This window comes from Sander lucioperca, chromosome 10 (assembly GCF_008315115.2).
Source record: "Sander lucioperca isolate FBNREF2018 chromosome 10, SLUC_FBN_1.2, whole genome shotgun sequence".
NCBI lineage: Eukaryota > Metazoa > Chordata > Actinopteri > Perciformes > Percidae > Sander > Sander lucioperca.
The window spans coordinates 40,801,034-40,873,122 of record NC_050182.1 but is presented as its reverse complement, the minus strand read 5'-3'; the positions used below and the strand labels follow the sequence as shown (position 1 = coordinate 40,873,122).

Sequence of the window (72,089 nt, the reverse complement as noted above, 5' to 3'; positions counted from 1 at the left end):
AACAAGACCAAAGTTAATATTGGAGTGGCTAGAACAGCTGCATGCAAACGATGGAAAGAGTTAATTTCGGGTCCGGCCACCGTATGTACCGTCTTACACAATGTAGCTTTAAGGAAAAGTGTGTACCAAAAATAAAAAATAAATAACTGAGAATAAATGACTATATTTGTGTTCAAATACAGACTTTGAAGGACAGGCAAGATTACACTTATAAAACTGGTTTTATTTAACCAATAAAACAGATGCTGGGTCTTTATGTGAGGAATCTTATCAGCATACTAATTAACTGTTGCTAACCTGGAAACTGGGAAGCAAATTGGTAGCTCAGTATTAGGAAAAAAAATTTCTCAGCCGGAGCTGAAATCCAGACAGACGGAGGCAGAACTCAGTTCAGAGGTGCAGGAGGATTTTATTTAGAATTTACAAAACCTCCACTGAAAGAGCTGCAAAAATAATCTTTTTTTAGGATATTTGACATTTGGATCAGACTCCATACAAATTATTAGTGGCAACTAAGTAGTTGCACTGATAAATATTGGCAGCTTTGGGACACACATTCAATACTGGTATAATCTTTGAAATCCCCTCATCAGTTTACATCCTGACTACAGTGCAGTAGTGCATGCCAGCCGCCACTATTTTCTTGCTGGTTTCTGTTTTCTGTGGCAGGCCTGACAAGATTCACAGAAGGTGACCTTTACTGCTGCCCCCCTACAACAGCCCGACCCATCCCAACCCCACCAGAGCCGGGCTGCTCTGCTCATTAGAGGGACTATTTACCTCTCAAACACCTGCCACCATTCACAGGCGAACAGAAAACCTCGGCTTCAACCTCCACACCTCTGTCAACACACATCCTACTCGCCTGGCATACAGCCCCACTCTCTCTCTCTCTTACACACACACACACACACACACACACACACACACACACACACTCACTAATGCTAATATATTGGCATGTGTGTGTTTGTGTGATGAGGGTGAGAATGACAACTAAATTTGGTTGCATATTAGGAATGCATTACTCACTGTATAGACAGATGGCCGGTTTGGGTAGAAGGATGGGAGTATGTGCTGAGGTTTGTAGGGGAGATGGGAGTGGGAAGAAGGATTTCTCTCGACAGTAATTAAGGCGAGACACGGCAGGCAAAAACATCGTTTTTTTTTCACTGGTCAATTTTGAGATTTTGGGCTATTTGGCTTCAATAACATGTCTTCTTTCAGACTTGTGGTGAAATAAAGTCCGAAATACACATTTAGGTCTTTATTTTACTACACTTTGTCTGTTTGCGTCGGTAGATTTCACCTAAATTCAACAAAAGTTGGCGTTCTAAATCATCGCGCTTCTCCGCGATCGCTGTCTGCACCCTGTCATCACATATACCGTTGGAAAGCTCTCTTTCTCCTGTACAATGCTATCGGATCCAAATATGGTCATTTCCTTTTTATCAGCAACCAATCGTGAAAGTAAAAGGGGGGATTTAACTCAAAATGCGCAATCTCATTGGCTGATGCCAATTTCTGACAACGTGATTCGTTCAGAATGGTCACGTGACGCGCTCTGACATTTCCGCGGTAGCTCAAAATGTTGAAAGAAGTGCGTCGAAAACGGCCGAAAATCACCTCAGAGAAGACGAAAACAGTTGTCATTAGCAAGAAGACACAGGGGATCACAAACTAAGACAGCAGATGATGAAATGACTTCACATAGTACGTCGATGTTTAAACTCTCGTTCAGAAAACAGGAGTGTTCAGACAGCGGAGGTAATCAGACGCTCTCTCTCTCTCTCTCTCTCTCTCTCTCTCTCTCTCTCGCTCTCTCTCTCTCTCTCTCTCTCTCTCTCTCTCTCTCTCTCACACATACAGTTTTGTATAATATAATTACTATATAATAGGCTACTAAACAAATCTGTAATTTTGGGATCCTAAAGTGGTGTGAGTCCCTCAGGCTGTAGCAGGCAGATCCATATGTAGCTGTCAGTGGAGCTGCTGTCCCTTCTCCTAGGAGAACTACCAGCTTCTCTTCTGGTCTTAACTTTTTTTGGCTATTTTTCCAAGGTGTAAATCTCTTAGTGAAGATAGTTTTTCCCCGTGGAGGAGGAAGTGTATCTCTGTCTGACCCAGCTGGTGGTCACTGAGCCTGTATTTAGTCAGGATCCGTCTCTTCTTTGTATCTCTGACAGTGTGAAGATAATCTGTCAAATAATAATTTAGTCTACTTTGTTTGCTTTCTCCAATGTTCTAAATATTGGTCTTTTGAATGAGTCATAATTAGTTTTGTTCTGTTGTGTTATGAACCAGTGCTGATGGGAGCCTGGTTAGTTATCTTCACCATCAGCTGACTGAGAGGACTGTTTCTGGTTAGTTATCTTCACCATCAGCTGACTGAGAGGACTGGTTCTGGTTAGTTATCTTCACCATCAGCTGACTGAGAGGACTGTTTCTGGTTAGTTATCTTCACCATCAGCTGACTGAGAGGACTGGTTCTGGTTAGTTATCTTCACCATCAGCTGACTGAGAGGACTGGTTCTGGTTAGTTATCTTCACCATTAGCTGACTGAGAGGACTGGTTTCTGGTTAGTTATCTTCACCATCAGCTGACTGAGGGGACTGGTTCTGGTTAGTTATCTTCACCATCAGCTGACTGAGAGGACTGGTTCTGGTTAGTTATCTTCACCATCAGCTGACTGAGAGGACTGGTTCTGGTTAGTTATCTTCACCATCAGCTGACTGAGAGGACTGGTTCTGGTTAGTTATCTTCACCGTCAGCTGACTGAGGGGACTGGTTCTGGTTAGTTATCTTCACCGTCAGCTGACTGAGGGGACTGGTTCTGGTTAGTTATCTTCACCGTCAGCTGACTGAGGGGACTGTTTTGTGGGAAAAGTAAGCTGGAGGCAGCAGCAAGTATGGCCATCTCCACCTTGATGAAGGTGCCTCTGCCATGCTTTCTGTTATGGAGAAGTTGTGGCTTCAGAGCACATGTGACGGTCAATTCAATGAGAGAAACTGATATGCTCAGGATCTCGAAAGCTGAGGCCGTCACAGCTGCCAGTGCAAAACATAGGCACAAGAGTCTAAGCACAGCTAAAATACATATGGTGCTGGAATGGACAATTAGATTTAAAAAAAGCTGTTACAGCTACTGTTGGTCTTGTTCTGTGTCCATACAACTGTCCAGCGTGGGTTTTGTCGGCAACTTTGTGCATGATACGCCAATGTTAATTCATTAAGTTACTGCAGTTGTAGGCCTTATATGCCTGCCATTTTATTAAATAATCAATTTTCATGAGCTTGAAATATTCTATATTATTATCACTAAGGGCCTGAGCATTTATTCTGTTTTTGAGCAATTTTTCCAATAGAAATGTATTAAATTCCACTATTTAAATCTTTAAATGCCGTTTTCTCAAAATGAGTTTTTTGTCATTCTCCAGTAGAAACATCTCAGCCTATGTAGCACCTATGTACACCAAACTTTCCAATTATACACTTAGTAGTATTCTGAAGATATTTACAGAGGGATTTGTTAATAAATCATTCCTGCCCTGATTTATGTGACATTTTAAGCAAAAAAACATGGCGAAAATCGATTTTGATTTGATTTCCTAGGTAATGAAAGCAGATATCCTGAAATCCCTCTGTAATTTTGTTTTCATCTTGTGTGTAAACAAAATGAAAAAAGAATTTTGCACCTGGCTTTATCATATGTTCAGATCTATCTACTGAAAATATATGCAAAATCGCGCATATTTAATGAGAAAATGCATAATTTGCATAATTAAACATGCACATTTCAAAAACTTGTAATACATTTTTTTTATATACTTGTGTAAGTAATCAACTGAGGAAGTTTCATGGAGATATCTATTATTTTAAAATTTTAGCCTATTTACCTGTAGTGTCTCGCCTTAAAGAGGAAAGCTGCGCCTTAGTCACTCAGCCCGATCTCACACTCATTCAAAATGTGATTATGAGATTGCGTGTCCTCATCACATTTGGCTTGATATCCCCTCACATATACTTAAAATCCTTATGTGAAGCCATACTCCAATAGAATGGCCTTGTTCTTCTGCTGAAATACAAAGCACAAGTGAGTGTTACATAATTGTGGGAGCTATACACAAAACACAAAGCCTGACAGAAATGACGGTCGTAGATTAGGATAAATCATACAGTATGTCTGAGTTATTATTCGTCATGTTTGGAGAGTCAGTGGGTGCTTTCTTGCTCAGTCAGACACATTTTTAGACTCTGACAGATCGCCATCTCCTAAAATTTGTTCATATCTAATTTCCATGACAATATAATAAGGACTATTCATGAAGAACAAATCTGCAAACTGCTCACTGTAGACACAACATGTTAATACCGAACATTTGTTCAAAACTGCATTTCATTTGGCTATTCCTACAATAGCCAACCCGTGGCAACTAGTGTTTTTGTTGTTTTACCTCGTTGAAGAATGTAATGGGATGTGTTGTCTTTTTTGATATTAAAGGAGAACTCTGGGCAATTTTTACCTTAATCTTGATCGCTATACGTATGTGAGTACTGTCGATAGCAAAAAAAAACGAGCCAAATCGCTGGTAGTAACATGGAGCTGCTGCAGCTAATGCCGAGAGCTCCCACTTAGCTAAAACGGTCACTGTAAATAGTCACTGATATGATCATAACCACTACAGTGCTCATTTGCCTATGTTTGAGGGGGGGATAAACTTCAAAAATTCGCCGCGAAAGCATGAACTGTCCTCTGGAGGACATCCACCAGACCAGTGGGCGCCTGTGGATTGTTGTCGGCCGCAGCAGGCGGGGAGGAAGTAGAAGGATGCCGGTTGGGCCTGCTAGCTAACGCAACTAATACACAATTCGCCACTGCCGAGACTCCTATATTCACCAACGCCAGATGGATCGCACACAAAATGGATATATATGCTACAAATACACAGGGAACTCCTGCTTGATGATTATTACTGAAGCCTGGCTGAACACTCACTCATCCCAGACGGCAGCTCGCAGCTAACAGGGTAGGTGAATTTAAACAATGTCTGAGTTGAAAACACATCTTGTTGTCATGTAAGGGCCCTGTTCATGTTGCACAGACATTTTAATTGCATTTTGTGTCTGTTAAAGTACAATTCCAGCACAAAACGAACCTAGGGGTTATTAACAGATGTGTACCCACTCTGTCACTCTCTGGGACATGGTACAGGGCTGTACTGGAAACTTTTTTGACGACCCAGACCGGAGGGACCAGATGGACTGTTATCCACTGAGTAAGTACACTAGACAAGTTATGCAGTGTGCAATTATTTCAGATGTATTGAGCAAATTGCTTTTGATTTTAGTTTGCATCGCCAGCTGTAAGTCATGACTGGTTTTCAAGACGGCGGCGGCATGTAAACATGAACGCGAGTGTCTTTATAATCTATCTTTTCAATAAACTGTCTGTACACTTACAAAGTTCTCAATGCTTCGGTTAACATTTAGGGACTCTCATTATGCTACCATTGAAGTTTGGTGATATTTTGAGCCTTTTTAATGGTATAAATAGCGATTTGTTTTTACATTCCCTGTGCCCCGAACACTAGCGTTGTAAGCTAATCGGCGGTCCGCGCTAGCATCTTTCAAGCTAAAAACTCATTCGATTAGCATGAAAACATGTCCCAGAGTGGGTACACATCTGTTAATAACCCCTAGGTTTGTAGTAGTATATAGGGGGTGGTAATGCGCGTGCACGTGAATACATGGCAGCAATGCGCGTGCACGTGTGTTTTAGTGGAACGCGCCTGTCTTTCTAGCGTTCTGATTGGTCGAACCTCCGTGCACGTCTTCCGTGCATGTCTCTAGCGGCCAATTCTGGGTAGCGCAGCTCGTGGGGGTGTAATGACGTCGCTTACGTTGTGTGAGTCATCATCATTTACATTTGTAAAAACATCTGATAGACCAATGGCTAGCTGTTAAGAGGGGGTTTGCTATTGGTGACTTGTAAATACGCCCTACAGGGTGTGGTTTGTGGTGTTTAAAAACCCTTGTTTCAAGGCGGTCTGATCACTTTTTTATCCTCTGTTTTTGGCTAGGCTGCTAGCTAGCTTTGTTACCACGTTTTTCCCCTTAACAAAGGTTTCTGGAGATTTTGCTTTTTAATTCTTTCTGTTTGAAAGAAAAAGAGACGGCTTTTCTACTTTCTCTTCTTCTGTCTTTCTACGCATTTGGACAACAATCCGGATCATCTGGTGTCGAAGAAGGTGAGACAGCTATAACAGATCCCACTGCATTTGGTTTGAGCCGTGTCCGTCGAAAAGAGTCATTGCGCTGTGGTGAGACTAATACTGGAGCAACATTCGGTTTGAGCCAGGCCCCCAGAAAAAAGAGATTTCGACCCGACATCTTTTCTACAAGCATGACTGACACGTGTACAGCTGATCTAGAATATTCTGGTGTCAATGGTTACAGTTATTCTATTAGCTACAGTTCCGGATATGTGACATTAGCCGTCTATACTAGTGTTGTCGTCGATTTATCTAGCAAAGCTAAAACAGCCTGTACAATGTCTGTAAAAGACTGGAGTCTTTTCCGTGAGGTTGTCTGTCCTGATCTTGACAATCCTGGCTTTCCTGAGCTAGTGTATGTGTCTCAATGGGACAACAGCAGTGGGAACGGTATCTATCGTGTGGAAGCAGACCGTTTCACCAGACCAGCAGAGGATTTTATTTTCCTTAGCGTATGCACCGAAAGGGCGAAGTTAGTTGCAGACAGAGGTCGTGAAGAATGGAAGTTAAAGCCATATCCTGTGTCTAACGAGGAATACGAGAAATGGTTTAAAAATGGCTTCTATATACAATGGTGTGACTGGGAGATATTGAAGACACAGTTTGATACCATCGACTATGTTATCAGAAGAGACAAAATAAGGAATTCTTATGAGAATATAAGAAAAAGATTGATATTTGAGGACGATGCCCAACAGTCTCTGACCCTCCCCAGGACCCTCTATAGACCTAAAATCGTCACACACAAAGACTAACAAAACGGTGGGTCTAATTTGTATGTGCTATTTATTTGCCAAAATAGTTAAAATGCTTTTTATTTTTTTTGCTACTGTGATTGTAATGTGTGATTTTTTTTCTTCCAGAGCCAATGGATTGGTGTGATACGTCCCCTGGAACGCCATCTGACTACCCCGGTTTATTTGCCCCCCTGACGGCAACAGGCTCACCCCATTCCCTTTCATCATCATCATCATCATCATCATCATCCCCCACTCTAAATCCGGAACACTTCCTATCATCACCCCATATGTCACCTCCTCTGCCTCCCTCTCTATTGATCTGCACCCCTCCCCCTCAAACATATGCTGTATTACAACAGGATGCTGTTGATTGTTCGGACACAGTGGCGCCTGATCAGACGGACGGGGCGGTGTCATCTTTGTTTATAGACAGTGTTAAAACAGCGTCGCTACATCTTCTTAACATTGTTCTTTACAAGTATTTGGAGGAGCGGTGTTATGGCTGTCAAATAAATCATCCAAGCCAGAAACAGCATGATTGTTTAGAGGGGCTACCAGAACACTTCTATGTGGTCCACTTTGATCAGCTCATGAAAAGACTGTTGACTGATAAATTCATTGGTGTTGTACAGCGTTTTCTGTCCTTTAAACATCTCACGGCTGACGAGGGTCGAATCCTTGGAGTAACAGAAACCGTTTTGTACGAGTTGAAAACGGCTGAAGATGTCACGACTAAAATCAGGGCTATGTATGACGCTTTTGTAGGTGATGATGCCGTTAAAATAGCCGAAATTAGAGAGATTGGGGACTATTGGAGTAATTTATATGCTAGAAAAAACTAACAGGGTGAAAATATGGGGAATTGTTTATGCCTGTTGTATAACCATATCAGTGAGCGATATCACATATCGCATGTATCTGGTATACTAGATCAAGCCATTGCTAATAACGTGAATGATGTTACAAAATACCAATGTAAGAGTGTTAATGTAGATCATACAGCTGTTTGTAGGTTAGAAAAATTGATGGTGCTTGTAAGAAGACAACATAGCACGCCTCCTTGGGAGGATCTGTTGCAGATGTTATTATCCATGTTAATGACACGAGAGAGTGTAGTGGAAACTTTTTGTGATGTCATAGCTAACATTACACACGATTTTAAGATGTTGAAAGTTTATCACCTAATGGCTATGTATACAATGCTTGTAGATACAGTGAGTTTGTATGTAAAAGAAAAACCCTATAACGACGTCTTACAGGATTTGCAAAAACTACATATATTCATAATCAGTAAAAGCAATGTATCCGAATTAGTAAAGATGCTATCTGTGATAGAAGCTGTTTCACTGTCTTCATGACTGGTGTGTGTATGAATGTGGTTGTGTGTTTTTGTAAAATAAAAAGGAAGACATAACACTGTTGTGGTCACATGTTTTTAAATGAATCATGGAGAAGGTTATGCAAAAAATATACTATGACCCGTCCCACCCAGGGGGGTTAGGAGGTGTACACAAGCTTCGTGATTCCGTCAAAGCATGTACGGGCTTGTCTCCGTCAATCCCCACGGTTAAAAAGTTTCTGTTGAGGCAAGACGCCTACACTCTACACGCCCCTGTCTTGAAACATTTCCCCAGAAATAGGGTGATTGTTAATGGTATCGACAAACAATTTCAGGCTGATTTGGTCGATATGACGGAATATTCTACGGAAAACGATAATGTGAAATATTTATTGACATGCATTGATGTGTTTTCTAAATATGCCTGGAATAGGTCTTAAAAACAAAACGGGTCCCGTTGTCACAAGTGCCTTTAAAGAAATACTGGAACAAGGACGCACACCTCTGAAACTTCAAACAGACGCTGGAAAAGAATTTTATAATAAGGTTTTTCAAAAATTGATGACTCTGCATAAAATTCACCATTTTTCCACATTGAACGAAACAAAAGCAAGTGTTGTTGAGCGTTTCAATCGGACTTTCAAAACCAGGATGTGGAGATATTTAACGGCTGTTAATTCGCGTTGATATATTGATGTGCTACAAGATATGGTTACCGCTTACAACTCAGCATACCATAGTTCAATAAAAATGGCACCGTCCTCTGTGTGTAAAGACAATGAGAAAACAGTCTTTAACACTCTGTACAAACTGAAACCCCACGGAATGGTGATGTTTAAATTTCAGACGGGGGACACCGTTAGGATATCAAAGCACAGAGCCTTGTTTCGTAAAGGTTACGAACAATCTTTTACAGACGAGTTTTTTACAATATCAAAACGTATAGGCAGGACTCCTCCTGTTTATATACTAAAAGACAATAGTGGGGAGACATTGGCAGGCACCTTTTACGAAGCAGAGTTACAGGCTGTAATTGTAGACAAAAACAAAGTGTTTAAAATTGAGAAAGTACTGGCTAGAAAGAAAACAGGTCGTAAAAATCTAGTACTTGTGAAATGGTTAGGATGGCCAGAGAAATTCAATTCATGGATCTCTGAAAAAGACATAGTTGATGTACGATAAAAGAGAGGGCCAGTCTCTTAAACTAGTCATTGTGACTTGTTAGTGAAAGGGGACCGGCGCTATGAATAAGAACGGATTTTTTGTTACGCTGCCTAGTAATGCCTCACCAATAGTTTATCCAAATAATAAGATTTGGCAGTACAGAACAAAATTGGCAAAACCGCTCATATTACATCAACCGTATGAAGTGGGTCTTATCGAAATACAATATCCCAGGGTCTGGAATAGTTTCACAGAGAACGACGCCAAGGTTGAATTCTTCGACACAAAAACAAAACTGATCAACAAGCTAAGGCTAACAGTTGGATCTTATAATACGATCGACAGCATTGTTAAAGAATATAATATGAAATGTGCGTCTAACCCAATCCTAGCCCACATAACTATGAGTCACAACAATATCACTAATAAGATATTTTTCACGGGAGGTGATGGGTGGCATATTGTATTTAAAGGACGTTTGGGCCTAGGAGGTGTATTCAGAAATCTTTTTCGAATGGCTGTCCCTCTTTTAAAAAAGGGTTTTAATATAGCCAAACCTCATCTGAAAACAGCTGCCAGTAGTATTATAGGAGATGTAGTGACTAATGTCAGGAATGCCGTTGCATCCAGACAGCAGGTAAAAGGTCTCGTGGTGTACAGACGCAAAGCATTAAAAAGAACCCCCTCAGGATGTGGGCGTAACCAACCTGTGAACAAAAAGAATAAAAACACAAGCATAATAACGAAGGATCGTCAAAAAGAAGACAGCTGTCCGAAGACGCAGAGCACCGAACCGACGGCCTTTGTTTCTGACAAAAGACATATTTTAGATTAATTTTAAGGAATTAATCATGGCATACATTCATAATCAGTCCGAAGAGTGTGTGAAAACAGAACTCGACTTGTTCACGGTACCTTTCACACAAACATCTATCGAAAAATCAACATTTGTAGAAATACCTCCAATGTCAGCTCTAACAGACCATGGGCCTATTGAATTTTTCATTTCGGCTAGTGGAGAGGATTATCTAGACCTTAACGATTCGTACTTGTACACACGTGTAAGGATTACAAACCCTGATGGCACGTTGTCGGTTTTATAAACTATCCTGGATGCAGTCTTTTTTCGCAAGTAGATATAATGTTGGGTGATAGACTGATCACCCAGTCTTCAAATACGTACCCCTATCGTGGAATTATAGAATGTTTGCTTAACTATGGAAAGGACACATTGGACACACAATTTAGCACAGGGCTATTTTGTAAGGACACGTCTGGTAAAATGGATGACACTTCTATCAATGGTGATAATTTGGGGCTAGAGCAAAGGGGCTCCTACACATCTGAAAGCCGTATTGTGGAATTAATATCGCCTGTACACGCCGATTTGTTTTTTCAGGAAAAACTTTTGCTAAATGGCGTCGACATGTCTCTGAAATTTATCCGTTCAAAAGACGACTTTGTATTAATGACCCCGGGAAATGTTCAATTCACAGTGAAAATAATGTCTGCTAGTCTATTTGTCAAGAAAATATCAGTGGCTCCAACTGTTAGACTAGCTCATAGTCGAGCCCTACAGCATACTAATGCAAAGTATGCTATTGACCGTGTAGCCATAAAAACATTCTCCATACCTACAGGCACACGTGTTTGCAACCAAGAAAATCTATTCATAGGCCAGATACCTAAATTCGTAGTCATAGCTTTTGTAGATAATGAAGCATATACAGGATCATATGCCCGTAATCCGTTTAATTTTGGAAACTATAATACAGAGTTCATCAGTCTTTATGCAGATGGTCAGCCACACCCGGCCCGCCCTTTTCAGCCCCTTTTTCAAAGAGGACAATATGTGCGGGAATATTATCAGATGGTGGAATCAACAGGGCGCCATTTAAAAGACCGCTCGTTGGCCATAACACGATCCGATTTTGGAGCTGGATATATACTCTTTTGTTTCAATTTGGAACCTGATGGTGGGGGGTCAGGAAACGTTTCACTGATTAAGAATGGCAACGTTCGATTGGAAGTACGCTTCAGAAACCCACTTCCACGGACGGTGACCCTTATCTGCTATTCTGTTTTTGATTCTGTAATCGAAATATCTAACCGAAGGCAGGTTCTATTGGATCACTACTAAAGATGAATACAATAGAACTCACTAGTGTGCTTAGAAAAAGAATGACTAGAGACACTAATTTCTTAGGAGTATTGCCTTGTGATCACCTCCCAAAAAACGTCATTTGTAAATTACCTGCTATGTTAGTTGTAAACACACAACCCAGTAACATGCCTGGTGAACACTGGCTGGGTATTTACATTACCAAGAACAAGCATGGTTTGTTCTTTGATAGCTTTGGACATCCGCCTAGCTTTTTTCCTCAAGAAATCAGCCATTTCCTTTTAAAACTGTGTGGAGATGTACCATTCAGCAATCCAAGTGCAAAATAATTATTCTACAACCTGTGGTCAGCACTGCATTTTCTTTTTATGTCATATTCAGAAAAAAATGCCTTATACAAAAGTATTGAACATGTATGGAACTAATCTTGTATGCAACGACATAATGGTTCATACGATCAGAAATTTAAATGTGTACAATGTTCATGCGCTACCTATAGGTAAAAAGTATTGTGTAATGATGTTTTTCAATAAAGAATGCGGAATATATTAATCTTACAATGTCTTATTTGTTTTTTATTTTTTTAAAGAGCCATACAGAAAAAGGCATTCACATAAAATTAAAACACATTCATTTAATGCTACAGGTTACATTCAGCACTGTCTTTTCACAATCTTGAATAAAGAAAATACCCCTCAATAGAAAAAGTAATAAAAATAGGTTAAAAAAAGGAAAATATAAAATTAAATGTAAACACATTCATTTAATGTTACAGGTTACATTCAGCACTGTCTTTTCACATCCTTGAAGAAAATACCCCTCAATAGAAAAAATAATAAAAAATAGGTTAAAAAAGGAAAATATAAAATTAAATGTAAACACATTCATTTAATGTTACAGGTTACATTCACATCCTTGAATAAAGAAAATACCCCTCAATAGAAAAAATAATAAAAAATATGTTAAAAAAGGAAAATATAAAATGAGTGTAATAATAATAGAAAATATAAAAATAGATTAAAAACTAGCCCAACGAGTCGTAGTAAAGGGCGATGTAATACTAAAGGGTCTAGGAGTACTAGTTGCTTGTAAAGCCGAAGGTGTGCTATGCGTAAATGTAGGGGCAATCCTTATTGCTCTAGGAGCGCGAGGGGAGCGTAAATCAGTCCGTGGTGATTGTGTATTGGTTTCAACCTGTGCCCCTGTTTTAAATGCCTCAATAGAACGACGTACCATTGTGTTTGGGATTACGGATAGCGGCACATTTAAGTTAGCTAACGTTTTTAAAAATAGGGTCCAGCCTTTTGGTCTTGAACGTTCTGAAACATTATTATGGGTTGTGACACTTTTCAGTAGGTCATAAAGGTGGCTGCCTGACACATTCTTATTTTCAACTACTATTTCCCCTTGACTGGTCCATGATATCTGGTCATTGTGATGGGATAATGAAGCCATTATGTATTCCGCATTTCTTTTGTTTCTTGTAGGCATATGTTTCAACACTTCTGTCTTTAACATATCTTCTTCTTGATCTTTTGAATCATCTTTTGAATCATCCGTTGAATCAACTTGGGGCATTGATAATGTAATCACACTTTTCTCACGTTCGCCCTGTTTCACCATGGCTAGGTATCTCTGCAGAATACTTGAATATTTTTTAGCTTTTTCATATACATCGATGTCAGGCTGTTTCAATATATCACTCATAGCTCGATCCAATTCACTTTGTACAGACTGTCGCAGAGATACATTTGAGGAGTCAGATGTTTGAGGCTGCTGTAATGCCACTAATTGATTTTGAGGAACCAAAAACATTTTCTGAGTGTGCTCCATTTCAATTCCTGTTGATAAGACTTGCTATGAACGGGATTGCGGCCCCCAGTAGAGGCAGTAGGAACCCTCCTGTTTGATTGATTGTCTTTTTTTTTTTTAAATGTTTGATTTTATTATCAGCTATCAGTCTAATAACTTTCTTCTTCTTCTTTAACAGATTGTACTGAATATTAGACAGTGGTATGTTACCTCTTAACACATTCAAAGCAATTTCACACAGTGCATTAATAAAGTCTGGACTAGCGTTGCTCACAATGACACCTCTGGCTCTGGGCGATGCCTTATGTAGCATGTCTAACATTGTAAAATTTCGTTCCATTCGTTTTGACATTATTACACCTTTTTTCTTGGAATGTATACAACCTGCTGCGGGGATATCAGAGCGGTTCTGAGTCTTAAAATATCGGGGGTTGTGGATTTATAATCTATCAACAGATAGCCGTATGCTGAACTAGTGGCATCGTTAAAAGCTTCTAAAAAATATTTAGTATTTCCGGGAAACATTTGTCGTGCCAGTAAGCTTAATAAGCTTAGTAAGCTTGTATAGTCGGGGAGAACGCGGCGTTTGTTGTAAACAACTTGTACTTTCCGTGTCAGTGTGTCGTTTTTGAGATGAAACTGTTTGTTGTTACGTTTTATTGTGAATGCATTCGTGGTCAGCTGCTTAGGAGGTTGCTGATTGGTCACAAAGGATTGAACAAGACCAATTAAAGATTCATGTGTAACCACTTTGGCGTTTGCGGCATTAAGGGTCACACCCTTGCATTTAACCTGTGTATGGCCTTGCGAAGTCCTATAAGCATAGCATTTAGGACCCCCCGAAACAAACTCTGTTATATAGTCCTCTGTAGGAGCCCCACAGAGTTGTTCGCTGTTAAGTTCATCCGTGAGATCCCCGAGGTAAGGGCCTAGAGGAGGGATCCACTCACCGTCCCTGCTTGTGAAGACAATGCTGTCAGTGTCACAGTATAAAATACGCTCCTGCAGCTTATCCAACAAATCATATAGCTCCATGCGTGCATAGGCTGTGGTCATAGCTCCTATAAAAACATTCACATCATTTACTCTGGATACTTGACCATCTGTGTATCGCCACTGTACAATCGCTACATCGGGTGAGATAAATGAGAACTGTCGAACATCAAAAGTGTCACTGAACATGAGCTGTGTGAAGCGGGCGGGTTCTGTTATGAGTTCAGCTGTCGTCATGTTGGAACGCATGGCAAACCGCCCCCAGAGGCTATTCAAAAGCAATTTATTCGTGTTTCTGACTGCCTTGTTGACACATATCTTGGCAGGATCAAGATGTATGCCCTCGTGTACATAATAGTCATCTATGTACTTTTTTTTTTCGTCTTCCGTTTTGATATGACCTGGATAACCCGAAGCCTCCTGCTTGCGTTTAAGAAAAGTCTTCACATAGCCTTTAAAAAGCTGGTCCGTTTTTTCTGGAAAATGCCAAATCTCAACAATGGAAACAATCCTGTACCCTTTCTGTACGGCTTTTTGTAATTCGAACGACACCCACACGCCCGACAGCTGTCGCTCTTGGTCACTATGCTCACAATGTGTTGTCTGATTCATCTGAACGGCACACACTGCACATAAAGGAAACATCAGTTTACCGTTACAGTGATAGGGGAGTACGGGGTGGTACAGACCTCTGGGGGGCACAACCGTACATTTCACAATACCAAAATATGTGTTTATGTCGTCAAAATCCTTGTGTATTATTTGGGGATGCCCTATTGGATAATCGCGTTTGGCCTGAACAGTTGGATACAGGCTTGTAAAATCATAGTATCTGATTTTTTCATCATTTTCTACCTTGTGGTACAGCTTCATAGCATTTGTTCGGCCTCCAAAGAGGGCTTCTCGGGGGTTGAGACGCACAGGCTTTTCATATGTTAACACAAACTCCTTAACGTCTGGGTTATTGGCCACAGCCTTCCGCCAATCACATTCCCACATCACAACAACCGTTAGCCCATACACATTTTTTAGAGCAGTCACTCTGTTATGGAACTCTATGCGCAGTTCACCCTGTGTTTTTTTTTTTTTGGTGAGAGGGTGGATTTCTGCTTGAGCATAGCACTTATCACAGCCGTGAAAGAAGCATCCGTTAAATTCATAACAGGTGTTTGTGGCTTCACAATAGCCATCTACAAAGAATGGGCCAAATTACTTTTCACCTCTGTTCAGAGCGTGCTGTATGTCAAGGGCCCCTCTGCGTGCAACATATTCTAACCACTGTATTGAAATGTCTGAACACGTTTTGTTTTGCCTAATGTAAGCACCCTCGTATGTCAGAGCAACAGCATCTTTGGGAATGAACAGGGTCTTAAATACTCCCATACAGGAGGAGGCCAATGTCGCATATGCAAACGGATCTAGGCCAGTGCACTCATGGAAGGCCTCTCTGTATATTTTGCATGCTTTAAGCAAAACCGTCACATCATTAACACAATAGTTGCGCAGCTCTTTTCGAAAGTCAAATAGGGTATCACTGACCGTAACATACCAATCCATGAACGTTTTCTTAGACTCGTCGCTCATAGCTTCATAACCATATAGAGCTGGTGGAGGATGTGGCCCTATATAATTCTCATTCTCTCGTGTGTTGAAGGCATGGGGGAAAAAACCCTTGAGCAGATCTGAGAACCCCATGGCTGCCGGTGTTTTAGATAGAGCCATAGGAATAAAACTGAATGAGTCTATCCATCGCTGATCATAAGTAGAATCGTTCATCAGTAGCACCCTAGAACCACGCATAGTAATAGTTGGACAGAGTTTCTGGCTCACCAGATACTCTAAAACTATGTAACTGTCAAAACCTGAGGCATTGTGGGCTATAAAAGTATAACCTTTGTATTTTGGCTGTCTGTAGTTCTGAATGAATAATGCTACGCAGTTTGATGTTTCGTAGCAGTTTTTCCTGCCATCCATATCCATAACGCATACAAAATTAGCTTCATGCCTCCCGTCATGATATCGTGTCTCGAAATCGTAAAAGAGATACTTATCACTAATTTCTTCGCGTTTGAGGGGCTGGATAAAGCACTCATGCGTTGTGGCACCTAAAGCCACTCTACAATGCAGACATTTTGGGATTCTACAGACGTGTGGTTTTTTTGCCGTCCGGTATGTCATGTGACAGTCCTCACAGTTATTTGATTCGGTCGCAGGGTATGAGGCGGTGTTTCATATCGGGTTTTTTATGGTTTTCGAAGCACTGTTGAGATTTGCATATGCGCCTACAGTCCGGGCATTTAATAGTTTGATTGGGTATACAAGCGGAGTAACATACATTACAAAGCAAACTACACCTGTGCTCCAAGGGATTCTCGTAGGTCTTGTAACAACCATCGCAGACGTATGAAGCACAGAAAAAAGACGTTTTATTTACAATGAGATAATAATGCTCATCATGCAAATACAGCCAGGCTGTTTTCACATTTGGTTCGTCGTGCGTTTTGAAAATCTGTGGTTTTTTACAACCGGCACCATGATGGAATATTACAATTTTCATTTTCAAATGTTTCTGAAATCTGTCAACATCAGAGAACGAAACCTTATGTGTATTTTCAAATCCCAATTCCCCATGTCGCTGCTTTGCATAATTTATCTTTTCGCCTGGTGACAAGCGGCTGTTGACATAATGGGCCAGACAGAGAGCAAAGCAGAGATTGTCATTTCCTTCGTTATTCTTGGGATTGTATAAAGCATTGCCTTTTACCGTCAATATTTCATCGTAACCAACGCTTCCTAGTTTTCGACGGCGCCCAGGATTCCCACCCGACATATTACGAGCTATTGTCACAATTAATTCTAATGCGTCAGAACAGAAGATATGGTTTTAAAATGTACTTACCCCTTGTAGATGTTGCTGAAAAAATGCCGTCTCTTTTTCTTTCAAACAAAGAATTAAAAAGCAAAATCTCCAAAGGGCTTTGTTAGGGAAAAAACGTGGTAACAAAGCTAGCTAGCAGACTAGCTAAAAACGGAGGAGGCTAGAAAAAGTGAATAAGATAGCAGGTAAAAGGCTGCTATTAAAACGTTGTAATGCGCATTGCTGGAAAAAAAAGCCGTCTCTTTTTCTTTCAAACAGAAAAGAATTAAAAAGCAAAATCTCCAGACCCAGGCTGGCTTTGTTAGGGAAAAAAACGTGGTAACAAAGCAAGCTAACAGACTAACTAAAAAAAAAAAAATGCAGGATAGAAAAGTGAATAAGATAGCAGGTAAAAGGCTGCTATTAAAACGTTGTAATGCGCATTGCTGGAAAAATGACGTCTCTTTTTCTTTCAATCAGAAAGAATTAAAAAGCAAAATCTCCAGAAACCTTTGTTAGGAGGGAAAAAAAACGAGGTAACAAGCTAGCTAGCAGACCACGAGCTGTGTGCCCAGTCTCGACCGCAAAGAAATTGGTCAACGTCTGTCCAAGGTTTGACCGCGAGACTCGCCCCACAGAATCGGCCGCTAGAGACACCCCCACAGCGCGATCTTAAGGCTGCGACAACGTCATTACGACCGCGAGATGCGCTCCCTGAATCGGACGCTAGAGACACGGCAGAGCCGGTAACGTAAGGATGCGCTACTCAGAATCGGCCGCTAGAGACACACTCAAGCTAGCCATTCATTACACCCCCACGAGCTGCGCTACCCAGAATCGGCTGCTAGAGACACACTCGCTCCGCGAACGTAAGGATGCGATGACGTTATTACGGCTGCGAGCTGCCCTCCCTGCATCGGCCGCTAGAGGCACGACCGAGCCGGTAACGTAAGGATGCGCTACCCAGAATTGGCCGCTAGAGACATGCACGGAAGACGTGCACGGAGGTTCGACCAATCAGAACGCTAGAAAGACAGACGTGCACGCGCATTGCTGCCATGTATTCACGTGCACGCGCATTACCACCCCCTATATACTACTGTTTGTTTTGCGCCGGAATTGTCCTTTAATAGGCACAAAGGCACTCTTTATGATATGCCCCCAAAACTGCCGTTTTAGCTAAGTGGGAGCTCTCGGCATTAGCTGCAGCAGCTCCATGTTGCTACCACCGATTCAGCTCGTTTTTTTTTTGCTATCGACAGTAATCACATATAGTGATCAAGATTAACGTAAAAAGTTCTCCTTTAAGCCAAACCACAATCTTTGCCTAACCTTGACCAAGTGTTTCAGTTGCCTAAACCTAACCACGCATGGTGCACATGACACAAACGTCAGACTCCAGTTGTCAAAGTGCCCAGCCCATAGGTGGTGCTGGAAGCTTGTTGTCTATTTTGGGAACTACTGCTGCTGGCGAGCTAGTCTTGCAATGTCTATTATATCTCCACAGCGCTGCGGAGTAAGGTCTGGCTCCTCCACACATTCATTCCAGGATAGGGGGAAAAAAAACGCTCTGAGTTGACTGCATTTCTTTAAACCAGACGGTCGCTCTGCAAAAGAAGGAACTTGTTTTGGTGGAACATTTGCACCCCGCAATACGCTAGAGGTGAAAAGAGTAGAACAATATTCTACTTAAGTAAAAGTATGATTACTTTGATGAACTTTTACATAAGTACAAGTAAAATTACCGGTATAAACATCTACTGAAGTAAAAATTAAGTGGTTCATTTAATATTTACTCAGAGTGGAGATATACTTTTTTATATTTATACCTGTTTTGATATCTTATTTATACTTATTTCATTAAATCATAAAAGTCTTTTGCGATTTGTTAAGGGCACAGAGCTAAAAAAGTTTTTAAAAAGCAACAAAAACCTTGGACAAAGCAAAAAAAAAAAAAAAAGAAAAAAAACGACGAAAACCATTTTGATTTGAGTTCGTTGACAGATATTTTGCCAAAACAGAGACCTTTTTTATTCCCTTTGTTTTTTAATTCAGTAACGGATTTGGTTTAAAATGTAACAAAGTCCAATACTTCAAACAAAACGTACTTAAGTAAAAGTAAAATTACAGATTTTAAAAACGACTCTTAAAAGTAAAAGTACACAAAAAAACTACTTAATTACAGTAACACGAGTAATTGTAATTTGTTACTTTCCACCTCTGGAAAACGCCACATACAATATTAAATGAACTGTTACACACAATACAGTAACATAAGCTATTTAAATTAGCTGATACATGGTTAAACCTCTTTTGCTCTTACCAGTGTGTCTCCATGTGTACTTCGTCCATAGCAAATCCTGCCAATCAGTCCCAAAACGCCCCAGTTGTCCCAGCGTCAATGCCGTAAACATATTTTGTAAATCTTTACAATCATTCCCTGAAAGAGCCAAGCAGGCGTGCCTTGTTGCACCATCCAAATTTTCATAAAAACATGACATTTTCAGCGTGTAGCTTGCTAGCTCGAAGTTTGTTGTTGTTTCCCAAAGAGAACAGAGTTAGACAACGGCAACACACATTACCGGAACATCCAGCGGCGCTGGATCCTCCTGCAATAGACTGTTGTCAATCCAGACTACTTGCGAGCGAACAAGTAACATAGGTAGCTAAAAACATGCTAACATTAGCCAGCCACAATAGCCTACCAATCTAGCTGGCTTGCCAATGGCTAATTAGCGAGGTAGCTAGCTTGGTCGCTAAATGGGAAAAAAAACCTGAACACAGTTTATTCAAGAGACATTTGTACTATCAACTCCTTTCTCACAAAAAACTGCGAACCATAACTAGCCAAAGTAGGGTTAAATGAAAGTGGACGCCCGGGCAACAGCTAATCTGAAAGCTACCTCTATTTTGGACTTTCTTTTTCCTCAAATGTCAGCACTGTCAAGACAGTTTGTTATTGCTCAATGGAGCAAACTTGCATGTTCACCAAAGTCAAACTGTACATAAAGGTTCAGCATGGAGTTACTTTGCCTCCACAAGTCACTCCATGGATTGCAGCGTTTCTATTGAAATAAATTGATTTAGGTTCAAATGCCACCGTCACAAATGTTGGTGTAACGGGGCCCTAAGGCTGCCACACTTTCCGGACTAGAAACAAACACTGCCAGTGAAGGTAATCCTTGCAGTAATTATGTCACAAAATGTATTGGGCAAACCAAATTAGCAGTTTACAAACACATTTTGTAGGGGAGAGGGTTGGACTGAAACAATGCCACTTATTCGTATTCTAACTAGTACTGTAACTCTGCAGGCAGCCTTTTATTGTTTAGCCTCCTAAGATACAGAATCGAACTCAAACTTCAAAAGTACTTTGCACCTTTTATGGTGGATCAAAATGTTTCTGGTCTCATGAGAGCCCATCACGTGCCTTTTTACAATACTGTCACTCCGAAGAGTTTAGGGAGGACTCAAATGCAGGAGATCAGTCAGACAGGTTGAAGACACAAAAGGCGAGCTTTAGTAACAAAAGCTGAATCCAAAAAGACATGAAAAACTAAAAACTGGAGAAGTAAAGGCTAGGAAAAATAACACTGGGAGCCAGGAACAAAAGCAATCCGACAATGATTGATTGATTGACAATGAACAACACGAGAACATCAAGGCTAAAGTCCTGTTTGCATGGGATTAGTATCATTTCGGGACCTTGTGTGATTTAGAAATGACTCCCCCACATCTGAGTTTCAGGTGGCGTATTCGCACGGGATAAGTGAAGCCTGCTTTTACTCAAATTTACTGACATCTGTACCCCAAGAGTTGGGAGGCGCGCAGAGGATGGCCAGGGGGCGAGGCCGGCGCACTACACTTGGGTCAGGGTTCCGTATCTTTTTGGGCCAGGCCCGATAGAGGCAGAAGCACATACCCAATCAGGTGCACAGGAAACAAAATGATATGCGACCCCGCCAAATCACAGACATGTCGATTCCTACGGGACTAATATTATCACAGGACCTCAGTGTTTGGCGAGGTCATTTTGTGGGTCATTTGCGGGGGAATTTTTAAAGGTGCTCTGAGCGATGTCACGCGTTTTTTAGGCTACAACATTTTTTGTCACATACAGCAAACATCTCCTCACTATGCGCGAGCTGCCTGTCCCCTGAACACACTGTAAAAAAACGCGGTCTCTGTAGACAGACCAGGCTCCACAAACGGCAACAAAAACAAACTGCTCCAACCTGCACCACCGCACAACAAACAGTGTTCCAGCCAATAACCGACAAGAAGGATTTGGGGGTGGGGGTTGGGGGGTTAGTGCGCGGAAGGGAGGGAGAGGGGACGGGATGAGGAGGAGGGAGGGGCAAGCTAGCCTCCGTTTTGTTTGACAATACTTCGAACGTCAACAAGAAGTGACGTCACCCAACATCGCTTAGAGCACCTTTAATTGACAAATTACAGATATGGCCAATTCACACGGGATTAAGATCACAGACAACCTCCTTAGTTACCAGAGGCCTGTACTACGAATCAAGATCAACATGTCCTGGATTTCTTTCAGTGATCCGGCTTCACCTAACCTAACAACCGCGGTCCCGCATAAACTGTATCACGACGCTGGTTATCAACTAGTTCAATCAATCCAGGGTTTCCCAATCTAGCGGCGCGCGCGTTCACATAAAAGAGGCGGTGTTTGTCACCACGACCATTCGCAAACATCTACCAGAGCTGCATATTTTACATAAGAAGAGCAAACTATAATTCTACATAAATATGAAGAACACAGACACGGTTTTACAGGCAAAACACAGGAAGGAAAGCTGTCAAAAAAGCCGACGCTGTTATGCGTAAATCACAACGTTTAGCTTATCAATATCCAGTGGTGTAGTCTACGTGATAGTAAACTCCAGGATTTCCATATACTCACTTAAAAATGCACAATGACACGTAACAACATACTTTCCATTATATGTTTGATATATTTTGAATTGTCATCTGTGCTTTATTCTTCACACTTTCACCATAAATTGGTGCATAAAAGTGTATCGGAATGCAGGAAATGAAGTCGTTGATGCTTAAAACTTCCCTTGGGGAGGGCACCCAGACCCCCCACTATGATATGCCCCCCTCCTCCCCCAAAGGCAGATTCTGGCCAATATACAGTACAGTACACCCACTACAATACATTAGACTAAACTGGTCACTTCCCCATCAGTCAGGCACAAGATCTGACCATAATTACACTTTTGCTTTCCATAAACTGTTGTTGCTTTAGGCTTTTATTTCAGTTGCAACCCCAGCAGTGGTACGTGATCATGAGAGAAAAGAAAAAAGAAAAACATAAAAACATAATTTAAACCGATGTGCGCATTGGCAACACATGGCTAAAGAAGCCAACAAATAGCCTATAAGTAAGTCCCTCCGCTGAAAATCTATCTTTCATAAAGATACCCATCAGGGAATGTTAACGGGGTTGTCGGTCTCTAAATGTTTTAACTTTTATGAGCGCACATCTCTCTCTCTCTCTCTCTCCACCGAGCTCCAGCTGATCTTCTAAGAATGGTGACGCCGTTATCAGTCGAGTATTGATTGGTCAGTGGGCGGTGCTTTTATACCGGTTGATCTCTGATCTCCAACTTAACCTGCTCCCGACCAGGTTAGGTGTTGAGCATAAGTTACCACGGCGATTGAACCCGAACACAAGTGATCCACCTTCGTAGTACAGAAAACCCTGGGTTGAGCCTGAAGTTAGCTCGTTAACGCCAAATCTCGCTTCGTAGTACAGGCCTCTGGTCATACTAGTCCCGTGAGAATAGGGTTTAATACACACAAGAAAATGAGGGTATTAACGAGGGGCAGGTGCCATGAGGGCTGATGAGGAACAGGTGAAACACGTCATCAGGGCGGGGCAGACAATCACAAAGCCGGGAAAACACACAAGGCAGGAAGTAAAACAAGACATGAAATATGAGAGCACCTGCAACATAAATCAGGAAATAAACCAAAACCCAGGATCATGAATCAGAATCAGAAAAAGGATGTATTGCCAGGTAATTAGCACTTACTAGGAATTTGCTTTGGTTGATGGTGCATACATATAACATATTTAAAAAATGTATATGAAATAAGCAAACAAATAGAGAAACAAATAATGCACATATAACTATACAAAATTAATAAAGAAAAAAAGGAAAGAAATAGGCTGTATTGATTAGTGCAGGATGTGCAAAAGATGACATGACATGAAATTTTTTGTTTTCAGTACCACAATGTATAGCTCCTATACCTGTGTGTGTGTGTGTGTGTGTGTTTTAGACTGCGTATACTGCATAATATCTGAGATCAGTTTTCCATTCAGCAGTAAAACAGCAGCTCAAGGTGAGTGTGTTCTTGATTGTCGACATGTAAGAGGTATAATTAGGTATCCCACATGCTGCTTAACAGCACACCTCAGACTCATGAAGCTCCAGCATTACCATTAGAATATCAATGACCATCTGCATTAATACCTGCTGCCAGTTTTCAGAGGACTATAGCTGTTGGCAGCAATTTTTCTAAATTGCTCCTGTGTCTTGTTAATAGTTACAAACCACCCCACACATATGGATTTACGGTACCGGCCCTACTTATGATACATCTAAAAACCTGTCTGTTAATCTCTCAGTCTGAGTAAAGGCAATACAAACTTAAGACAGAAGAAATGGAGAGACTAAAATAGAGACACAAAGATGAGACAGTGGTGCAAGCGATGCATCCAAGTCACATTAGATCTTGTTAAATTCATTTTCGTCCGACCACACATTGTGTCTTCATGCCCCGAGGCGTAGAGAGTACCCATTTTGCATATCAATTCATTACCTATGAGCCACGACCGGGGCTAGACCCCCTACATACTCCAAACAGGCCACTCATTACAGCCCTCCGTATTACAGGGCACAACCTTTGGCATACTGTCACAGCAATCTGCCCCGCACGGCCATAAATCAACTCCAACCACGGCCCCATTATCAACTCATGTCAAAGAGAACAGACAAGGCTTGGACTTCAAAGACTATGGTATAAATTAATATCGGATTCATTGGAGACGGGAGTCCAAATAAAGGGGGCGGCTGTTGACTGGATCACAGACACTGTTGCTCTCAGCTCAAAGATAATTCACTTAATATGCATCATTCTGTCTCGTTTCCTTCAGTTCCCTCGCCCTCGTCAGCTCGGCCTAGTTTGACTGCAGCAGCAACATTGTTAACCTCTCCATCCCAGTCCATTCCTTCTACTGTGTTGAACTTCGGGGTTACAGAAATAGGTCAAGCAGAGTCTGAGTCCAATTGAAGTGAAATATGAGGCTGGAGTATCGCAGGGCTGAGTACAATCACCCCAGCCCCTTCAAAGAGATATTTATGACAGAGGCCTGTTTACAGAGAGAACTGTTTTTAGAGTAGTGTGCGTGTGTCAAGGCATGGCTATATTCTATTTTACTTACTGCTTTTATTGCTTCAGGCTAGTCCAACTTTCTGAGTTTTTCTTCGAGTTAGAAATGGAAGTTACACGTCATCTCTTATCTTTATGGTTCAGTCACATCCAGACGATGCAAAACCAGGAAACATCTCCTCAAATTAGCTTTATGCAACCAACACTAAAAGTCCTCATCAGGGGCCACAACCCATCTAGTCAGTGTCGACCCGCCTCATTGGTCATAATAGTGCTGCATCATTGGGGCTCAGCCAAGCAGGAGCCAGGCCGGCCTATTGGGGGGCGCTCTATTCACAGTCCAGCAAAGCCGATCCATCTGCTGCCAATTGACATGCCTGAGTGTTGTGTTGGATCTCCGCATAAATTCCCATTAGGCTCGGATGCTACCTATCCAACTCTTTATTGACTCCTTATTGGGCGCTGGCTCCAACACAATATCAATCTAATTTGGGGTTATGAGGACTGATATCAGATGCAGGTACCTAAATGTAAATCCAGTGCCATCTGCATCCAGGAGGCACTGTTTTTTTTTTAATCCAGATTGCTCCCCTGTGCTAGTAGTAGTTGGAGAGTATCTCTGTTGTGCAGCTAGCTGCCAGATAGGGATATTTTAAGCTAAAATGGAAGGGTATAATACAAGCCAATTAAGAGAAGTGGAAGACATTGCTGATACATTGTTGTGGGAAGGCTCTCTAGTTTGTTAGTGGGACTGTAAAATGTCAGATACTGACATTCAAAGGTCATCTGAGCATGTCAGAACATTTGATTTGAGATTAACATACTGCACGGTCTCCAGTTGATGTGGAGCCGCAAGAGCCAGAGCACGTCAATTAAATATCTGACCTCTTTAACACCGTTGTATCCCCTGTCTCTCTAATTTAGTCATTTGTAAATACCATTCATATGCAAAACCTGAAGAGGGGAGTAGAAGGAGGAAGAAGTAGAACGCGGTACTTTTATGTATACCCAGTATATTTGATTGAATGTAACAGAAAGTAAAGTGAGTGAAGCCATGATAGTGTGGGAAATGTGCGGTTCCTGTGGTGCTGCGTTTGAGCAGCTTTTCCTGACAGATTTGCCTTGACTACTTAAAACACTTTTCTCAGAATCCCACCTCCCCTGGAAGTGTTGGCTTCCCCCTGTGGGGAGTTATTGGCTTTTAAATGAGATGCCAGAATCCTCACCTTAGCAGAGCTCAAACTGAAAATAGACCACTGATATGTTCTAGAGGAGAAAGGTTTGACAATGTTTTGTATGCAGCCTGTATGTTGTGCTCGCAACAAAAAAGTGAAAACAGCTGTTCAATTGTTCCTTTTTACAGTTTGCTTTACTTGCAATCATTTCTCAAAAGCATTGTATGTCTTGCATTCCGGGATATAATGTTAGTGTCCCTTCTCCGTCCTTTCTCGCACAAATACTTTTTGGATCAGAATAAAATCTGGTTTTGCCTGATGTTACTACTGTGAGTCCGTTCAGCTTGACAGATATCACGCATAGCTAATGCACAATTCCAGATGCAAAACACATTTTGCAACGTGCAACTCAGATCACATTTTCACTCACTATGACCACTACTACTGTCATTACTAAACATTGTGCCAAAAAATAAAATAACGTCGCTGTCAGTGGGTTTATTTGCTAACGTTAGCTACTGTTACCTCCGAAAAATTCAGCAAACAGACGGTACCCTAGGATACTGTTACCTGAAACAGGTGATTTAACGTCACCTCTCCTTTTACACAAAATAAAAATGCTGAGGGAAAATTACTGCGTTTTTTTCATTTTGGTTATGAGCATCCTGTCACTGTTCTAATTGCTCAGCTTTAAAGGGGAGAGAGAGCTTGAGTTTTTTTTTTTTTTTGGGCGGGGGCATTTTAGTCTGGGAGCGTTTTTCAGGGGAGGACAGTCTCGAAAGGTCAGTTGGTCACAAAAACAAATGACAGAACTCATCTTCTAAAGGCCGTGATTATTCTCACCAAATTTCATGAAAATCTCAACATTGGTTTTGGAGAAACATTGTTATGGACCAAAGTGTCCAACAGAAAGAAAAATGTTAAAATGTTACCTGAATTATTCAGAGTAACTGGGATGCTGTGTTTGGAAAGACATGCTTTTTTATGGCTTTTCAAATGTCATTTCGGAAAAGAAAACTGTCTCAAAATACCGACACAAGCCCAAAGCTATCTGCATGGCTAGATTACAGTAATGGTAGATACATCTTTACGTCATTTGGGTGAACTGAACCTTTAAAACTGTGTACTGTAAGTGCCTTTGAAATTGTCTTTTTCCTACCAATGGTAATTTTCAGTACCATTGTCTCAGATTTGTTTGGAAAGGGTGTTTGTCTTTATGATGTTGTTAAAATTGACCAATCATTGGCTGTTGGGCCTTCAAGAGACAGAAATCAAGTGTACGTACGGGGGATCATAATTCAAGTTATAATGTGACTTCTGAAAACAATTGGCTTCATCACTGTCAGAAAACCTGGATCCACTGTGAGTTGGATTGGGAATTTGTCTAACAGTAAAACATGCAAAAGTTGTGGGAGGGCTGAATGCTCATTTATAGGCTCTTGTAAAACACAAGAGAAAGGCTTATAAACATGTGGAGTGATTATTGTTCAAACAGTTCAGTGGATCTTGTGATTACTGTGCCTACATGTAGACTTTGACAGGTGAGAGGTGTTCACATTTACATAATAATAAATAGAGAATTGTTCCCAGACTGAGCACTATCTGAAATAAGCTGAGGGTGTAGTATATGGAGGTGTGCTGCTAGGAGACGCCAACGTCTCCACAGCATCAGTAATGCACCAACAAACACGAGAGGTGCCTTTCTGAGGCTCTATATAACCCTCCATTTGTCACGATTGTGGGTTTCTGTTGTAGTTATTTCCTGTTGTATTGTGTTTATTTGTTCCGTTTCCTTGTTGTTTCACATCTCATGTTTTCTGTCTTCTGTGTTTTTCCTTGTGTTTGTTTCATGCTTAGTTTCCTGTTTTATTTTGTAGTCTCCCTGTTACTCCCATGTTATCGCTTGTTTTACTTCCTGTCTTTTTGTTTTCCCACCTTTGAGATTGTCTGCCCCGCCCTGATGACTTTCACCTGTTTCCCAGCCCTTGTATCACCTGTCCCTTGTTTCACCCTCATATACATGTGTATTTAGTCTGTGTGTGCTTTCTTTGACTGTCGTTGGTTTGTCGTCATTCGTTGTCAGTCTGTGAAGTGTTCCGTCCTGGGTTTAGTTGTATTTTTTCGTGTTCCTGGTTTTTCGTGTTCCTTCCATGTTCCTGTTTTTTCCTGTGTTTTGGAATATCACCTGCTTACATGTTTGTAAGTCGCTTATTGATTTTCATTAAATCATTATTTTGAACTGCTGCTCCCTCCTTTCCTTACTGCACTTGGGTCCAAGCCAGAAGCCTGACACCATTTGTGACAACAGGCATAGTTTTATTCGACTGAGTTTTACTAGAACAATGAATGAAGAGAATACTCTGTCAGTTGGTGATTCACTCATCTACAGTAGATTTGAGTTAAACCGCAGGTATCAAGATATAAAGCCACTCTCGAGCTGGATTTATGCTTTATTTATGCTTGTCAAGGTGTTGCAGCAGTCCAGCCACTGATGGACAGGGTCAAAGTAAACGATATAGTGCAGAATAGAACCTGTTGATTATCAGTGCAGCACTCTGTGAATGTGTCATGCCTTGTCAGGCCGTATTGTACTGTCGTCAAAATCAATATTTTGAAAGTCTAGAGAGCAGCTGTCACAGTTGGTAGGTAAAATACATGTCTCCATACAAAGAAAGTGACAACGGTTTGACTGTCTCTGGTAGACTGGTTGCAGCAGCTGTTTGGCCTCCTGGCTCCGGCCGAGCCAACATCTCTCCAGAGGCGGTCAGATGCTGGAGTCCCTCAGGCGTATTGCTGGCTGTCGGTTCACGTACCTGGGGAAAGTAGTGTTTCCAAACGAAAGAGAAAGTGCGTCCTTTTGAGCTGACATTCCATGTGGGATCTCGTGCTGAGCAGGCGTAAAGTCGGCTATCAGACGGAAAAAGACCCTTTCCTGCCCAAAATGGCGTCCCTCTGCCTCAGGATAAAGCCCGGGGTGGTCAGATGCTGGAGTCCTTTGGCTGGCTTATCGGTTTGCGCGCCAAGGAAAAAATAAGTCAGGTGAAGCTGGCCGTTGGCAAAACCGTACGTTACATTTCCCCGACATGAAAGCAAAGTGAAACTAAGGGAAGTTGAGAAACCTGTTGCATAGCTCCCATCACTGTTCAAGGTAACAGGCATGACATTCCACTAGTTGTGTGAGCGCGAAGCTATCTGTCCCACTGCTTACATTCGAGCTGTGAGTGACCGGTAATAACAACAACAACAACAACAAAGCTTCAGGGAGAATTACGTTGACATAACAGCAGAAGTGGCTGTTAGTTGGTTTAGCACACAGCTGTTAGCCTTCCCGTCCCGCTAGTATAAACAAGGAAGTGTTTGCTAGCCCCCGTCCCCTTCTGGTATCCACATATATGGAAAGCCGGCAGGGACATACACTGTGGCTGTGGTATTTCTCTTCCTTTAGAAGATGGGCATGTACTGTGTTTGGGAAAAATATTCAGCACTCAATATTGCCCAGGGAAAACCTTCAAACGTGTATATTACAATATAATTTAAAAACGGCACATACAAGAAAGGGCTGTTGCTGTTTCTTTGAAAGGGAACAAACCGATCCTTCTCTTTCTGAGGGGCCCCTGTCGAAAATGTGTTGCAAGGCTTGAAACTGGGTCAGTGGGGGCAGTGTACAGGGTCCTGGCAGGTTCCTCCCTCTATCTTTAGGCTCCAAAAAGCAGCCTCCCAGTTGCAGCGGCTGTCTCCCTCTCCTGCGTATTGCTTGCAGTCGTAAGCTGACGCGCCTGATGGGGCTCCTGTCCGGCGTGCGCCGTACTATGTAGAGGCACGGAGCCTTCTGCTGGTGGCTGCCTTTGAAGTATAGCAAACTTTGTGGTAAAAGTGTCTCTCCTATTGACTTTGTCCTTGCAGTGTGGCTCTCATGAAAAAAAAAAACACTGAACATCAAAATAACTCCTATAGACCTCATTTTAGAGCAAGTCCGTAGTTGTTGTATTATGGCTCCAAACAGGCACAGAAACAGTGAAGTCTTATTACTGTAGCCTGTAAAAGGGAGAAATGACTGCTCTTAGAGCCTGTCACTATCCTCCAGTTAAAGACAACCTTTATCCCAACCACACACACACACACACACACACACACACACACACACACACACACACACACACCTCTGTGAAGAGGATCCATATTAAGTCCTACATCGCCATTATCATTAAACAAACATATTAATCATCCAACCTAAAATCAATACTATCAATTTGACCTAGTGTGAGTGATTTGACTGCAGTTTTTTATCTTTCGTACAGATTAATGTGTTTTACCGTGATAACATGTAATCGCCTCACTTGCTTGATCGGGGGATGAGGGAAACATTTATGTGAAATGAGCATGTTTCTTTGAAAGCTGATAGAAGCAGTGCAAGCACATTTTGACTCAGTCACTTTGTGTGAGATCAAGTCTGTTAACATGTAATTGAGGCAGTGGCTGTAAAACATGCTCAGTGAGCAACAACAGATGCAGGATTATGTGTGCTGTTACGTCCTCTCGCTCCCCTCCTCTCTGCGTGTTTCTGTTATCTCTCTCGCCCTCACATGCTGTACATACAGCCTCTCTGGTGACTCTGATGTACATTCTATGGTTGTATAAGTCCCTGAAAGATGCATGTGTTTGCATATAAAGCCCACATATTCTGGTGTGTTTGTGTTCTGAGCATATGTACAGTATATCCTATGCCACAGATGTGGCATTATTTATCTGATCAATACACCATCACCAAAGCTCTGTGACAGCGCTCATATCAATCATTAGTAATCAGCTCAGCCGTGAAGAAGTGAGGATGTTATAAAATTAGAAACATTTACATGAGATGATTGACAATGTCACGGATCATGTTTTGTCTGCGCTGCATATTCATGCAAATTACCATTATCTGACGGCTGCCTAGAGCCATTAACACCTGTGAAACTATACAGCAGCTCAGCATTGTGCCATTACCAGAGACTGCCGTTCTATAGAGCATTTAGTGGATCTTTATACGAGTCCATTTGTCTCTTGCAGCTCCTGCAACGACTCCTGTTGTCTCAGAGTGACCTCAAGGTCCTCTCTTTAAATGCATTTGCAGTTACATTTGATTGGTAGTATTGATCTGGGTCTTATTGTTGTTGCACAATGTTGTATTGATGGTGTATGAAGCATAGCCAGAATGACTGAGTGGTAGCATTGTGACAGCCTCATCAACCAGAACAAAAAGTCAAGCTGTTGGAAAATCCATAAGTGGATCTTACTGTGAACAAGGGTTCAGCATAGCACATCTGGATTGATCATTAGCGATCAATATCTTTTGATGCAGTGTTGAGTTTCAACGTCATTCTCAGTCATTTCATTTTTTTCTACCTGGCTGTGGCAGTTCTTCCGGCTCACCTAGTGAAAAGCAAACCACTGATAAAGGTGATTCAGGCCTGTTTTATGCAGTTCAATGCAGATTTAATCTGACTGCATGGGTCAAAAGGCCAGTCTTTATTTTGCCTTATTGATTGAGACATGTGATGAAGCACAGAGCTTTTCCCAACACTCCCACATACTATTTTATAAAAATGAACATGGAAACAGATCATTCATATACTGATATATTCATTGTGGACATGAACATTGTGATTTCAGACATCAATTCACGCAAGGATTGTGTGAAATTACAGGAGTTTTATTGTTTTAACTGACCTGCATCACACTTTGAGAATCATAGATGTGTTCACTCATTTCTTGGTTATTGGAATTTGGTTACTTTGCACGACAAAGCTGGAGAAAAATCCCAGAAGATATAAGACACGACCCGACTTTGACTACCTTTAACCAGGTTAAAAACGTATGTTTTTCACTGCCTTTGACAAAACCTTTACTGTAACACTCACCATAATCTACCTTGCACTTAAACCTTGTATTTATTTATTTATTTGATTTTATGTTTCTATTTCTTTTAGAGTGATTTCTATCCTTTCAGTTTTGTTTATGTCTTCATGTTGTATTTCCTGTTCAATGTTTCCCTTGCCTCTCTTGCCTAATTCTTCTATATCGAGCAGTGGTGGCATAAAGGTTAGGGCAGGATTCTGATAAGAAAGGCATTAGTTTGATCCCTTGACTGGCAGAATAAATCTCTATGGTAAAAAAGGAAAATATATATGTTTAAGAGTATGCTTAAAACTCTCCTCTTTGATAGGGCTTATATATATATATATATATAGACCAGCTCTTAGTTATGCTGTTATAGGTGTAGGCTGCTGGGGGACTTCAGCTGTAGCCATGGTCCTGCTACGCCCTGCACTGCTACTACTATTATTACTAGTCATAGCTATCATTACTAGTCATAGTTCTATTATCTTTACTGTTACTATAATTGTCACTGTTCATGTTATTGCATTATACCCACTGCAATAATTATGAGTCCTATTTCTGTATCTCTCTCTCTCTCTCTCTCTCTCTCTCTCTCTCTCTTTGTAAATTATAGTGTGGTCTAGACCTATTCTATCTGTAAAGTGTCCTGAGATAACTTCTGTTATGATTTTACACTATAAAATTGAATCGAATATTGCTTCAAAGAGTACTACATCAATTTAACATTACACTCTTTTTGAAGGACAAAAAGTTTTTTTTTTGTCCTTCAAAACCTGTCGCCTACATTACCCACATTGCAACTCAACCACCAATTGTTCAGTTGGACATTCAAGTGTAATGAAAGAAAATGTTTTATATATATATATATATATATATATATATATATATATGTGTGTGTGTGTGTGTGTGTGTGTGTGTGTGTGTGTGTACGGTATATAGATTCCTGTCAGGATCGAAGGGTACAAACTTTTGTTTCTTGCCATGCATTTTCAATGTGTAACTACAACCTGTTTAGTAATGTCTCCATCTAATCTTTTCCTCAAATTTGTCTAATTTTCCATGCACTAAACATTTGCATTTTGCACCATTGCTGTGAAGTCCTCACATTTTATCATGTACCATCCATCCTCAAAAGGGAAAATCTAGTAAAACATTGAATAATAAAGTATTTCATGTTGTCTATCCCTCTCATTCTTCCCCAATCTATTAAACCTTCCTAAACTCTTTGGCACTATTTTCTGGATGACGGGTAATAATGCTCTGATTGGCTTGAATTCATAGGCAAACTGTCCCTGTGGGGTGTCCTGTTTCACGTCTGTCATCCTGGCACCTCAATCATCCCTGCAATGCCTCAACACAAGCAAGTCATCCATTGATTACTCACAAAACACTGTACCCTCTATACCTTCTTGTCACACGTATGTAAATGGAAAAGTATAATTCCTCATAAAACAGATGTTACTGACCAGACAACAAGTCAACGCAGATATTTCTAGAAAATGTATTTGTACTATCGACTACTGTCTCACTGACTGCAAACCATTCTGTATCTCCATTGTGGATCAGTTTGTACTCCAACAGAACAAGATTAAATACAATTGGAGGGGGTCAAGACTAAGCTAAGTTGGCAGCTTCCTTTATTTTGATCTCTTCGATTCTTGCTGTTTCCTCAAAGATGTGCACTGTTAAAATGGTTAACAGCGTACATTTGTGTGCAGTATGCATTCTGACTTCTGGGGGTAACTCACTTCAAGACTGCTAAAGTTAGGTTGAGTATACTGTCTTTTTTTATTTCACTGCTTGACTGTGCTCTGCCTGCCATCATCAATAGGGTATTGTTAAACAACAGGGGTGTGGTTAGCCCTTCTAAGTTGGATATATAAATATATAACAGTTACAGAAACCAATTGTTAATGTACCAGGGTAACTTCGAGATAATCTGTGTTTGAATCTTGTCGCCTTACTCCTGGAGTCCCTCAGGGATTTGTGCTAGGTCCCCTCCTTTTCTGTCTACACCAAGTCACTTGGCTTTGTCATTCACTCACATGGCTTTTCCTACCACAGCTATGAAGATGACCCATAACTCAACTAATTATATATTTTTCCCAGTCTAAAAACCAGGTGACAGAACTAATTTCTGCTTGTTTGGTTGACATCTCTCAGTGGATGTTTGCATACCAGCCTCGTCAAGAGCTGCTCTTCCTTCCATGTAAGGCATCTCCTGTCCATGATCTCTCCATTACCAGAAATCTGAGGTTTCATAGCCTGACTGCAACCCGGCGTGAGACTGTAAGACCAGCTGTCCTTCTCTGCTAACAAATCTGTGACAACCTGCTCCTACAGATTAATTCTTCACAACATCAGGAGGATACATTCATTCATTTTCTCATCCAGTAGGCAGCCAGGGTTCTTGTCATCTTGCGCCTAGACTCTACAAATCTTCTGTCAAAGACTAAAAACTAATCTGTTCAGACTGGACCTTCATCCACAGAACCCAAGCTCTTGTTTTTAAATGTAGTACTTGAAGCAGTATAGTATACGTGACGACGTTGATATGTAATTTTTGGGTTGTATCATCATGTTTGAATGCACTTACTGTAAGTTTCCATGTCAAAGTTAACCAAAGTTGAACCCCACAAATTAACTTTGTCCATGAGCAAATTCACAGATTGCTGCGATTTTATAGAATCTTTTATTTATAACACAATTTTAATCCTTACAAACTCTATGATTTTAAAACAAACCAAATTGCTGACTGTCCATCTGAGGGCCCCAGCTCTATTGTTCAGTTCTCTGGCCACCAATCGTATTGTTTTCCCTTTACTTTCAAAACCCTGGATGCCAACAATATCTGCAACTTTAATGCTCTGTCATCGGGCCCTGAATTGGGACAAAATTCTTACTGCTTCCAATTTTAGAGCAATTTTAAAACTCAATTTAAAGATTCTGCATACACAGAAAGTTATATCGTTATTAAAAACCTCACATCAGCTAACTCCTAACGCATCTCTATCCAAAATATCTTCCGGTCAGATCAACACGACAGTTGTCTCCTTCTGGTTGCAGGTTGATGGGTGACTCATCTTCTCGCCCACAAGAAGCAGCTCTGCAGGTGTGACTCATTTGTTACAGCTGTGTCCAGAAATGAAAGAGAAATTATGTTTGAGAATAAAGTTGGACTAGTATGCAGGTTCTCGTATCCACTTATCAATGTTTACTTGTCCCCACCACCCCTCAATTTCTCGACCGTACACTTCATGTGTATTTTAGTGGTCTTGACCTTTTTTAAAGCTTTAGTGCATAACCTTTTTATATTAATGAATGTCCGTTACATTCAAACCATTGCCAAATGAGGTGATACAAAGTTTATTAAGACTATTAGCTTCACTAAACACTCTTTATTTCTCAGTATGACTACGTTCAGAAGATTGTGTCGTCCGGCGACTTTCGCACGCAGAAACTCAAGTGAAGATAATGACCTCTTCTAAAGAGTCCATCTTGTTTTTTTAATCCTCCGTGTCCTCCCTGGCTACAAGTAACTGCGTGGAGGAGGGGTGGGGGTCGTGCGCGATTACAGAAGGCTTATGTCATGTGGATGCAACAACAGTGGGTTTGTCATTGCTTAGAATTCCTCATGGGGGGCGACAGAAACTATGCACTATAGCTTAAATGGGCTACCTCCCATTGCTGTTATCATGTGTGTATAAATTGTTGACTTCAGTGGCTACAAGATAGACTTTCAGTTTTCCTCCCAAACAAAAAGTGTAAATCTTGGCTAATGCTCACAGGTGTTGAGGAGAAGAGATAGGATCTTCTGCGTAGGGACTGGAAATATTATCCGCCAGTCTCAGGATGGAGAGCGGGGCAGCAATGGAGGAGGAAATTGTGTGGAGACAGATGAGGATAGGGCAGGTGGAGGGTGTGTAGAGATGAAGGTTTGGGGGGGAAGTGGGGATGAGGTGCTGACACCATTTATGACACATCATTAAGCTGCCAATGAGGCAGCAGATCTCAGGCTTTTGGGATTCTCTCCCCAGACTCGTCTCGTTTTGTTCCACACATTCCTCTGTCTTCTTGCTCCAGTCTGTTTCTTTGGTGTCTCTCACAATGTTTCCAACAGAGGAGGTTTTCAGCATGTAGCAAATGGCAACACATTCCTCTATGTCTGTCCATCATATTTTAGAGCCAGTGCCAGTTAAACATTCTAACTTTACTGTAGAGCTCCAGCCTCAGTCTTCCACAGATCCCAGGTAAGGTTAAGGGCATCAATGTAAGGCTTTAAGACGCGGTTAAGCTCATGTCTGGCTGAAATATGTCTAATAATGGGTGTTTTCTCAATCATTTAAAAATGTGGTGCAGTTTATTTGTCACACACATGCGCAGATATTGTGGCTTTCTGCACTGATGTCATCTTGTTGCATTGCAGTTGTGAACCAGCTCGAAAGAGACTACCGGATGTGATTGTCATACCAACCGTTCCCAAAGATGTCCAGATGAACCTTGATTCCAAAGCCTTTTAAGATTCAGTAGCTGCCACTTGGGGTGGTGTGATGTGTGTTTAGGCTCAGCAGCTTGGCTGGAATTTATGGGGAAGCCTGTTGTTTCATGATTGTGTGATTTGTGTTTAACAGCATTTTTCTTTTGCTTAGTGTACGTCGTATGAGTAAAGGTGACTGGTTGTTGTGAGTTTGTTTTTGTTTCTTTGGTAATTACATTGATAATTGACTATATGCAATGCAGCATCCTATCATACTGCGTAAAAGTGATGGTTTTAGTCACTGTGTATTCATGTCTCTGCTACAATTGAAACTCTCTTGGTGTTGAGCCTTGTGTTAAATCACTTTCCACACAATAATGCGCTAGTGTCAGGGTGAGGTTATTTGAAGGTGGTTTAATTGCAGTACGATGGTACTGAAGGCCCAGGTGTAAAATACCAACCTGGAAAATTACTTTATAAAATTTAGAATGTAAAACTTGATATTAGTGTCCATCTATATTTTACATCTACTTTCTATCAATGCAGTGATTTCTCTGGACACTTTGGGCGAGGATGATACAGAGAGTATGATAATGTTTTGAGATAACTCTTGTTATCAGTGTTGGGCAAGTTACTTCCAAAATGTAATACATTATAGATTACTGGTCACTGTCATTTGAGAGTAATTAGTTATATTACAATATTACTGTCTCTGAAATGTAATGCGTTACACTACTTTTGCATTACTTTTGAGTTACTTTCACCAAAATAACAGGGGATGTTTGATTTGGCAGCTAGCTTGTGAATTTCACCACCCGATCAATAAAGTCTCCTATTTATCCACTTTAATACATCATAGATTATTCATATTTTGTATAATTAATATAAATATGCAAAGTAACTAAATCTATAGAAAATAGATTTAAAACGTATAATAGGCAAGTAGGAGAAAATGAAAATACTCAATTAAAACTCAAATTAAAACATTGTTGTAAAATGTTTGTTTATAGCACTTGAATAAGAAATTCATGTTGTTTAGTTTAAAACACTTACTCTGTTCAATTATAGTGTGATTAAAACTCACTATTTACATTATTTACAGTACTTGATTTACAGCTGGTTTGTGAAAAGGTAGCCTACACAATCTTATTTAACAGTAATTTAGTATTACTGCGAACCGTCACAGGAAGTGCTTTTATTTTGAAGTATGCTACACGGAAGTTGTCTGTTGTGTAGCCTACTCTTGCTAGCTTACTGAGATGAGGCTCAAGTTGTTCACTTTCTTGTTTATAAAACTGCAACATATTGAACAGTAAATGGTCACAGTAAAAGACAAGCGTTTTTGGTCGTCATTCGAAGCCATTCCACTACAGGCATAGTTACTCACCACGGCTGATAAAATGCAATGATATTTACGTGTAGCAAGCCTCAACATTAATTCCCGACATGTTTATATCTGTCAGCCGCTGACATACCGTCACCTGTTGGGACATACATGCTGTCCGTACCGTCTCTGGTTCTGGCTCTGACCACGGGAACAGAAACAGGACAGCTCACTTCAATGCAGTGTAATAACTCCTGAAAATAATATCCATCTCGCAAATGTATTTGTCTCTGCAGTCATCTCAACCATCGAATACAGCGACAGGAAAATAATACGGCTTTTTTTTTTCCTGTGAAGAAATGTGTCGCGGTGTTGGTGAATTCTTAAAAAAAACAATGCACCACTAAATGTTGCGTTAAAATGCGTTGTAACTCGCGTTACTGAGATTGTAACGAGTATAATATTACCGAAATTTAATTAGTAATGCGTTATATTACTGCATTACAGCAAAAAGGAATACATTACTGTAATTGCGTTACTTTTGTAACGCGTTACTCCCAACACTGCTTGTTATGATTTGATACTATAAATAAAATTGAATTCAATTGAATTGAATAATGCCGAAGCCAACAGATGACCAGAGTCCGGACGATGGACACTCCATGGTCATCATCGGTTCTTAGGGGCCCTTGGGTTTGGAGTACCCCACCACCCAGTCACCTTAATGCTCGCCACCGCCCTACAATACCAACGAAAGTCTGAGGAAGCGGAGGAGAGGAGCCAGCGGTTAGCCCAAACCGCTGCCCAACAAACCACAGTGATGGAGGAAGCATTAGTATAGCATAGAATAGATCATTTAAAGTACTAATAGCACACTGTAGGAATACCTAAATGTTACTTCAGTATAGATCATGTAAATATAGGTTTAAAGTGATACTATATTGATATCTGACAATCCTAAGTGACCTCCTGAAAACCCAATAAACAAACATAATAAAAATAACAAAACAAAATAATGTTTTGCAATTTTCATTTGCAAGTAAAACATTTTTGCAGTTGGCTTTATTATAAATGGACAAATAACACATATTGGATTGCTGTGGTTGTAAATTACTGTTGCACACTACTGACAAGGCGTGCACTCGTATCTGATGGCAGCCCTTGTCTCACCAGTTCATCTTTAATCTGGGGAAGAAAAATAAACAATGGCGCTGTGATATGATGATCACAACTATCAGATATGTTTTGTGTAAAGTGGGAGCATTGTTATATTGTATGTACTTCTGAATCATCAGAAGTGAAGCTGACTTTCAAATATCACACATTTGCATCTAGCCTTGGTTATTAATGTATTTATTACAAATTCCGTAGCACCACCAACATATAATTAAGCATGGAACTAGCCCCAGCAGGGGCAGTTATCTAATGCTTTGAAATGCTTTGAATTCTAATAGAAAAAGAAGAGTCTGACCTGTTGTAAAACGATACTCCTGATGTACTCTTCAGATAGTGGAGATGGAGAGGAAAGCTTCATTCTCAAAATAACAACTAGAAGCACAGTGAATCAACATTATAATTCGGGCAACAAGGGTAAAACTGAGTAATACAGAGTCTACTAAGACAAGGTCTTCCATTTTCAGGCAGCTCAAATTCCATTGTTCATACTTAGCTCCGTTACTTAGCTATGTATAGAGTATGTCCATTAAGGGGATGATTATACAGTCTAAAACATAATTTGTCATACTCACTTTGGTTTGACACGTTGGGAGCTGTTGTATTTTTAGGTGTTGTAGCTGGTGGTGGACTTGTAGTTTGTGGGGTTTGTGTGGTTTGTGGGGTAGTGTTGGTTGTTGTATTTGGGGCTGTGATAGTTGCATTGGTCAACAGGGAAGCTGTTAGCGAAGTGGCGGGCGCAGTTTCTAGGGTTGTTGCAGGTGGTGTAGTGATGGTTGTAGTTGTCAATGGTGTAGTTATTGAAATGTTGGTTGTTGTTTGTGTATTTGTTGTAGTTGGTGTAGTGATGGTTGAAGTGTTCAATGGGATAGTTGTTAGGGGAATGTTGGTTGTTGTAGTTGGTGTCGCGATGGTCGTTGTGGCCAATGGTGTAGTTATTGAGGGAGCTGAGGATGTAGTTTGTGTGGTTGTTGTGGTTGGTGTAGTGATGTTTGTAGGAGTTAATGGGGTTGTTGTTGAGGGAGCTGTGGTTGTAGTTTGTGGGGTTGGTGTTGTGATGGTTGTTGTGGTTAGTGGGGTAGTTGTTGGGGGAATGTTGGTTGTTGTAGTTGGTGTCGCGATGGTCGTTGTGGCCAATGGTGTAGTTATTGAGGGAGCTGAGGATGTAGTTTGTGTGGTTGTTGTGGTTGGTGTAGTGATGTTTGTAGGAGTTAATGGGGTTGTTGTTGAGGGAGCTGTGGTTGTAGTTTGTGGGGTTGGTGTTGTGATGGTTGTTGTGGTTAGTGGGGTAGTTGTTGGGGGAATGTTGGTTGTTGTAGTTGGTGTCGCGATGGTCGTTGTGGCCAATGGTGTAGTTATTGAGGGAGCTGAGGATGTAGTTTGTGTGGTTGTTGTGGTTGGTGTAGTGATGTTTGTAGGAGTTAATGGGGTTGTTGTTGAGGGAGCTGTGGTTGTAGTTTGTGGGGTTGGTGTTGTGATGGTTGTTGTGGTTAGTGGGGTAGTTGTTGGGGGAATGTTGGTTGTTGTAGTTGGTGTCGCGATGGTCGTTGTGGCCAATGGTGTAGTTATTGAGGGAGCTGAGGATGTAGTTTGTGTGGTTGTTGTGGTTGGTGTAGTGATGTTTGTAGGAGTTAATGGGGTTGTTGTTGAGGGAGCTGTGGTTGTAGTTTGTGGGGTTGGTGTTGTGATGGTTGTTGTGGTCAGTGGGATAGTTGTTGGGCTTAGGGTGGTTGGGTCTGTAAACAGAAGTGAATACACAGAATATAGATTACAAGTGAACTTCATCAATCTAGGAAATTAGCAATGTAATTTAAAACATTTTAAAAACAAGGAAGGGTTCCACTCACCGTTTCCAACAATCACAATGACACATCGGAGCTCAGAGTGGTATTTGACCGAACTATTGAGATAAATCAATACAGTAGCTTATTCACAAAATTATGTTACACATAATTTTAGATATTTCAAGACAGAATGTCTTTCTTGGTCAAACTCTCCTCCATTTTTAAGAAATATTGAACCATTCCGAGAAATATTCTTACTTGCTTTTTTTTGCCAGGAATTAGATGAAAGGACCAATAGTACCACTATACGAAACCATATATCAGTTAAATATGAATCAACAGCCTGAAGTCTTGTCGTGCTCTTAGCTAAGAAATCATCTGCACATAATCCCCTCGAAAATCACTACTTGACTTGTCGTTGTTTACACTTTGTTTTTGAACAAATTAAACATACAAGATATAACGTGTTTTTAATGAGTTTTAGAGATGCTGGTAAGTGAATGTTGTTGTTGTCATCTCTTTTAACTCTGTACCAGAAAGTAAATGAGCCTGTTTTCCGAAAACGTTAAACTATTCCGTAAACGTTTTATATCAGAGACCAAAGGAAGGAAAATGTAAAACTTAAAGCAAATGATGCAACAGATAACATTCCCCATTCTCTTTAAAGACATTAAGAACACCATTTCTTCCCACAACTCCTTTCTTACATTATATGTATACTAACTTGAAAACTGCCTGTATGACAAAACAGATGGGGTGGCTTTCTCCATCTTCGTTTCCAGACGGCGTCCATTTCAAAGTGTACTGTCCCGTTACTGATGTATTCTGGATTACGTTGTAGGGCCCACTGAACAGGAGCTCTAATCTTTAACAAACGGAAGAAGAACGGGTTTGGCAAGTTAAATAATTTCCAAAACCACACCCCACACACAAATGGAATGAGTTGGTTATGCTGCACTCTTGTCAAACCTGTCTTGTTCATGAAGTGTTGGAGTTACACAACAGATCAGATTCCTTGTGCACCTTAAAACCTTGGCGAATGAAAACCATTTGTGCGTGTGGCTAATGTCTTCATTATATAAGTATTTTGTAGAGATGCACCGATTGACCGGCCGGTGACTGTAATTGGCCGATTTTCACATGATCGGCCATGACCGGCGACCAGCTGGTCAGTCAGACATATGCCAATTTTATGCCGGTCAAATGCACTCAGGCGCTGCATGATTAACATTGCGCAACATCAGCATCACACATGCACACGCAGGGTTTCCGCTATATGCATGTAGCAGCGGTGCACTACCGCTCCATCAGCTGTTTATGAAAGGTCATAAAGTTGTAATTATACACGGCTCTGCAGAGCAGTCTGCTCTGCTGATCTCAGGCGAACAGTCAGCCGCTCTCTCTCCCCTCTGAGGCTGACAACTGGAACATGAAAACCGCACTCAATGCCGGTCCCGTGAAATATGACAGCTACAGTTTATCGGAAAATAGTGTTGGGCACACTGACTTTGAAGAATCTACTGTTTATCAGACCCCAGATGAGACAGGAAGCTAACGTTAGCGAACGCTGCGGTCCCTCTGACACCCCGCTGCAGGAGACGCTGTATTCCTCCGATAAGCTATATTAACGTTACTGTTTAAAACGCTTTCCAGGGTAGTGGGGATGCATACCGCTCAAAACCAACATGAAAAACGTAGTAATCTTACCTCAGCGTTTAGTTTTGTTGCTAAACTGTGTGTAAAATGAGCGGTGACATTAAATTATCGTTAAAATTATCTGTTTCAGGTAACGGCACTCTAGGGTACCTTTTATTTGCTGGATTGTTCCGAGGTAACCGCAGGGAGCTAACGTTAGCAGATAAGCCCGTTGAAAGCAACGGTATTGTATTGGTCATATTTATGCACAATGACAAATGAAGCAAACTTGCTAAAAAAGGAACTACATGCTGTTTTCAGGTAGCGTTGTTGACGTTCAAACAGGCCTGTGTGTGTTTTGAGAAATATCTTTATACTGCAAGGACATATTTATTTGTTATTTATATATTATTTTATTGCCATTACCTGTTTTCCATGTTTTCATACATACATAAGTTTAGTTTGCTAAATATATCACATTTTTTTAGTTGGATATTGGATGTGAAAAGAAGGAAATGGTTCTTCCATAACATTGCACTTTAGATGTGTGTGAATTTCCCACACCAGGAGTAAATTATATAGTTCTATTTTATAGCGATCGATTATCTGTTAAAAAAATGTTCTATGTAAAATGTTCTATTAAAGAAAAGATAGAAAATAAATATTTATGTGTGCTGTAAAGTGGTTAGAAAAAATGAAATCGGAATCGGCAGGTCAAACTCAATGAATAATCGGAAATCGGAACGGCCTAGAAAATTGTAATCAGTGCATCTCTAGTATTTTGTATCTAACCAGAGATCCTTCTGCATCAGTAACCTGTGGTATTTTGATATGTTTGTTATTTTAAATGTGTTTTATATTGGACTTACGTGGAGATATTTGCTACTACGCTGATGTTGATTTCCAGGACCTGATTGACACGGGTGTACAGCTGAGCTCCGTTGGCTGGGGTTGGAGGCAGGAACTTGGGCAGATAGAGTCCCTCTGTGCAAGATGGCACTGCAGGGCCCACTGGAACAATAAAGAAAAGCAAAAATGTTCTGAAGATGGCGATGCCAGTCGGTTCGTCTATCCATCGGTCCACCACCACCAGACTAGAATATCTCTGCAACTGTTTGATTGCCATAAAATGATGTCCAAACATGAGTCATGAGATGCATTTAGTGACCCTGCAACTTTTCTGTAGTGCAACCAGCAGGTCAAGATTTTTACTTATTCTGTGAAAATTCTTGAGCTCTACTATCGAAAGGAACAAACTTGCTAGCTGCTTACAAAGCTGGATCCATTCAGCTTTAAAAATACCACGTGTGTGACTATTTTGCAATTTTTACAGGATAACCATCTTAACATATATATCACAGTATCACGGTATATGGAATTACACAATCCCAAAACCCTAATGAAAAGAAGGAAAAGTTGAACATGAGATGGTGCATCTCAAGAGGTTTATCCAGCTAATTAAAATTTTGAGTGAAATGAATTTTTTTTTTGCAAAGTAGTGTATCAAAAACAGTATTGTTTTTGTTGTTTTTTATTGTAGTTTGGGGATCTTGTTGGCAGTATCAAAATAATTCAGTACAACAGTAAAAAGAGTTAGCAGAGAAAGCATACAATCTATCATGGACATTATTGAACTACCTCATTAGATTATAATGATTGCCAAATAACTTTGATTACATACACTCCAAAAACTGATCCACTCACTGACAACCTGTTCTCACTCCGAACTCGTAAAATATGGACGTTTCGACAGTGTCTGTCAGCGTCTGAAGCGACGAAAAAAGTGCCCTTCAGTATGTGTGTAGAACGTACGGAGGAGAGGAGCAGCTACACAGGGTTTGAAGATGACGTAACACTAAGAGCGACTACGGTAGCGAGTAGTATGCCACATCCATGGTAGTATGTAAGGGTGAAATTCCGCATAGGGAGGTTAGTAGGGGTGGTGGATGGGTCAAACATAGGACTTTCACCCAGGAGACCAGGGTTCGCATCCTGCGTGTCACTTTTCCTAAAGTCGTTTTCTTCTTTTCCTAAACCCAACGGTCCCGTTATTACCGCGTGTCACGGAAACGTAATCCCACCCACGACCTTTTCCTTAACCGCGTCAAAAGGGACGCCAATAGTCCCGACCAAGCGCATTTAGATAAAGCGCGTTATATGACGCTAAAGGAGACTTTTAGCGTCAATAACAACGACAAAGGCACCTGACCAAGCGTCCATATTTTACGAGATGGGAGTGAGAATCTGTTGTCACTGAAGATTAACTACTGAGATTATTTGTAACTTTTGTGCAGTTAAAAAGTGCAGGCTGCCAAAACAAGAAATCTTACCCCTTAAAGCAAACTGAACAGGTATTTTGCTGATAGAATTGTTGGTAGTTATGATCGTCTGCGCCCCGTTGGTTTGCGTCAGGGTGATAGTCTGCCGGGGAAAGTCCTCCATCACCAGCTGTATGACGTACGCACCTTCGTTACTGCTCAGGGTGGGGCTGAATGACAGAGTACAGGACTGCAAGAGCACAAAAAGGGACATTAGGTTTAAATAAAGTATTTTCTATCAAGTAATAAAAAAGGCAGTTTGGAATAAAAAAAAAAGTTGATTATGATTGGATTATAATGTTAGCATCTTTAAGCGTCTGTGTTTGGACTTACTGATGAGAGATTGAGAACAGACGGCGGTGTGCAGGTGGCACACTCAAACTGTGTCGCGTTTCCATATCTGCATCTAACCTCATCTCCATCCGGGTCAAACGCCAACAGGTTGAAATCTCTCTGACAGTTTGAAGGAACTCTGACGGAGAGGAATTTTGTGCAACCTTGCATTAGATGCTATCTACATCACGAGCCAGGTAGCCAACCCAGCTGCTGCTGGATGTCAAGACAAAGGTATCTAGTAAATGTCAATCTAGTGTCAACGTGTCAACAAAGGAATTCAATACTGCATGTTTCCTGACTCACTTGTTCCTCAAGGAAACTTACTGCTGCTTGAACCTGAACCATTCAGGTTTCCCCTATTAAAGGCATTGTCCTACAAATAAGTCATTTAAAAAAAAAAAAAAAAAAAAAAAAGAATTCTGGGTATAACAAGTTTGAATTGTGGGGAACACACAACATAAATACACACTGAGTCTGATGGTTTTCTTTTAAATGTGTTGATTCAAGAGGTTTATTGCTATATGCACAGTAAAGAGACCTTACACCATGCAACAAAAAGCTTGTGACACATGGAATGGTTTAAAATACAAAGTGTATAATAACAGTGAGGAGGCTTACATCAGGAGTGGCAGGATGGTGGTCTGGGGGGATGTGTTGGCTCGGCCGATGTCTGACCGGTTCCTTAGTTCCACCAGGGTCACAGCACTCCACGAAAAAATGCTCTGTATGTTATCTATCCAGTTACCACTAGAGAACCTTCAAAGTTCACGAGAAAGACAGTTTTTACTGTGCTGAACAGAACCTGAGTGTGTGGGCGTATGGGTAGCTCACCTGGTAGAGTGTGAGCCCCATGTACAGAGGCTAAATCCTTGCTGCAGTGGCCGTGGGTTTAATTCCTACCTGTGGCTGTTTGCTGCATTTTTATTTAGAGCCTTATTTTTGCACTATTAAAGTATTTTTCAGAGCATTAAGCTGTTGTCCAGACTTTACCTTCTTTGAATATTTGCTTAAACTGTCAATGTATCCCTAATGGCATAAGGAAAAAAACCAATCAGAGCAGAGGAGCCTCTAGTGTAGTTTCAATGACTGCTCATGAACTCCGATCGCACTGTAAAATGAGGGGAATTCATTTCAACAATTCATTACTTGCTTGGTAGCTATTAAGGGGGTTTTCTTTCCATGGACTCCAAAAATCCAGCTGAACAGTTGAAATTTTGGAGGTTTTATGTATACAATATATATATATATATATATATATATATATATATATATATATATATATATATATATATTTATATTTATATTGTATAAAAATATGTTGGCCCTCTGTGAGGTTGCTGTGAAATATACATTTATATCATTTTTTATGCATTGTCATGGTGCACTCACTGCAGCTGGAACTGGGCGTTGCTGGGAACCTGGCGAGTCATGATTCCCTCTGTCTGACACCACTCTCCACTGCTCTCCTGGTCCACTGTGTTTTGCACTAAAGAAATCTGGCTCCCACAATCACCACTGCTGCAGGCCCACGAGGTATTGGTACAAGTGTGGAAGTTGACCTTATAGCGAAGGACCGCCTGCGGTATCACAGTCAACATTTCTTATGGCATTATTGACAACATCCAGGACACAAAAAGGGAACACTTCAAAAAACAAACTTCATTGTACAGTATATTTAACCCCTGTGTGGTGTTCATATTTTTGTTACACAGCCAATGTTCCCGGATCTGGTGGACCCACCACATTATTTGGCTTTTAAATCAATACAGCCATAACAATTTATGTAAAAATACTTAATAGATGTTTACTTTAGCTCAATTAGCAATGATATATACATCATTTATGGTTCATATTTGCCATTTACCCCTGTGAGATCACATTTATGATCATATGATCATTTTCGTTTTTTGTGAGAAAATAAGGAAATTCAATTATAAAAAAGGTAAAAACAATAGAAACAAGATTTTTGATCATTATTGGTGCTTATTTATTAGAACTTAATCAGAACAGGTGAAAGTGCTTGAAATGTAACAATTGTGTAACTTTGTGAGGGAATAGTAGGTGCAGAAAGACAACATAGTTTCATAGCACCTACAATTAAATACACTCGGGTCCAGTAGACCCCAACACCTCATATGTAATAGTTATAGGGTGTACCGTGTGCAGTCATTGAAAATAAGTTATTTTTTATGTTCTTCACAGAAAAGGAGCCAAGGCCAATGAGTTTGAGTTAGAAGAAACAATAAATAGCATAATTTTTCTTTTAGGAAACATTGAAAATGGGTCCCATAGACCCGAACACCATACAAGGGTTAAAAAAGAAAAGAAAATATATATACAGAGAATCCCCTGTTTTGCCTTATTGTTCTCAGGACTTAAAATACTGCAGTTATGGAAAGTTATTTTACTTAGTTATTGTCAAATTTCAACAGGTGAAAATTTAATTAGAAGGAAACTGTACGTACCGTGATGGATCCACTTGTGTCAGTGTTTTTTGGGTAGTAAGTCATCACTGTTCCATAAAAATGAGAAGCCTGGGCGCTGCAGACGAGCAGCAGCAACAGAGAGAGCGACATAGTGGATGTGCTAGACTCTCCACACAAAGACAGCAAATAAATACCAACTCTAACACATACAGACTACTTCCAAACACAGCCTCGCCTTCACTCCTCCCCCCTCCCCTCTCTATCTTTTGCGATTGTTTTCTACAAGGAAGATCATTAGTTGGAAATCAGACAAACCAGGAAACAGTCTGGTATGAGGAAAGTATGTTTTGTGTAATGGTTGCACGATTATGATCAGCAATGAAAAAATGTTGAGTGCAGACAATGCAGTTATCTTGATGAATGTGTCAAAATCATGCAGATGACTGTTCTTGTACACCGAAGCTAAAACATTTGACTGATCTGTATTTTAAACCTTTTCGCATGATGAGGTTCAAAGAGATTGAGTGAAATGGGCAGAATCCCTGTTGACATCATACAGTCAAAGGGCATTGTAAATTAGACATCTTTTAATGTGTAAGGTGTGGTAATGCTTTATTTTGCGAGGAAAGGGGGAAGAGAGAGAGGGGATGACACGCAGCAAAGGGCCGTGGGTCGGATTAGAACCCGGGCCGCTGCCAGCGACTCAGCCTACATGGGGCAAAAACCTCTACCAGGGGTGTCGGACTGGGGATGGAAATGGGACTGAGTACCCAGGGCCCCTCATGTGAGGAGTAGAGCTGAATTTCTATCATGTTACACGGGCTCGGGTCGGGCTCTGACTTGCGCGGTAAATGAGCAGTCAGGTGAAGTGTTTCGATTACCGTGAAAATGGATGCTGAGGATGTGAAACAGACGTTGGCATCTGGAGGACTTATTTTATTTCTTTGTTCCAACTTCCATGTGGCCTATAGCCTATGTTAGTCATGAATAAATTATGTTAAAAAATGTATAAATGACTCATTCTTGACGAAAGACAAAAAAGCTGTGTGTGTGCAGCGCAGTCTATTTTTTCTTTCTCTCCCTTTTCCGCCGAGTGGTGCGTGTGCCCACTCGCGGTGTAAAGAGCGTGTCCATGCTATTTTGACATGATATGCACTCTAATCACTGCTGATAGACGGCCTTTTGTACAGTCAGGCTGTAAACGGGTTCGGCCTTTTAAAAAGCTGTCAATCAAAATGTACTTGTCGGGCTCGGTCCTTTTCGGGCCGAACTTTTAAGGCCCAATTACAGCTCTAGTGAGGAGGGCCCAAAAAGATGCTAGAATGAATAGCTGTGGATGCGGGGAGGGGCCCATAGACAATGCCTTGTTAAAGGGCCCAGAAGTTTGTTCTACTCCCCTGAGAGGTCGCCCCATAATGCAGTATTATCTAATCAGTTGTCTTTGGGATTTACCAATAAACATCAAAGCGTTTGTGTTGTGTGAAAACTGTCACTGTCTCAGAAACAAGTGTCAGGATGTGACTGTAGGCTCAAAGTAGAAGTAGAAGTCTACTATGCAGATATTTTTTTTGTTGCTTCCTAGTTTTATACAAGGACTTTTAGTTTGCTCAAATGGACACAGACTGTAATATTGTGAAGCTCCAGCAGACCTCAGGTGCACTTTCGAAGTGATGCAGAAGATTCTCATGAATCTGGATGGGCAGAGCTCGTCGTCGAAAGCACAATTCCCAAAAAACAAGCTCATGGAAAAAATATGCTCAAAGTAGAACTCTACAAGGCAGTTCTTTTTTCTTTTTTTTTTTTGCTTCCTAGTTTTCACAAGGACTTTTAATTTACAAGTTGAAAAATCTTTTAACAGGTCTAAGATATTTCTACTTATGTGAAAAACGTGTTTGTACTTTTCCAGAAGAAGCTGTTATGTTTAGAGATGTTCCGATACAATTATTTCCTTACCGATTCCGATACCCAACCTTGCCTATCGGCCAATACCAAGTACCGATCCCATACCAGTGTGTTAAAAATGCTTACATTTTATTATGTTTTAACAGCTGTACTATCCTTGTATGGATGTGATAGTTGCTATCATTGTTGTATGTGGCTCAGGTTAAACGTTTTGTGATCATACACAAACAATGAATGCCATAGAACTTTTTTATCTAGTTTGACAGTAAGTGTAACAGTAGAAAAAAAATTAAACTTTAATGTAGATTTTCTTTCTTGGCTAAATTACGTATTGCATAGATGCATAAACCAGTCCCTCCAGGATTTCGCAGCCTTTTTTTGAGATTATTGCGGCCCAAAATGCCTGATTTTGCGGGTGCTTTTGTAAAAAATTGCACTAAAATTTGCAATGTCTTTTGTATGTTTGTTGCAACGAAGACAGTGAAAGTTGCAAAAAAGTGGCGTTTTTTTTTTTTTTTTGTATAGTTCTTTAAAAATAAAAAGGAAACTTGTTTCGGGGAGAATAAAATTACTCTGGGCTGAGATTTCCTAGGAACCTTACCAAAAACGCTCAGGATGCTGCAAATGTTGGTATAATATGAAAATGGCTGGTGGGGTTTAAGACAAAAAATAATAATTTCTTGAATGAATCAAATTTGAACATATGTGTCAGTGGCTTGTTGATCTTTACATTGTTAGTTAATTTCCTATCCTGTCCTGGGACACACATGCATACGGTTTAATAAAGTACTGACTTTAACTTATCATTGCACTTACAATAACGCAGCTGTCCTCAATTTAGGTCATCGTGTCGTCTCATGTCCTTTTTTTTCTGCATCCACCGTGTGTGTTGTTTGTGTGTGTGTGTCTGTGTGTGTGTTTGTGTGTGTGTGCAAGCGTTAGTCGCGGGTGGAAACTGAGCTGCAGCCCCGCCCACTTCAGATAGCCGACAGGATTGAAACGGCAGCAACTTTAGAGTGAAAAATCGTTACAGCGTACATTGGTGTTAAAATGTATACAGGTTGGCAGGACAGGTCTTTCGCTGTACCTTTGTACCTGTACTGCTTTGTTGGTAAATGTGAGATGTTCGAGTCACACATGTCTCGTCTTCATATCACAAACAAGGAAATGATCAACCCGTTCTCACTCCCGCTTGGTCATTGGCTCTCAATGTGCACGTGGGACCGCTGTGATTGGTTGAAGTCGTGGGAAACTTCAGGTTATTGGTCAAATTTGCGGAAAAGTTGCGGTGATTGGTCAAAATTGCGAGTCGCACCAAATTCCCGGTGATTGGTTGAATTTGCGTGAATTGGCAACATCGCAAAATCCTGGAGGGACTAATAAACTCCAGTACTTGCCGAAGAATTTCTTCAGACAGTCGTTCTAGAATGTGAGATTTCAGCTTTGGTAGCGGGCTCAAATAAGTTCCACTTGCATTGCATTCAGCATTGGCTGTTTTGAGTTGCAGTTCAGACTCAGTTGAATGGAGGGACTGTAAAGACACTTGGCCACATGCACAGCTGTGTAGATGGCGATGACCCCGATGATGAAGAATAAGTTGAAGTTGAAATTGATGATGAAGCAGGCTCTGGAATGCTAGTCTTTATAGTCTGGTACAATGCTTCCATGGAGCCTGGTATCTCTGGTGGCAGGATTAGCTTTCTGGCATCATCTTCACCCAGAATGATCCTTAGTCTCATAGGATGGCTCATTGTGGAGACCTGAACACACACATAATAAAGGTTAAATATGCAACAATAAAAAGTCACTTTTATGACAAACTGTGCCTTGTAATGTTAATCTATTTGACAGGTACAATACACAGTACACAATACAGAGTAGGCTATAAACTAATTTTCCTTTTTTTCTCCCTCAGCAGGAGACAGACTAACATCTTTGTCGAAAGGAAAACCTAACACTGTAGAACAAGCTTAGCAGGATAGTGTCAATGGCTAGCAAAATAGGGGGAAAACACCCAAAACACCCGACCCAAATATACACTGACAGAATGAGGAAGAAAGCTAGCAAAATTACTGTAGATAGTACACACCCTCTTTCCAGCCAGTTTCAGCTCCTGAAGTCTGGGAGGCGCTTCAGAGTGCCTCTGGCAAAAAGTGTTTTTAAAAAATCCTTTATTCCAAATGCCATCAGTATCCTGAACCAAACCAAGTGACAACATCAAATTGAGCTGCTATTTTAATGAATTTAAGCATATTTATTCTGTTTTATCCTGATATATATATATATATATATATAGAATAGAATAAATCTTTATTGTCCACCAGGGTGGGAATTTTTCTTTGGCTCACCAGACATACAAGACAGATAAACATACAGACAACATCTCAGACATGACAGTTGAGTATAAAAAATAATATGAAAAGAAAAAAAAAAATATATATATATATATATATATATGCCATGGAGTACCCTGGTACGTCCTGCTATGCCCTGCAGTGCCCTGCTACGCCATGAACTACTACAACTACTATGTCTAGTCATAGTTCCATTATCTTTTTTGTTACTATAATTGCCACTGTTCATCGTACCCCCAACCAGCATTGCCAGACACCGCCCACCAAGAGTCTGAGTCTGTCCGAGGTTTCTCCCTAAAAGGAAGTTTTCCTCACCACTCAAGGTTTCTGCCTAAAAGGGAGTTTTTCCTCGCCACTGTTGCACTAAATGCTTGCTCTTGGGGGAATTACTGGAATTGTTGGGTCATTTCTAGACATACTCTATCTGTAGTGTCTTGAGATAACTCTTGTTATGATTTGATACTATAAATAAAATTGAATTAAATTGAATGTAATTTAAAAACAATTCAAAAAGCAAGGGTTCCACTCACCGTTTCCAACAATCACAATGACACAGTGGAGCTCAGAGTGATATTTGACCAAACTGTTAAGATAAATCAATACATTAGTGTGTTCACAAAATGATGTTACACATAATTTTTTAGATATTTCAAGAAAAACGTTTCTTGTTTGTGTCTTGCTCAAGCTCTCCTCCATTTTAAAGAAATATTTCACCATTCTGGAAATATTTTTATTTGCTTTTTTGCCAGAATTAGATTAAAAGACCAATAGTACCACTATGCAAGGCTATATGTCTGTTAAATATGAATCAACAGCCTGGTCGTCACTGCTCTTAGCTAATTAAATTTAAAGCTAAGAGCTTTAGAGGTGCTGGTATTTGGATTTTGTCATCTTAAGACAGAGACAGTGTGTCTTCTGTATTCATCTGTACAGAGATGAGAGTGGAATCGGTCTTCTCTTTCAAGTCACTAAGTGAATAAGCCTGTTTTCCGAAAATGTGAAATTATTCCTTAAATGTGCTATATCCGATGACCACAATAAGGAAATTTAAAACTTAATCCAATCCAATCCACTTTATTTATATAGCACGATTTTAACAAACACAAGGTTTCCAAAGTGCTGCACAAAAAGATAAAACAGAAATTAGTAAAATAAATAAAATACAATATGACAAACACCATACAAATATGCAAGTATACACATAAGATCAACACTCTACCAGGAGTTAAAAGGCCAAAGAAAAGAGGTAAAAGCAAATACTGCAACTGAACATTCCACATTCTCTTTTAAAGGTCCCATGACATGAAAACTTCACTTTATGAGGTTTTTTAACATTAATATGCGTTCCCCCAGCCTGCCTATGGTCCCCCAGTGGCTAGAAATGGCGATATGTGTAAATCGAGCCCTGGGTATCCTGCTCTTGCCCCCCCCTCTCTCCTCCTCAATAGCTACAGACACAGATATGGCACATACTAAGGAAAGCTCACTGTGGGACTGGCTCTAGTGGCTGTAATTCTGCACCAAGGCGGAATTTCGGAAAGAGACTTAAGATACAGTATTAGGGGACCACTAAGGCAGGGATCTTCAACAGGGGGTCCGGGACCCCTAGGGGGTCCTCAGAGTCACTGCAGGGGGACCTCCAAATTATTGTTAATTTTTGAAAGTTTTTTCAAAAATTAAAAAGTTTTGATGATGATTCCAACATATTAGCAAATATAAATCCCCACTGATGACAGTTCATCCCAAAGGACTGACTGTTCCACATGTGTGTTTAACATTAAAACATGATTTATAAAATGATGCCAACAATTATTAGGCTATTTATATAGCTTAGTATTCTATGCAAAAAGGGTATCTATAAATGGTTTAGGCTGCCCTAAAAGTTATTGTAGGACCAGATTAATATGCAACTTCATGTTATACAATATATGTAGTAGGGGGTCCCTGATCCATCTCTCTTTCAGTTAAGGGGTCCTTGACTTAAAAAATGTTGAAGACCCCTGCACTAAGGCCTATATTAAAGCATCCAAAGAGTACCATGTCATGGGACCTTTAAGAACGTTAGAACACCATTACTTCCCACAACTCCTTTCTCACATTATATTTATACTGACAATATAAAATATGGTATGCATCAATGACTAAAACACCTTTTCCATAAGAAACTCAGATCATAGTTTTCCATATAATGTGCTATAGGGTAAGGTTCATGGGACAAGTGACTGACTTGGAAACTGCCTGTACGACAAAACAGATGGGGTGGCTTTCTCCATCTTCGTTTTCAGAAGCCGTCCATCTCAGGGTGTACTGTCCTGTTACTGATGTATTCTGGATTACGTTGTAGGGCCCACTCAACAGGAGCTCAAATCTTTAACAAACAGAAGGAGAAAGGGTTTGGCAGCAAGTTAAATACTTTCTAAACCACCCCATCCATAAATGGAGAGAGTTGATTATATTGCACTCTTGTCAAACCTGTCTTGTTCATTGGCGTTGAAGTAACACAACACATTCTTTGTGCGACTCCCAACAAAGATTGAAAAGAAGTGAGATGCCTCACTCATAGCTAAAACAGAGAGCTCAACACACAGGGTGAAAAGAGGAGCTGCAGCAATGTGTAGTAAGTACAACAAAAATATTGTGTTTTTTGAAAATTAAACCATGTAAACCCATTCTGGTACAACCTCTAAATACAATTATGAACCTTAAAATGAGCATAATATGAGCACTTTAAAACCTTGGTGAAGTACATGTATTACGCATCAAACCAGAGATCCTTCTGCATCATTAACCTGTGGTATTTTGATATGTTTGTTATTTTAAATGTGTTTTATGTTGGACTTACGTGGAGATATTTGCTACTACGCTGATGTTGATTTCCAGGACCTGATTGACACGGGTGTACAGCTGAGCTCTGTTGGCTGGGGTTGGAGGCAGGAACTTGGGCAGATAGAGTCCCTCTGTGCAAGATGGCACTGCAGGGCCCACTGGAACAATAAAGAAAAGCAAAAATGTTCTAAGGATGGCAATGCCAGTCGGTTCGTCTATCCATCGGTCCACCACCACCAGAATAGAATATCTCTGCAACTGTTTCATTGCCATGAACTTTCCGGAAATTCGTGGTGTCCAAAAAATGAGTCCAAATGTGTTTAGTGACCCTGCAACTTTTCCTTAATGCAGGTCATTTTTTTCTTAAGATTTTCACTTATTCTGGGAAAAAACATTGACTACTATATCAATTAGATAAAACTTGCCAGTTGCTTACAGAGTTGAATCCATTCAGTTTTAAAAATGTCACATTTAGACTATTTTGTACAAATGACACTCACAGCTAGGGTTGCAACGGGATGACATTTTCACAGTACGATAACCATCTCAGAACGTGTCACAGTTTCAGGGTATACGGAATTACACAATTAATTGTGCAATGTACAATGACCCTAATGAAAAGAAGGAAGACTTGAAAACGAGATGGTGCATCTCGAAGGGTTTATCCATCAAATCAAATTTTGAAATTAAGTGAGAAAAAAAAAAATTGTTTTGGAAAGTAGAGTGTCAAAAATAGTACTGCTTTTTTACTGTAACCTGGGGATCTTATCGGCAGCATAAAAAAAAATTCTAAATATTAGCAGAGAAAGCATCCAGTCCATCATGGACATTACTAAAAGACATCATTAGATTATAATGATTGCCAAATAACTTTGATTATATGCACTCAACTGATGCACTCACTGAAGATTAACTACTGAGATTATTTGTAACTTCTTTGCAGTTTAAAAAGTGCAGACTGCCAAAAGAAGAAATCTTACCCCTTAAAGCAAACTGAATAGGTTATTTTGCTGATAGAATTGTTGGTAGTTATGATCGTCTGCGTCCCGTTGGTTTGCGTCAGGGTGATAGTCTGCCGGGGAAAGTCCTCCATCACCAGCTGTATGACGTAGGCACCTATGTTACTGCTCAGGGTGGGGCTGAATGACAGAGTACAGGACTGAAAGAGGATTGTTGGAAAGTTGATTATGATTGGATGTTAACATCTTTAAGCGTCAGTGTGTGTGGACTTTGGCTACTTACTGATGAGAGATTGAGAACAGACGGCGGTGTGCAGGTGGCACACTCAAACTGTGTCGCGTTTCCGTATCTGCATCTAACCTCATCTCCGTCCGGGTCAAACGCCAACAGGCTGAAATCTCTCTGACAGTTTGAAGGAACTCTGACGGAGAGAAATGTGCAACCTTGCATTAGATGCTATGTACATCATGAGCCAGGTAGCCAACCCAGCTGCTGCTGGATGTCAACATCTAATAAATGACAAAGGTATCTAGTAAATGTCAATCTAGTGTCAACGTCTTGGAATTTGATGCATGTAACCTAACTCACTTGTTCCCTTATGGAAACTTACCGCTGACACATTTATGCACAGGGCTCTCTAGTCTCACGCATTCAACATGAGAAAATGCATTTCAACCAGTTCACACACCACACATTGTATTTCTCGTGCTGATGAAGGCACAGACGCACTGAAAATGATAATTGACGAACCTCATTTGACGATTATATTGCACACTGCAGGCAATTGCCAACATCACAAAACCAGTAGGATTTTAAAAAACGTCGCTTAGCTTAGCTTCCCTATCAGTGGTTTGCATTTGACTTTCTCCCTTGACAGACAGAGGCGTTAAACTTCCGTCAATGGCTATGTGTGCACACTGTTGCTGCAGAATTATGAGTGTGATTCACACGATCATTAATATCCTCTGCTCTCAAGTTTTAATGTGAAAATTAAACTAATAGAAGACTGTAGAGTGGATCTTCATGGAGCACAAGAGACCAAGGAACATGTTTAATATGAAAACCAAAAGACGTGGTGATGTTAGCTGATATTTCTCAACATTGTAGGTTATATTAATAATAAAAAATGTATGTTGCTGTTATGATTTAGTGAGATAGATGCTCAGGCTCAAGGTCTGTAATCCACTGTATGTGTAAAGTATGAACTTTAAGCACTGCTGTACAGTGGACTCATTGGGGGCCAAATTTTTATTTTTATAAATTTTGTATTTTATCTACATAAAACAGAGTGGATGAATTTGTCTGTAATTTATCACATCTACCAATTGTTAATATTTCTATTGCTGGTCAGTTATGAACAAAAGTAAAATTGAACTTCTAGCAAAACACTTGAGAGAATTAGACGTTGGAGGTAGGGGTGCAGGGGGTTCATATAAATAAGGGCTAATGATTCTTATTACAAAAGCATTGTCAGGAATAGGTGTGTTTTGAAATATTCATAGCTATTTACAAACAGTGTGGGCTAAAACACAAGAACCCCAATTCTCCTTTACAACAACTCACAACATTTATAATCAGGGAGGAAAACTCATTAAAATATACAATAATTAAGATAGTGTATATGAGTAAGTGTATATTATGGAATAGTGGCATTAAAATGTGCCACAGGCCACCAAATTTGGGATTTTATGGCTGTGAAAAGGCTTCCTTTCTTCCTTTTCACTGGGCCCTGTTCCCAAGATTAATACCGTTTGGTGTCTGCTTAATCCTTAATTTCAGTGTAATGTTGTAGGTTATTGTTTTAGTTTATTTGTTACTTTATTATTTGACATAGGCCTGGGGTCTGTTTCAGGAAGGAGGTTTAACAAACTCAGAGTCTAACCCTGACCTCTAAGTTGATTTACCCTCAGATGGGAAACTCTGAGTTTTCGGTTCCAGAACAGCTGATTTGAGTTGGGTTAGGGTTAGGGTTAGGCACAGGCCTGAAATACACACATATGCTCATATTTAATCACAAATATAGCATTACTGGTAAAAACTGGTGGAATGGTATTGAACCTATAATCTATTTCATTTAGGTGCAATCCTGTGGGTGAAAAACGCTCGTGGAAGCAGCTGAAAATGAAGTCTAAGAACATAGTTCAAACAGGTAAGACTTAAGTGTAGTAGGATCATGACTGTACCTCATTTTAATCACATTTTAAATATGAGAGTAAATATTCATTGGCAATTTGAATGTGCTGTAGTTTATCCCCAACTAATGTTCACATACATAGATGTCCTCTCGTCCATCCTGCTTTGTTAATTAAAAGGGCCCATTTAAATTAACATTTGACTTCTACTCAGCCAACAGAAAGAAGGCAGAAGCCAGGAAAACTGGTGGACCAGCACCACCACCTCTGACAGAGGCAGAGGAGCTGGCCCTGAGCCAAAATGAAGGAAGGCCAGTGGCTGAAGGAATCCCTGGAGGGAGCTCTTCCTCTGAGCCAGTCACAGCACAGGACACAAGTGCCTTCGTAAGATGTAATAGGCTTATATTTATCTTCTTTTATGCCTATATATATATTTTAAAGATATATGTTTCCCCCTTCATGGGTTTGTCATTTGTCCCAACAGATTCTGATGGTGTTCTCACACTTGTGGACCCTCATGCTACAGCAGAACTCCTTGAAGCTGTAAGTAGACAACTAAATACTCCAGACATGATGCAAGTAGTTTAATAATGCAAGTATTTTAAAGTCTAACGAAAAAATGCTCATCTTCACAGGAGGAAACAATGAAGAGGACACATTGTAAAGACAGACAGACAAAATAAAATTTCAATCATTTGTCTTTATTTGGGTGGTGCTTGTGTTTTAATAGAAGTGATTCCTGCTTATAATGTCTCTGACCGCTCTTCCATCCTGGTAATCTGCAGGGTGGATGGGGTCCTCATAAGGGTCCTCTATATGTAGGGCAGGGCGTTGCTCTCCTATAATTGTGGAAATATTATGGAGAACAACACATGCCACAATAATGTCACAGGCCCTCTCAGGGGTTACCCTGAGGTGGTGTAGGCACTGGAAACGAGCTTTCAGCAGGCCTATGGTCATCGCCACCCGGGCTCTAGTCCTGCAGTGGTCCACAATGAAGTTGCGTTGGGGGCCTGGCTCCGGGTAAGGGGTGAGCAGAGTGGGCTGGCATGGGTAACCCCTGTCACCCAGCAGAAGGCCTTCAAACGCTCCTGTAATATATAGTGTATACATTTGAGTGTATTTAAGGAGGGAGACAGGTGAATAATACTGTACAAAGCTTTAGGCTGCTTACCACGTTCCAGTCTGTTGCTCACGGCAGACTCACAATATATCCGTGAGTCATGCACAGACCCAGGCCATTTGGCCTCCACGTTGGTTATAAGATATGCAGCATCACATATGATCTTGACAGTGCAGAGAATGACAGATGTTACTTGCAGTATTGTGATAGTTTTTAACATTTTGTGACAGTGGTCAATTTACCTGCACAGTAATGCTGTGAATGGACTTCCTATTCACATAGTCAGCTTCATTTTCTGAAGGAGCAGTTATTGGAATTTTTGTGTCATCAATGCAGCCAATCTCATTGGGAAATCCTAAAAGAAATTCAAATTACTTATACCATTCTGATCTTGCAGCACCATGTCATTATCCAAATTATAATTAATTATTATTCATTGTAAGGGTTTTACATTATTCACTTGCAATCCTGTGGAACTCTTCTTTAATGGCTCTCACTGGTTTGTGTCCAGGGAACACTACAAACACGTTTAAAAAAACGTTTCAGAGCGAGGCACACTTTTCTGACGGCTCTGCATACAGTGGCTTTACTAATATGCTCCGCATCACCAATGTTGTAAAGAAAACTGCCGTTTGCAAAAAAAAACGTAATGCAACACAAAGAATCTGCTGGGATGTAAGAGCATGTCCACGATGGGTGACGTTAGTGATATGAGGACAGATAAGGTTATGCACATATCTGATAGACTGAAGAAAAACGATACCGCTGAAATAGGTAGTTATCTGGAAATGAAAATACATCTAGTCGGGGCCTCAATATCCTCTCCCGACGAATGTTTAACTCCCTGCGAAGTAATACAGCTTCTTCATCAACGGGATCCTCGACAAAAGGACATGCCATGTTTGAGAAAAAACCTTTAGTCTATAACGTTACCTAACTGAGTTAATGAAACAATCCTATTTTATTGATGCAGATGACAAAACTGTGCTAAAATGCGCCTGATACAGACTGAATGAATGAATGAGGAAATGAATGGTCGCTGTGTCAGAGGGAGGAGACTGAGAGAAACTCGAGGTTTCTTGAAGAAAACCTGCTCCCGACCAGGTTAGGTTCACAGACTCAGTTACCATAGTAACTGACTCTGAGGTTAAGTTACCTCTCTTTCTGAAACAGAAAACCCAGAGTTTCCCTCATCTCAGGGTTAACAAACTCAGAGTTTTCACTAAACCTGCTTTCTGAAACGGACCCCTGAGGCCTGTACTACGAATCAAGATCAACATGCCCTGGATTTCTTTCAGTTATCCGGCTTCACTAACTCTAACAACCACAGTCCCGCATAAGCTGTATCACGACGCTGGTTATCAACTAGTTCAATCAACCCAGGGTTTCCCAATCCAGTGGCGCGCGCGTTCACATAAAAGAGGCGGTGTTTGCACAGCACGACCAATCGCAAACATCTACCAGAGCCGCATATTTTACATAAGAAGAACAAACTATAATTCTACATAAATATGAAGAACACAGACACGGTTTTGCAGGCAAAATGCAATACAGTCGCTGCTTCCTAAAACAGGAAGGAAAGCTGGCTGTAAATACATCCCTGTAAAAGTACTGCAGTAGTAGAGAGAATACTACTGACACAGTGGAATCATTGAACAAAACCTGAAATGTATTGATGAAAAACAATACAGTACAATTACAACATAGGTTTATTTGAATCAAAGCAAAATAATTAGCTACAAAATAGAAAAGAAGACAGTACTGTAAAACATCAAATGCAGTGTTCCTCAACTTGCTTGTACTGTAAAAAGCAAAACAAAGAAGTGATTACTGTACTTCTACATATTCATCAACTCTGTCTTGTGGATTTGGCCACAGGTTCTCATCTACATTGCAATTAGCCAAACATCTTGGAAAAAACCTTTGGGCATGGCGAACAATGTGGTACGTGTGTGTGTGTGTGTGTGTGTGTGTGTGTGTGTGTGTGTGTGTGTGTGTATATATATATATATATATATACATACATACATACATACATACAATGTCCATACTTAGCTCCGTTACTTAGCTATGTATAGAGTATGTCAATTAAGGGGATGATAATACAGTCGAAAACATCAACATTCGTAATACTCACTTTGGTTTGAGACGTTGGTTACAGTTGGGGGAGCAGTTGTGTCTTCAGGTGTTGTAGCTGGTGGTGGACTTGTAGTTTGTGGGGTTGTTGTGGTTAGTGTGGTAGTTGTTGGGGGAATGTTGGTTGTTGTAGTTGGTGTCACGATGATTGTTGTGGCCAATGGCGTAGTTACTGAGGGAGCTGAGGTTGTAGTTTGTGGGGTTGTTATATTTGGTGAAGTTATGGTTGTTGTGGTTTAATGTGGCAGTTGTTGAGGAAGCTGTGGTTGGAGTTTGTGGGGTTGTAGTGATAGTTGTTGTGGTTAGTGGGGTAGTTGTTGGGGGAATGTTGGTTGTTGTATTTGGGGCAGTGATGATTGTTGTGGTTATAGTGTTCTTTGTTAAAGGAGCTGTGGTTGTAGTTTGTGTGGTTGTTATAGTTGCCGTAGTGATGGTTGTAGTGATCAACAGGAAAGCTGTTAGGGAAGTGGTGGGCGTAGTTTCTAGGGTTGTTGTAGGTGGCGTAGTGCTGGCTGTAGTTGTCAGTGGTGTAGTTGTTGAAATGTTGGTTTTAGTTTGTGTGTTTGTTGTAGTTGGTGTAGTGATGGTTGAAGTGTTCAATGGGATAGTTGTTAGGGGAATGTTGGTTGTTGTAGTTGGTGTCGCGATGGTCGTTGTGGCCAGTGGTGTAGTTATTGAGGGAGCTGAGGATGTAGTTTGTGTGGTTGTTGTGGTTGGTGTAGTGATGTTTGTAGGAGTTAATGGGGTTGTTGTTGAGGGAGCTGTGGTTGTAGTTTGTGGGGTTGGTGTTGTGATGGTTGTTGTGGTTAGTGGGGTAGTTGTTGGGGGAATGTTGGTTGTTGTAGTTGGTGCTGCGATGGTTGTTGTGGTTATAGTGGCCGTTGTTGAGGGAGCTGTGGTTGTATTTTGTGTAAGTGTTGTAGTTGGCGTAATGATGGTTACATTGGTCAATGGGGTAGTTGTTGGGGGAATGTTGGTTGTAGTTTGTGGGGTTGTTGTAGTTATGGTTGTTGTGTTTTGTGGGGTAGTTGTTGGGGGAATGTTTGTTGTTGTAGCTAGCGTAGTGATTGTTGTAATGGTCAATGGCATAGTTGTCGCCATGTTTGTTGTAGTTTGTGGGGTTGTATTAGGTGGCGTAGTGCTGGTTGTAGTGGTCAGTGGGATAGTTATTGGGCTTAGGGTTGTTGGGTCTGTAAACAGAAGTGAATACACATATATAATATAGATTACAAGTGAATTTCATCAATCCAAAAATTAGCAATGTAATTTGAAAACATTTTAAAAACAAGGAAGGGTTCCACTCACCGTTTCCAACAATCACAATGACACATCGGAGCTCAGAGTGGTATTTGACCGAACTATTGAGATAAATCAATACAGAATTCACAAAATGATGTTACACATCATTTAAGATATTTCAAGACAGAATGTCTTTCTTGCTCCAGCTCTCCTCCATTTTTAAGAAATATTTAACCATTCTGGGAAATATTCTTACTTGCTTTTTGCCAGGAATTAGATGAACCAATGACCAATAGTACCACTATACAAAGCCATATGTCAGTTAAATATGAATCAACAGCCTGAAGTCTTGTCCTCACTGCTTTTAGCTAAGAAATCATCTGCACATAACCCCTTGAAAATCACTACTTGACTTGTCGTTTACACTTTGTTTTTGAACAAATTAAACATACAAGATACAGTATAACGTGTTTTTAATGAGCTTTAGAGATGCTGGTAGTTGGATTTTTTCTTCAACCAGGCTAGTTTCTTCTGGAGTGGAATTAGTCATCTCTTTTAACTCTGTACATAAAGGTAAATGAGCCTGTTTCACGAAAATGTTAACCTATTCTTTAAACGTGCTATATCAGAGACCAAAGGAAGTAAAATGTTAAACTTAAAGCAAATAATGCAACAGATAACATTCCCCATTCTCTTTAAAGACATTAAGAACACAATTTATTTCCACAACTCCTTTCTTACATTATATTTATACTAACTTGGAAACTGCCTGTATGACAAAACAGATGGGGTGGCTTTCTCCATCTTCATTTTCAGACGGCGTCCATTTCAAAGTGTACTGTCCTGTTACTGATGTATTCTGGATTATGTTGTAGGGCCCACTGAACAGGAGCTCAAATCTTTAACAAACAGAAGAAGAAACAGTTTGGCAAGTTAAAGAATTTCCATAACCACCCTACCCACAAATGGAATGAGTTGGTTATGCTGCACTCTTGTCAAACCTGTCTTGTTCATGAAGTGTTGGAGTTACACAACAGATCAGATTCCTTGTCCACCTTAAAACCTTGGCAAATGAAAACCATTTGTGCGTGTGGCTAATGTCTTAATTATATAAGTATTGCCTTTGCAGGTGTGTGTCCAAAAACGTGTATGCTAGCCTATGGCCCTATTATCACCAACACATTGACTAACTTTAAACAGGTGGAGGAGCAACTTTGTTACATCAACAAGTGGCATTTGAACACCCCAATTTGGCACAATACACACTTAATGTCTGGTAACAAACCCTTTGCTTGTAAGCAGTGGAGTGACAGAGGCATTTATACTGTAAACCAGTTATTCAATGAGAAAGGTATGTTGAGTTTTGAAGACCTAAGAGCTAGTTTTGAGGTCCCCAGGACATCCTTCTTCTTGTATCATTAAATGGTTTGTTGATTTTCCTGTGAGAGGATTAGCATCCAATATCTATGCTTAACTGTTGCAAGTATCTATAGGAGAACTTCCAATAGCAAGGAAATGGGAGCGAGAGCTAAGCCCTGAGGGGAATGCAATTAATTAGGAGACAGTTTGGGACATCATTTTCCATTGCTCCAAGAACCCAAATCACCAGCAGATCCACTTCAACATACACTCACCTAAAGGATTATTAGGAACACCATACTAATACTGTGTTTCTATCCTATCAATATGGGCCAACATTTCTAAAGAATGCTTCCAGCACCTTGTTGAATCAATGCCACAAAGAATTAAGGCAGTTCGGAAGGCGAAAGGGATCGCCCACACCATTACACCACCACCACCACCACCACCAGCCTGCCCAGTGGTAACAAGGCATGGCGGATCCATGTTCTCATTCTGTTTATGCCAAATTCTGACTCTACCATCTGAATGTCTCAACAGAAATCGAGACTCATCAGACCAGGCAACATTTTTCCAGTCTTCAACTGTCCAATTTTGGTGGTCTCGTGCAAATTGTAGCCTCATTTTCCTATTTTTAGTGGAGATGAGTGGTACCCGGTGGAGTCTTCTGCTGGTGTAGCCCATCAGCCTCAAGGGTGTTCGTGTTGTGGCTTCACAAATGCTTTACTGCATACCTCGGTTGTAACAAGTGGTTATTTGAGTCAAAGTTGATCTTCAATCAGCTTAAATCACTTGGCCCATTCTCCTCTGGCCTTTAGCATCAACAAGGCATTTTCGCCCAGAGGACTGCCGCATACTGGATGTTTTTCCTTTTCAGACCATTCTATGTAAACCCTAGAAATGGTTGTGCGTGAATATCCCAGTAACTGAGCAGATTGTGAAATACTTAAACCAGCCCGTCTGGCACAAACAACCATGCCACGCTCAAAGTTGCTTAGATCACCTTTCTTTCCCTTTCTGACATTCAGTTTGGAGTTCAGGAGATTGTCTAGACCTGGACTGGGGGTGGTCCAGGTCTAAATGCATTGAAGCAGCTGCCATGTGATTGGTTGATTAGATAATTGCATTAAAGTGCCCATATTATGAAAAAATCACTTTTTCTGGGATTTGGGGTGTTATGTTGTGTCTCTGGTGCTTCCACACACATACAAACTTTGAAAAAAATCCATCCATGCTGTTTTGAGTGAGATACAGTTTCTGAATGTGTCCTGCCTTCAGTCTCTGGGTGAGCTGTTCGGCACGGCTTGTGACGTCACAAGCGAAACGAGCAGGCTAACCGCAACCATTAGCTCGTAGCGTTAGCATGCTAACGCTATGGCTAATGCTAGCATGCTAATGCTAGCATGCTACCTCATTCTCAATAGCAAAGCACTGCTACAACACACACAAGTTCACCATAATCTACAAAAGAACTACTTACATGTGTGCCCTCATTTAGAAGTCTCCCAGCTAATCCTGCCTTGTAACTGACCAAAGTTGTAGAAACAGCCTTTCTTTTACTGTCTATGGAGCTAGCTAGCTGACATGATCTACATCTGAGCTACTGGGCATGTGCAGTGCAATCAAAGATAGTACAGAAGAAGAAGAAGAAAAGAGGTCTCACTCTGTAGCTAAAACAGAGACCAGCTGAAAAGAGGATCTGCAGCAGTGAGAGAGAGCACTGCAGTACAACACAAATATGGTGTTTTTTGAAAATTAAACCATGTAAACCTATTCTGGTACAACCTTAAAATACAATTATGAACCTGAAAATGAGCATAATATGGCTGCTTTAAAGCGAAATTTAACAGGTGTTCCTAATAATCCTTTAGGTGAGTGTACGTCATAGGACATATTGGACTCCTCAGAAGAGATACGTCTCTAAAGTCATTCCCACTCCCTATTGCACGTTCTGTCAACCTGAACAGACTGGAACTTTCCTGTACATGGTGTAGGAGTGTGAACAGGTGCATGAGTTCTGGAATAAAACAACATCAATAATATCTGATGTGATAGGATGTCGAATTCCTATTGACCCGATTGTTTTGTTACTTAATGACAACTCTAAATTACACCTGCTGGAAAGTTTGGCTAGCCGGATCAACCACGACCAAAAAAGTGATAGCCGCCCCCACCAACACAGTTGTTGGCATATTTTCTAGACATAGTTATGCTTGAGCTCTCTACAGCAAGGATTAACAAAGCCAAGTCATTGACTATAGATCTATGGAAAAACGCAGCAGCACAGGTATCAGTCCTAATGACCTCACCATCACAAGAAATAGAGGAGAGTGACTAGGCAAGGTGTGATTTCTGTTTTTGTTTTCCTCGAGACCGCAGAGGTTGGGGGTGGGAGAGGGTTGTTCTTGTTCAATTGTATTTGTATGTTCTGTATGTTTTAAATATAAAAAAAAAAAAAAAAAAAAAAAAAGTATTTTGTATCTAACCAGAGATCATTCTGCATCATTAACCTGTGGTATTTTTATATGTTTGTTCTTTTAAATGTGTTTTATGTTGGACTTACGTGGAGATATTTGCTACTACACTGATGTTGATTTCCAGGACCTGATTGACACAGGTGTACAACTGAGCTCTGTTGGCTGGGGTTGGAGGCAGGAACTTGGGCAGATAGAGTCCCTCTGTGCAAGATGGCACTGCAGGGCCCACTGGAACAATAAAGAAAAGCAAAAATGTTCTGAAGATGGCGATGCCAGTCGGTTCGTCTATCCATCGGTCCACCACCACCAGACTAGAATATCTCTGCAACTGTTTGATTTCCATAAAATGATGTCCAAACATTCGTGGTGCCCAGTAAATGAGTTCTAATGTATTTAGTGACCCTGCAACTTTTCTATAGTGCAACCAGCAGGTCAAGATTTTTACTTATTCTGTGAAAAATCAATAGGAACAAACTTGCTAGCTGCTTATAAAGCTGGATCCATTCACTTTAAAAATGCCATGTTTGTGACTATTTTGCAATTTTGATGGTGCATCTCAAGAGGTTTATCCATCTAAAAAAAAAAATATTTTTATATATATATATATATATATATATATATATATATATATATATATAAAATACCTTTTTTTGAGTGAAATATATATATATATATATAATACATTTGAGTGTACATTTTTTTTTTGAGTGAAATGAACTAAAAAAACATGTTTTGTTGCAAAGTAGTGTATCAAAAATAGTATTATTTTTGTTGTTTTTTACTGTAATTTGGGGATCTTGTTGGCAGTGTCAAAAGAAGAAGGAACAGTAAAAAGAGTTAGCAGCGAAAGCATCCAATCTATCATGGACATTATGGAAATACCTCATTAGATTATAATGATTGCCAAATAACTTTGAATATATACACTTCAAAAACTGATCCACTCACTGAATATTAACTACTGAGATTATTTGTACCTTCTGTGCAGTTAAAAAAGTGCAGGCTGCCAAAACAAGAAATCTTACCCCTTAAAGCAAACTGAACAGGTATTTTGCTGATAGAATTGTTAGTCGTTATGATCGTCTGCGTCCTGTTGGTTTGCGTCAGGGTGATAGTCTGCTGGGGAAAGTCCTCCATCACCAGCTGTATGACGTACGCACCTTCGTTACTGCTCAGGGTGGGGCTGAATGACAGAGTACAGGACTGCAAGAGCACAAAAAGGGAATTTGGGTTTAAATAAAGTATTTTCTGTCAAGTAATAAAAGGCATTTTGGAATTAAAAAAAAGTTTATTATGATTGGATTATAATGTTAACATCTTTAAGCGTCTGTGTTTGGACTTACTGATGAGAGATTGAGAACAGACGGCGGTGTGCAGGTGGCACACTCAAACTGTGTCGCGTTTCCATATCTGCATCTAACCTCATCTCCATCTGGGTCAAACGCCAACAGGTTGAAATCTCTCTGACAGTTTGAAGGAACTCTGACGGAGAGAAATTTTGTGCAACCTTGCATTAGATGCTATGTACATCACAAGCCAGGCTGCTGGATCAGTTTGTGTCTAGACAAAGGTATCCATTAAATGTCTAATGTCAATCTAATGTCAACCTGTTGAAATCCAATACTGCATGTTACCTGACTCACTTGTTCCTCAAGGAAACTTCCTGCTAACACCTTTGTGAATTTAAGCTTGAACCTCATTTCCCTACAAATAAGTTTTTAAAAAAAAAAAGAAAAGAATGATGTGCATAATAAGTTTGAATTGTGGGGAACAAACAAAATAAATACACACTGAGTCTGATGGTTTTCTTTTAAATGTGTTGATTCAAGAGGTTTATTGCTATATGCACAGTAAAGAGACCTTACACCATGCAACGAAAAGCTTGTGACACATGGAATGGTTTAAAATACAAAGTGTATAATAACAGTGAGGAGGCTTACATCAGGACTGGCAGGATGGTGGTCTGGGGGGATGTGTTGGCTCGGCCGATGTCTGACCGGTTCCTTAGTTCCACCAGGGTCACAGCACTCCACGAAAAAATGCTCTGTATGTTATCTATCCAGTTACCACTAGCGAACCTTCAAAGTTCACGAGAAAGACAGTTTTTACTGTGCTGATCAGAACCTGAGTGTGGGGGTGTGTGGGTAGCTCACCTGGTAGAGTGTGCGCCCCATGTACAGAGGCTAAGTCCTCGCTGCAGTGGCCGTGGGTTCAATTCCTACCTGCGGCTGTTTGCTGCATTTCATTCCCCCTCAGGTGTGAGGAAGGTTGAAATGTTAAGAGACTTATTTTTGCACTATTAAAGTATTTTTCAGAGCATGAAGCTGTTGTCCAGACTTTACCTTCTTTGAATATTTGCTTAAACTGTCACTGTATCCCTAATGGCATAAGGAAAAAAACCAATCAGAGCAGAGGAGCCTCTAGTGTAGTTTCAATGACTGCTCATGAACTCCGATCGCACTGTAAAATGAGGGGAATTCATTTCAACAATTCATTACTTGCTTGGTAGCTATTAAGGGGGTTTTCTTCCCATGGACTCCAAAAATTCAGCTGAACGGTTGAAATTTTGGAGAAGGAGGTTTTATATAGTTTGTATATATATATATATATAATGTGAGATATTTATATATATTTATATTATATAAAAAATGTTTGGCCCTCTGTGAGGTTGCTGTGAAATATACATTTATATCATTTTTTATGCATTGTCATGGTGCACTCACCGCAGCTGGAACTGGGCGTTGCTGGGAACCTGGCGAGTCATGATTCCCTCTGTCTGACACCACTCTCCACTGCTGTCCTGGTCCACTATGTTTAGCACTAAAGAAATCTGGCTCCCACAATCACCACTGCTGCAGGCCCACGAGGTACTGGTGCAAGTGTGGAAGTTGAGCTTATAGCGAAGGACCGCCTGAGGTATGGTCATTTGTGAAGGCATTATCGACATCCAGGACACAAATAGGGAAGACTTAAAAAAAAAAACTTCATTGTACAGTATATTTAAAAAAGAAAAGAATATATATATATATCTATATATAGACAGTATAGAGAATGCCTTGTTAAAGGGCCCAGAAGTTTGTTCTACTCCACTGAGAGGTCGCCCCATAATGCAGTATTATCTAATCAGTTGTCTTTGGGATTTACCAATAAACAACAAAGCATTTGTGTTGCGTGAAAACTGTCACTGTCTCAGCAACAAGTGTCAGGATGTGACTGTAGGCAGCTTTTCATTTTGTTCCCAAAGTTGCATGTTTTGGTTAATTGCCCAGTTTGAGTTTTAGCAGTGTGCATTTTTCGTTTGGTTTTGGTAGTAGATGTGTTGCATGTTTTAACAGTTGTCATTTGCATGGTTTTGGGATTTGCTGTGTTTTTCTAATTGTTTGTTGGACTGGGAATTAGGATTATGAGAAGCAGCTGTGATTCCCTGGTGGTGCCTGTGGTGCCTCTGCAACCCTTTCATTTCAGACCCTCCCACCAGCCTTTGGGCCATGCCTCCTCATTTACATACGCTTTTGACATACGCCAAATCCAAATGGAAAAGGTGAATCTTAAAATGTCAAAGAGCAATTGCCAAATGTAAAATTCAAAAGATAAAATTTCAATTTGAAAATTATAAAGTGCAAAGCTAAAATAAAATAATTTCTTTTTTTCTATTTGAGATTTTAATTTCAGTATTTCCATTTAAGCTTTTCCATTTCATATTTTGAGTTTCATATTTGATGTTTCTCTTTTCTTATTTCCATTGCGATTTTCAATCAATAACAGATTTCAAAGATTTCAGTTTAACCATTATATTATATTTAAGCTTAAATTTGACTTTTTACACTGCGCTTTACATTTTCAAATTACCATTTTACATATCAACTTTGCTTTTTCAGTTTCCTTTTTCTTTATTAAATTCAATTATGGCATGATTTTTCGTAGTAGCGTAGTAAAATAATATTTTTAATTTGATCTCGCTTCGTTTTCTCTTTGGACTTTCAATTTGAATTATGAATAAATATATCCTCCATATCACTATAGTCTCGCTTTGCCAGACCTTCCTCCACAGCGCTGCAAAGGAAGACCTGGCAAGTCCACACAGCATTCCGGGACGGGAGAAAAACGTGCTCTGGTTTATTGGCATTTCTTTAAACCAATTACAATCGTCTTGGGCGGTGCTAAGCATCAGACGGAGCCACGGTGCCTCTGCAAAATAGCCTCGGGAAGGAACTTGTTTTGGTGGAACGTGTACGCTCAAAAGTTGTTTTAGTCGTTTAACAGAAAACTCAGATTGGACAGATAGTCTAGCTAGCTGTCTGGATTTACCCTGCAGAGATCTGAGGAGCAGTTAACCATAGACCTCATAAATCCACCAAAGTTTAGAACGCCAACACAAAGAATGAGGAAAGTGACGGACATCCAGCCGAAAATGAAGGACATATGGCGGAATTTCTGGCAGCACCTGAACAATCCTGGAAGTGGAACGTCGTGGATATAGACTATATGCTAATGAATAGTTACCTTTGTACAGACCTAGGCTACTTATTTCCCCCCGTTTCTAGACTTTATGCTAAGCTAAGATAGCTGGCTGCTGGTGGTAGCTTCATATTAAGTGTGCAGATATGAGGGTGGTATTGATTTTCTCATGTAACTCTTGGCAAAAAAGAAAAGCCATTAAGTGTATTTTCCAAAATGTTGAATTAATGCTTTAGGTTTCTGTCTGTTATTCCAGTCAGTAAAATTCCACCGTCCACCACTGCTACTCTTCTAATGCAGTTTGTCTGTATTTGGCACAAAGGCTAATGATCGCACAATCAAAACTTTTTTCTTTTTGGATAATATGAAATGATTTCAGTTTTTGAACCGCTTTATTCCTATTGAGGGTCACATGCATATAGTTATTTTAATATACTATATAAATGTATATATACATGTACATGTATGTATAATCCAAGGGGTAATACAGTTTTTTTTTCTTCATGCTTTGTCTTAAGAATGCAGTTAAATACAGCAGCTGAATCTAAGTACTAGAGTGTACAACCATAGTGTTTCTTGATCTCCACTTATCTTCACATCTGTATGGTTCCACCAATCAAGCCAAGCTGTACTGTACCATTCCGAGTCAGCCTTTCCAATGTTATTTCCCCCCCCCCACACTTTTCTTTTTTCCCTGTCTCCAGTCTCTGTCCTTTGCTGAGCTGGTCATTTTGTAAGCGTAAAATCCCTGATACAGACAGCAGTAAAAAGCCTCACTTGCTTCTGGTGAGAGCAGTAGAAAATATGCTTGCTCTGCTGGGTTCAGGCTAAATCTATTTAGCTCCTCTGAGCTTCCTCTATTGGCCATTATATTGCAGTGCATTTGATGATCTAGCTCTATTTAAACAGGATATTTACTTTGCCAGATAACCACATTTGACCATTTATCCTACTTTGATAATAAACTAGGAGACTAATGTAGCTGATTTTCCCTCTGAAGTTTGATTTTCTGTGCGGTGTTTGGTCGGATGTAATTCTTTGGTGTTTTTACGTCCTCAGTCTCTTCTTCCTCTCTCCTCCTTTCTCTTTATTAACTGACATCATTGTATCTATCAATGCTGTCTTATTCCAGACCAGCCTACCAGTTAATCAGGCCTTCCTGCCTTTTGAACTTAATCTTAACTCTCATACCATTGTCGATCTGTCACTATGCTTCGTGTCTGCCTTCCCCTCCTGATTCATGCATGATATACTACTTCCAATTGACCCACCCCTCTTTTAACATTGGCCTCAGTCACATTGAACCTATTCATATTATTTTGGCTCTCTTTCACCCAAATTTCCCCAATCCCAATTTTCCCATTAAGTCACACAATGTCCTGGTTTACTTTTCTCAAGTTGCACTTGAAAACAATGCTTGTTTTCCTGACTGAAAAAGGTGATGCATGAATGCACAGGAATTTCTCTGAGTAACAGATAGGGCATGTTTTTTTTTGTTGTTGCCTGTGAACCTGTATCTGTACCAATACTGGTTTGGTTGTAAGAGCAAAAGACATTTCTTCCTGCTATTTCCTGCTCCTCCGTCTCCTGCCACAACAGCTCATTGAATGCTCCCAAACAGAATTGCGTTTGTGGAAAGCCAAAGCTTTTCCTTTAAAGACACAAACAGTATATACAGCAGACGTCTCTCCCACACTCACAGGCCTTTCATTGGTTTGACTAGAAATGACCTTTATTAACCTCGGTTCTATGAATAAGAGCTAATTCACCTTCCCTCTGGTTTTGCTCACCATTACTTTGCATTTATTTATTCAGAATAGCAACAATATACTGTCTTTTATGTGGAGGAAACGAAAGTTCAGGGACCATTTAT

At 40.3% G+C, this 72,089-nt stretch overlaps 1 protein-coding gene and 1 long non-coding RNA gene across 2 annotated transcripts; both read right to left on the bottom strand.

Annotated features, from left to right (window-relative positions):
• Nucleotides 1-38,738: 38,738 nt before the first annotated feature.
• On the bottom strand, nt 38,739-39,406 carry LOC116066675. Its single transcript, XR_004109018.1, has 3 exons — nt 39,327-39,406; nt 39,050-39,126; nt 38,739-38,763 (listed from the first exon to the last, which is right to left on the bottom strand). It is a non-coding gene; the product is annotated as an uncharacterized LOC116066675 (long non-coding RNA).
• A 52-nt stretch (nt 39,407-39,458) lies between these two features.
• LOC116066538 lies at nt 39,459-47,483 on the bottom strand. The gene is made up of 10 exons (XM_031322655.1): nt 47,290-47,483; nt 46,214-46,401; nt 45,443-45,580; nt 44,822-44,960; nt 44,501-44,678; nt 43,040-43,181; nt 41,260-41,400; nt 40,599-40,651; nt 40,408-40,487; nt 39,459-39,470 (listed from the first exon to the last, which is right to left on the bottom strand). The coding sequence occupies exons 1-10, from the start codon at nt 47,398-47,400 to the stop codon at nt 39,459-39,461; spliced, it is 1,182 nt and encodes a 393-aa protein (XP_031178515.1). The 5' UTR covers nt 47,401-47,483.
• Nucleotides 47,484-72,089: the final 24,606 nt, after the last annotated feature.

Excerpts from the sequence above, each read along its gene's own strand:
- LOC116066538 (XM_031322655.1), bottom strand. The coding sequence starts at position 47,400 with ATGTCGCTCTCTCTGTTGCTGCTGCTCGTCTGCAGCGCCCAGGCTTCT. Across the intron at positions 45,581-46,213 it reads AACGCCCAGTTCCAGCTGCA|GTTCTCTAGTGGTAACTGGA; the intron begins GTGAGTGCACCA and ends TGAACTTTGAAG. Across the intron at positions 44,961-45,442 it reads ACCATCCTGCCACTCCTGAT|AGTTCCTTCAAACTGTCAGA; the intron begins GTAAGCCTCCTC and ends CCTCTCCGTCAG.